The 72,089-nt window shown below is 36.6% G+C and overlaps 5 protein-coding genes and 2 pseudogenes across 5 annotated transcripts; 5 read left to right on the top strand and 2 right to left on the bottom strand.

The window, feature by feature from the left end:
• The first annotated feature begins 16,196 nt into the window (after window positions 1-16,196).
• Window positions 16,197-17,528, top strand: LOC143553931 (protein BIG GRAIN 1-like B). Its single transcript, XM_077043814.1, has one exon. It carries the CDS (start codon window positions 16,387-16,389, stop codon window positions 17,407-17,409), a length of 1,023 nt encoding a protein of 340 aa, XP_076899929.1. The 5' UTR covers window positions 16,197-16,386; the 3' UTR covers window positions 17,410-17,528.
• A 14,257-nt stretch (window positions 17,529-31,785) lies between these two features.
• On the bottom strand, window positions 31,786-34,428 carry LOC143552520 (zinc finger BED domain-containing protein RICESLEEPER 1-like; annotated as a pseudogene).
• Window positions 34,429-36,936: 2,508 nt separating this feature from the next.
• LOC143553940 (uncharacterized) lies at window positions 36,937-37,613 on the top strand. The gene has a single exon (XM_077043824.1). The coding sequence runs from the start codon at window positions 36,991-36,993 to the stop codon at window positions 37,471-37,473; it is 483 nt and encodes a 160-aa protein (XP_076899939.1). The 5' UTR covers window positions 36,937-36,990; the 3' UTR covers window positions 37,474-37,613.
• Window positions 37,614-39,972: 2,359 nt separating this feature from the next.
• Window positions 39,973-42,221, top strand: LOC143555406 (cation/calcium exchanger 4 pseudogene; annotated as a pseudogene).
• A 1,528-nt stretch (window positions 42,222-43,749) lies between these two features.
• On the bottom strand, window positions 43,750-46,078 carry LOC143553949 (RING-box protein 1a). Its single transcript, XM_077043835.1, has 5 exons — window positions 45,891-46,078; window positions 45,763-45,813; window positions 45,616-45,675; window positions 44,650-44,721; window positions 43,750-44,005 (listed from the first exon to the last, which is right to left on the bottom strand). Exons 1-5 carry the CDS (start codon window positions 46,015-46,017, stop codon window positions 43,968-43,970), a joined length of 348 nt encoding a protein of 115 aa, XP_076899950.1. The 5' UTR covers window positions 46,018-46,078; the 3' UTR covers window positions 43,750-43,967.
• Window positions 46,079-48,585: 2,507 nt separating this feature from the next.
• On the top strand, window positions 48,586-58,406 carry LOC143555414 (lipoxygenase 1, chloroplastic-like). The gene is made up of 8 exons (XM_077044978.1): window positions 48,586-49,054; window positions 49,156-49,436; window positions 50,571-50,808; window positions 53,398-53,718; window positions 54,144-54,337; window positions 55,166-55,452; window positions 56,267-56,530; window positions 57,544-58,406. The coding sequence occupies exons 1-8, from the start codon at window positions 48,718-48,720 to the stop codon at window positions 58,298-58,300; spliced, it is 2,679 nt and encodes an 892-aa protein (XP_076901093.1). The 5' UTR covers window positions 48,586-48,717; the 3' UTR covers window positions 58,301-58,406.
• Window positions 58,407-65,110: 6,704 nt separating this feature from the next.
• LOC143555425 (putative GTP diphosphokinase RSH3, chloroplastic) lies at window positions 65,111-69,034 on the top strand. Its single transcript, XM_077044982.1, has 6 exons — window positions 65,111-65,824; window positions 65,924-66,109; window positions 66,501-66,961; window positions 67,102-67,260; window positions 67,600-67,951; window positions 68,550-69,034. Exons 1-6 carry the CDS (start codon window positions 65,228-65,230, stop codon window positions 68,868-68,870), a joined length of 2,076 nt encoding a protein of 691 aa, XP_076901097.1. The 5' UTR covers window positions 65,111-65,227; the 3' UTR covers window positions 68,871-69,034.
• The last annotated feature ends 3,055 nt before the right edge of the window (window positions 69,035-72,089 follow it).

Below are 72,089 nucleotides of genomic sequence, written 5' to 3' on the forward strand. Positions count from 1 at the left end.
TAAGGGTAAAGTTTTGCCATCCTACTAAGTGCAAGTGACGGTTTTACCCGCACAATCACGAAAGAGGAAGCGAAAACTTTAATCCATTATCAACCACGTTCAAAGGTTAACTTATCTTAATGCCTTAGAAATTTCGAAAAGGAAAACCTACACGCAGGTCAGATGAAGGTTAAAGTTTAGCCATCCTACCAAGTGCAAGTGACGGTTCTACCCGCACAATCACGAAGGAGGGAGCGGAACTTTAACCCATTATCAACCACGTTCAAAGGTTCTTATTCTAAACACTTGGAAAATTGCTAATTTAAACTAAGTATGCAAGTCATAAGTTTATAAAGCAAGGAACCCAAAGAAGGAAATAACAATCTTATACGCAAAAAGATTAATATTTCAAGAATATATTACAAGAATGGCCGGGTAACTACCCGCCTAAAAGAATAAAACTATACAAGTCTATCTTAGCAATGGGAAGGGATCTTCAGGATCAAGCTTCAGGGCCGCTTCCACTTGGACCCGCTCCGTCAGAAGAACGGGGTGGTTCGAGGAACGCTTTGAGGACAGCTAACCCATCATCAGCAGCAGCTACTTCGTCCACCTTTTCCACCACTGGATGCGGGAAGGCGGCGTATTGGTTCAATGCTTGGTCATAAATGGCTTCGGTATCCACATCGAACAAAGGGAAGTTGGAAGGCGGGACGCCTTTCTCAACAAACCCTAGACCAAGCAGGAAGCCGGCCTTTTCCCCATCCTCATGAGAAGCGTTGAGGGCTGCGGTCATAGCATCATCGTAAGAGGTCTCTGAAAAGACCCGACGCACAACCTACAAAGAAAACACAAGTATTAGAACCTTTTCTTACAAAAGAAAAACGTGAAGATAAAACTAAACATACCTGAGGCAACGCTTCTCGAAGAAGCCATTGGAGGGCAGCTTGAGCTTCGTTATGGGCGCGTTCGGCTTCGCTCTTGTTAAGGTTGGCAAGTAAAACTTCCTTTGCGGCAGCCTCTTCGACGCCCTTAAGTTTCCGCTCGGTATGGTCAAGCACCCCCCTCTGGTCCAGGATTTCCTGGAGTTTCTTGGCATCTTCCATTGCCAAGGCATCATGAGCGCGTTGGAGAGCCTCTAATTTGGCCTTGAGCTCCTCATTCTCCACACGCAAAGGCTCAGCAACGGCTTCAGCCTTGGCAGCCCTCTCAGTTGCGTTTCGCGCAGTCTCCCTGGACAGCCGAAGCTGTTTATTCACAGCTTGGGCAGCCTTGGAACGGGCCTCGAGTCGCGCCTGAACTTCAACCTCGAGGGCCTTGAAGGCCTTCTCCTTGTCGGCGGCAGCTGCCGCCAGCTGTTGGTTCTCCTCCCGAAGAGCACGCGCCTCAGATACGTCCTTGGCGCGAGCTGCTTTCAACTTGTCGTTTTCACGACAAAGCAGCTCGACGCGCGGCTGCATCCGGGCCTGGAGAACCCGAAGCTCATTGGTTAGCCTACCCTCCTGGTAGCTAACCATGGCTTCCCCCAACGCACCCGGGGGAGCAGCGTGGCGAGCCCAGTCCACGCACTCCACAGGTGTGCGAAGGGTTGTTCCTCGGCGGATGTTCCATCGTGGAACATACACTTCATTGGAATCCGACACTGCAAAAGAAACAAAAGCAGTAAGGAAAAGATAATAAAAAAATATAAGGGAAAAAGAAAGGAACCCCACGCACCTGTAGGGTCAATGACAGGCCGATAGCCGCCAAACCCATCACCTGAACCTAAAGGAAATCCATCCAACAGGTCAGGCATTCGGGAAGGTGGCAAAGATCGGCGGGAAGCCCCGCGCGTACCTGATGATCCGGCCATCGGTGCCTGTGGCGCGGGCATGGTGGCAGCCGCCGTGGTCGCCGTTGTGGTCGCCTCCGTGGTCGCCGCCTCGTAGTCAGCAGCAGCAGTAACCGCCGGCTCTGTGAAGGATGCTGTACAAATCGCACTCACGGCCGGCGGGGACGTCATCTCAGCTGGAACAGTCTGCTCAGGAGCAACTGAACCAGCGGAAGCAGGCGCGGTCACCTGGGTCGACGCCTCAGGTAGGCTGACCAAGCCTACCGTCATTGGCGGAAGGGTACTCCTCTGCGCTTCACCCCGGAATGCGTCAACATCCACGCCTGCACAAAGAGGAGAGTGTTGGATAAATTTATGAAGTGATAAATCTACAGACATTATGATTGTACTTACGGGTTTTCTTGACCCTGAACGTACGGACGGGCGGGGAGGAACCCGATGGAGCCGGCCTCTTGGTACCGGTCACCGTCGTCTTCGTTGGTTCTCCGGAGGTAACGGTCGTAGCCTCCGGAGCAGTGGTCTTCTCACCACCGGGCTTCCCCGCCACTTCTTCACTATCTGACTCCGAGTCAGATAGAACCACTGGATCAGCTGTGGAGGCCTTCTCCTTCCCCTTCACGCCGGCAGCAGCCTTCTTCTTCCGCACCAACGGAGGAGCATCTGAGGATTCCTCAGAAGAAGACGGGTCAGGAATTCCAGCAGCGGGTACAGCATTGAGGGATTGAGGAAAGAATATCGCCTTACCTGGCCGCCGGTGGCTCAGGATCTCGTGGCCCAGCGGATAGACCTCCACAAACCGATCCGCCGTTTGCTCCAGGATGGGCAACTCGCCCTCGTCCAGAGCACGAGTACCCATCCGCGCAGGACCGTCGGTTTCCCGCGGGTACAGAAGCGACTCCAAATCATTTCCCTCTGAAAGAATAAACAGTTAGAAGACAAACGCGTATCAAAAAGAAAGACAAGACATACCATAGGGAATAGAGTTCAAACCGTATTCGAGAAGGATGGGAACCTGAGACGCATCCTTCCACACCCGGCTCATCCCTAACATGACCATCCCGGACTCCGCAAACCGGTAAACCGGAGATTGGATCCGGGATATCTTCGAAAACCATTCCGCCTCCTGGTAGTTGGGGGCGTGAAGGCTCGGTATCGCTTGGCCATTTTTAAACTTCATGGCAAGGGGGATGGCGCGGGCAGAAATGTAGAAGAATTCCTGCTTCCACGTGCGAAGACTGCGCTCGGTGTCGCAAATCTTCAGACCCTTAATACGGGTCGTCAAGGTGTACCACCCCTGGATGCACCTCCAGGTATAGAAGGTCATCAGGCGGTCCACATGGGGCTCGATGCCCAAAATCCGGCACACCCACTCAAAATGGCGAATCTTGGCGATCGCCATGGGGTGCAGCTCGGTCAAATGAACACCGTGCCTCTCAAGGACACGGTAAACAAATTTTGTCAATGGGAATCTAAGATTCCCATAGACAAAAAATGCAGCATAAACCCCGATCTTGCCTCTGGGGGCATCGTACACGGTCTGGTGGGATTCAGGAAACTCAGGCTCGAGATGATCGAGCATGAACTTCCTGACAACATACCGGTACTGATCGCCGGGCAGAGCACACTGGCACTCGCCAGCAGTACCCCTGTCGTCAGCTATAGCTTCAGCATCACGAGAAGACATCTTGCAGAGGAAGAAAAGAACGATTTCGAGAGAATGCTCGATTGAATAAAGGAGTATTCGCCGGAAATCGCCTTAAAGATAAAGAGAAGAGTGAAAAGTATGGATTACAAATAACCCTCTCCCCCTTTATATAGTAATCGCAATTAATGCGGTGAATTTAATGCGGAGGAGAGAGAAATCGAAGGTGCAATGAAACTATGACACGTGGCAAAAAGCAAGCTGGCAACAGCTGTTGACAGGACGCGTGCCAGTAATTTCGCGGCCACGCGCCCGAAAAATCGTGCCCACGCGCCAGAAAAAGCGACTGGAATGACCATGTTCTGTCACGTCACCATAACTTCCTGCACGTCCTGACAGTCAGAAGAAACCGTCGCACGACGTTTCAGAGGTTTGGACTGTTCTTATCTTTTCACCAACTCTTCGAATTTCAAAATTCAAAATTCGAAAATATTAAAAAGTAAGCGGGAAAATACCCCTTACCCCTTGGCAAACAAGTAACCGTAAGACGGATGCGGGTACAGTGTAAAGGCAAAACCCTTCACATACCTAGCACCCGCAGGGAATTGAAGTCAAGAACCTTGGCAAATAAGTAACCGTAAGACGGATGCGGGTACAGTGTAAAGGCAAAACCCTTCACATACCTAGCACCCGCAGGGAATTGACGCCAAGTAAACCTTGGTGAACAAGTAACCGAAAGACGGATGCGGGTACAGTGTTAAGGCAAAACCCTTCACATACCTAGCACCCGCAGGGAATTGAAGCCAAGTACCTCGGCAACCAAGTAACTATAAGACGGCTGCGGGTACAGTGTTAAGGCAAAACCCTTCACATACCTAGCACCCGCAGGGAATTGACGCCAGGAATACCTTGGAAGTAAAGTAACCGTAAGACGAGCGCTGGTACAGTGTTAAGGCAAAACCCTTCACATACCTAGCGCTCCGCTGGGAATTGAAACCAGGAAGGATCTTCTGGGCAATGCTTGCGGAAACGGAAATAACATCCCCGCATAGCAGGAACGTCGAGAACTACGTTGTTTGAAGCTCCAGAATGGAATTGGTGGTTTTAACATAATTGATCACTATGTTCAAAACTACCAAAACCTCATGGAAAATACATACAACTGGGACTCAATGCTCCTGACTTGCGAGGAGGTTACAGACCTACCCGCATCATACCCAAAGACCAAGCAGGAAACTCGGGCATTTCTGCAAGTGACAAGGACTTCCGCGGAAAGAACCCCCATGGAAAACCTTACAAAACCCTTTTCAAAACCCTTTGCTTAAGTCCAAAAGTTCACCTCACTTTATTAAACACGCATGAGAAGAACATTGGACTGGGGGGACTTGAAGAGGTAGGTCCCAGCAGAGCCCAGTTGGACCCGCAAGACTCACCTTAAACAGGGACGTCTGCGCAGAGACCAACTGGATCCGCAGGACCAACCATGCTCAGAGACGTGACGTCCTTACGCGCAGTACGCAAGCTGGTCCCGAAGGAAAAGCCTCCCAATGGTGAAGAACTCCGCCTGTCCCCGCAGCCTCGGATACAAGCCATTAGGGAAGGCCACCCGCGCAGCATGGCTACACGCACAAGGCACTTAGCTCTCGATCACAGTGTCACCTGAAGGAATGAGCAAAGCCGGGAGCAATCCCGCACAGAGGCGGGAGGGGGAATACTCCCGCCCAAATAAGCCAGTATGTATACTGAAGGATCTTTTACTGTACCTGACGAGGTATGGGCGAAAGATCTGATCAGAGATACGACAGCTCACTGATACAGTATGGCGAGCAGCATGCTCCTGTACTGTATCACTATTTGCCGCTGCCTACTCACCAACTACTGTCATACCACGTGCGTAGCCGGCAGTTGGTGGAAAGGGAATAGTATACAGCAGGCCTGGTCACTATCAGCCGCTGCCTACTCACCAACTACCAGCAAGGCACGTGCGTAGGCTACTGTTGATGAACAGGAACACTGTTGCAACTGGCCATACCTCCTTGGAAACCTACCTTCGGCTATAAATACCCCAAATGGTATGATCATCTAAACACATTACATTATCTTATATCATCATAATATACCTGATATCTGCTCTAGCAATCTCTTAATATACTTTTATATTTAAAGAGCAATCTAGTCTGATTCTCACGCCGGAGGGTGGTCACAAGGAGGAACCCCCCCCCTTCTCAGTGACGAGCTCACGGTGTCTGTTTTGCAGGTTATCAGAAGAACCATCTTCCAAGGGTCTAACCCCTCGTGGGAAACAGCTATCCAACCCCCAGGTTACCAGTAATCTGTCCGGGGTCCGGTTAGTGTTTCTTCAATATGTGACCATATCTCATTCCTTTGATTACTCGAGACATGTCATCTTGATTTAGACTTAAACCGTAAATAGATTTAGATGATAACTTTGCTAGTTTGTCATAAGCCTTGAGAAAAATAGTCTGAATATGAAATATATTTGAATAAAATAAATAATCTTGTAACTTTCTCAAATTTTAAAGACGAGACTATACAATCATAAATAAAGTTATTTTTTATGAATGATTCAGAAATTTTGATGGCAAACAATTATTCTGGCTTCCATATTCGAGGGTCCCACAATGTACATGTATTCATGTACAAACGTACCATCACTTGATATGAATGGAACCAATCGTGCACTCGTTTGCTATGTTCTTATTTTCCATAATGAAAAAAATATATCAAAGGTCTTTGTTCATTATTCGAAATGAATGGAATCTCCCTGTTCTTCCACTTTCCCTTATGATTCATCATGGGAATTCCCAATTCAACTGGATCACACGTTTATGGAATCCATTATTTTCCATGAAGATTTTGAGTTTAGATGATTCCGTCTTGAGGTTTCTATGATGTATTGTAAAACTATACGTACTTATTTTTCGGTGATATAAGAGGGGAAGGGGCACTCATGGGTATTACTCATGCATTGATCAATGATGTAATGCCATCTCATTTCTACCATTAACTATCCAAAAACCACAAACTTACATGCAGCACCTACCCACAAATACCCTAGAACTTCATTAATTCATTTTAATTTTCAATGGCCAATAATGAATCAATGTTGTGTGACAAACCTTTTGCCATGTGGTTTGTAAGCCATACACCCTACCCATATGGGTGCCCCTTCCCCTCTAATGAATTCCGCAATATTTTTCCATCAAACTCAACAATGTATACATAATAAATATGAAATTCTACTAATAAAACTTAAAGCTAATACAACAATCGTATTCAATGCAAACCGTGTGATCTTATTTGAGGGTAAAGTTAAAATACAAAGGGAGACACAAACGAGAAGTTTGAGAAAGATTTGTAATCACGTAAAAAAACCCTTAAAAATAAATTCAAAAAATCATAACTCAAAATATAAATAAAAATCGAAAAAAATTAAAAAACTAAAATGTTTCCGTCATCATTCCCGTTAATTTTTTTTAAAAAAATTGACGATGAGACACAATGCCGAGATCAAAGACACAATGACGAAAATGAACAAAAGACACAATTATAACAAAACAAAAACACAATAAATTGCAAAATATAACACAATGTCGAACAAAATATATCGCAATGTTGAGTAATAATACAATGTCAAGAAAAAAAACCACAGTCAATGACAAAAATATAAACAAAACATAATGATAAACAAAAGGACACAATGACTTTTTTCACTTACCATTGTGTTTTTTTATTATTTTTTATTATGAGAACGAGAAAGAATGTGAAAGCAATTGTATCTTTTTAATCTTTTCGTTTTTGTATTAAATTTTGAGTTATGATTTTTTATATATTTTTTTTAATTTTTTAAAAGGTTTTTTCGTGTGGCTACAAATCATTCTCATATTTCTAATTTTTGCTCTCTTTTGAAAAATAACTTGACCTTCTTATTTGAATATAAGTAGTCCATCTAAACATGAAATAGTTAAATCGTCAATAATTAATGAAAAAATATCATTTCTAAAATAAACAAGAAAAAAAACACTTATTCATAGGATTAATCCAATAATACAATAAATTTAACTATAATTATTTAAATCAAAGGATTAATAACTTATTTAAATGTTTAACTTAGCATTATTTGAATTTCAATAAAAAACAAGGTTTGATTTGTAACTTTAAACTTAACTAGGGATGCTTTTGTTCGGTGAAAGGCACATATCGCTTCAAATACTAGTCCATTCTATAATGATCTTGGTGAATCTACAAATCATTTAATCTTATATTATGGGATTGCAACATTAATTGGTGTAGGATTCCTTCGATAGTTTTTATTCTTCATAAAAATACATTTTGACCATACACAATTATCTTTTCCTTGAAAAAAAAAGTAGAGGTTGTTCATATGAAGATTTTAACATGTTGGTGAAGAGCTTGAAATAAAGCGATAGTCAAAAGGAAGAGACCCACAATCTAACAAACTTTTGAGGAAATTAAAAGTGCAAGTTGGTGATTGCTTTGATTTTGTATTATAATTGGTTATTGTAAAAAAAAATGAATGTTAAGTGACATAATTAGAACATTTTTTAAAGTTAAGTAATTTAATTGAATTAAAACTTGGTTACCGATATATGAAATTGCTTTTGTATATGTCATATATTGATGTCTACACTACTTAGTGACTTGCTAGCATATGTAATTTTTTTTCTTTTTCAATGAAATCGGGTTATTTAATGGTTTAGATTATGTGTAGTGAAGACATTTAGGACTTAGTAGGGCACCATTGGCATGTCGCCTCAACTTCAAGGGGCGCCTAAACAGCTACATGATAGCCATAGCGGGAGCTAAACTCGCTTTCGCCAAAGTTTAGTGGTAGTGAAAATGGAATTGAAAGGGGTCCACATTTTCCACCAACGTGAAAGGGTGGTTAAATTGAAAGTCCACGTGTGTTAATGACGCAACACTTTAACATGTGATTCAAATTAAAGTTACTATATATTGTCTAATTTAATAAGCACAAGTTTTTATATATGTTAAATTATATATTAAATAAAGTATTGTGAAAGAAAAATAAAACTCATCTTAGAGTTCGTTTTCATGACTAGAAAGCATTCGCCAAATCTTAACCACCTATAAATAAAAAAAAGTCCACTTTATCATTCCAATCTGTCTAATAACCCAATGTTCTAAATGTCAACTCTCTTTTCTTCTAAAGTACTTTTGTGAAATAATTCTTGCACCTTATTTGATATTTTGATGAATAACTATTACTCTCGTTAACTATATCTTCGTTTGATTTAATGGTTCCACCACACACTTTATTTATCGTCACACTGTTTTCAACATACTTGGACTAAAAGTCACAACATTAGTGTAATGAATCATGATTAATCAAATTGTTAGAAGAGGCTTTATTGTATTATGACTAAACGCATGCATTTCATCATGTTGGAAAATTTGTTACGTGTGCATTAGTAGGTTGTTATGACACAACAAATGCACACTAATAGACATTGATGAATGAGATATCGATGTGTGTGTGTATTTGAAAGAAAATACTATATTGGTGTATCCCACATTGGTGGGATGGAGAACTTGTGCCTTGTTTTTCCTCTATAAATATAGAGGTAAACTAAGTTGCAACACACACCAAACCTTACACACAACACAAGCATTGTTGCAAGGTTTTTCCAACTTCTTCTTCTTTTACATTTCTGGTTTCTTTTATTCGAACCTTTTTCAGGTTTACGGTTAACTCCGGCAGCTGTTGTACCCTGGGAAACAACGAGTTCTCTTGGGAGACTCGAAATATTGTTTTAAGGGCCCCGTGTTCAACACGGTCCTCAGCCAACCGTTTACATTTTTTTTTGTATTGTATTTGGTTTATTTCTTTGATTCTGTATTGTATTTCAGATTCTTGTATTGTATTGTATGAGTAATAAAACTGTTTGTTAATTTTCTGTTTATTTACTCAATTCACGAATTCGGTTCCTACAATCTTAAAACAATATTTTTAAAACCGTTATCGTGAAAACTTTGTTTAAATTTTCAGAAACTATTCTATTTTGATCCAAACCAGTTTTGTTTCAAAATAGTATAGGTTTTAAAAACAGTTTTTTCTTTTCTGTTTTGGTCTCAGAATCAAGAATTGGATCTTCAAATTTGGACTTAGACAGATTCGTTCTTGGTTTAGCATTCTGAAATCAGAAAAGGCTCCTTTTTTGGGCTGTTTTTGGCTATCTAGTACGAGATAGCTTATCGTGAAAACTTTGTTTAAATTTTCAGAAACTATTCTATTTTGATCCAAACCAGTTTTGTTTCAAAATAGTATATGTTTTAAAAACAGTTTTTTCTTTTCTGTTTTGGTCTCAGAATCAATAATTGGATATTCAAAGTTGGACTTAGACAGATTCGTTCTTGGTTTAGTATTCTGAAATCAGAAAAGACTCCTTGTTTGGGCTGTTTTTGGCTATCTCGCACGAGATAGTGTTATCTCGCACGAGATAAAGCTATCTCGCACAGGATAAATTTATCTCGCAAATTTCAGAATTTTCTGAATTTTTTTTTTCTAAGTTACTAACTTGGTCTGTTTTCTGTGTTTAAGAATGACAGGACAAACCCCAAACACTTCTAATGCTACCCCTGCTGTCCATTTGACCCCAGCCAATGTGGGAGCGACTACAATGGCTAACCATGCTGAAAAACCCGAAAAGTTCACGGGTGTCCACTTTAAGAGGTGGCAGCAGAAAATGTTTTTCTACTTGACAACCTTGAACTTAGCACAGTTCTTGGAGAAAACAGCCCCCATACCCACTGCCCAAGATGATGCCCAAAGTGTGAGTGCTTTGGACGCTTGGAAATATTCTGAATTTCTATGTCGCAATTACGTGCTCAATGGTTTGGCGGATTCATTGTATAACGTCTATTGTGGGATAAAGACTGCCAAAGAACTATGGGAGTCTTTAGACAAGAAGTATAAAACCTAAGATGCGGGAACAAAGAAATTTGTTGTGACCCATTTTTTGGACTTTAAAATGGTTGACTCCAAGACTGTGATCACCCAAGTCCAAGAACTACAAGTTATACTTCATGAAATTCATGTCGAGGGTATGACACTTAGTGAAACATTCCAAGTTGCAACCATATTTGAAAAGTTGCCTTCTAGTTGGGTTGAGTTTAAGAATTATCTTAAGCACAAACGAAATGAGATGACTATTGATGAATTAATTGTTCGTCTTCGAATTGAGGAAGACAATAAAACGGCTCAAAAATCAGCTCGTGTGGAGCCAATGGCTAAGGCCAACATGGTTGAACTTGGACAATCTTCTAAGGGGGGGGGGGGGGGCATAAGGGTAATTGTAAAATGGATAATGGAAAGGGAAAGGTGAACCTTGGACATAATAAGGAGGTTGTGAAAAAGAAACCTCAATCTTCAAACTTCCAAGGTGTTTGTTACAACTGTAATGAGAATGGCCATCGTGCGAACCAATGCAAGAAGCCTAAGCGTGAGCGTGCGCATATGGTGGATGAAAATGGTGAACCATTGGTGGTAATGATCACCGAGCTCTCGGCAATGATTGAAGAAATCAATCTTGTGGAGGATAAACCGCAAGGATGGTTCATTGATACGGGTGCGACCCGTCATGTGTGTGGTGACAAGACCCTCTTTAGCACCTTTAAGGAGGCTGCTAGTGATGCTAAGTTGTTTATGGGGAATCAAGCAACGGCCGACATCAAGGGTGAAGGGAATGTGATCTTGAAGATGACTTCGGGAAAAGAGCTTACTTTGAGCAACACTTTGTATGTGCCCGAAATTCGTAAGAATTTGGTTTCGGGTTGGTTGCTTAATAAGTTTGGTTTTCGTTTAGTGTTTGAGTCGGACAAATTTGTCTTGACTAAGCGTGGAATGTATGTTGGTAAGGGCTATGCCCTCACTGGTACGTTTAAACTTGATGTAACCGTGATTGGAAATGAAATGAATAAGACATCTACTTCTGCTTATATTATCGAGTCTTTAAATTCAAATGTTTGGCATGGTAGATTAGGACATGTAAATTTCAATTCACTTCGTTGTTTAATTAAATTAAAAAGTATACCAACATTCCACATTGATACAAACTCGAAATGCGAAACATGTGTTGAATCCAAACTTACAAGATCATCCTTCAAATCGGTTGAAAGAATAACCGAAACACTTGATTTAATTCACACCGATGTGTGTGATTTAAAAATGTGCCCAACAAGAGGGGGAAACAAATATTTAATCACGTTTGTTGATGATTGCTCAAAATATTGCTATGTATATTTACTTAAAAGTAAAGATGAAGCAATAGAAAAATTTATCTTGTTTAAAAATGAAGTTGAGTTACAACTTAACAAGAAAATTAAACGTGTGAGAAGCGATCGAGGAGGTGAATACGTTTCACCATTTGCGGATTTATGCGCACAAAGTGGCATAATACATGAATTAACCGCTCCTTATTCTCCACAATCAAATGGCATGGCGGAACGAAAGAACCGTACATTGAAAGAGATGATGAATGCCATGTTGGTTAGTTCTGGGGTGAGCCGTGACATGTGGGGGGATGCCATTTTAACGGCAAATTATCTTTTAAATAAGATACCTCTCAAGAATAGGGACGAGACTCCTTATAGGTTATGGAAGGGAAGAGAACCTTCGTACAAATACATGAAAGTGTGGGGGTGCCTAGCTAAAGTCACCGTACCACCTCCTAAGGCTCTTAGGATTGGTCCCAAAACTGTTGATTGCATTTTCATTGGATATGCTCACAATAGTAGTGCACATCGGTTTTTGGTACATGAATCCAAAAATCCAAATGTACACGTAAACACTTTCATGGAGGCGAGCCCCAATACTGTCTCGTATTTTGAGCACGTGTTTCCTAAGTTAGGACACACACATGAGGCCTCATCATCACGAGCGAATGATGTAGGTGCAAGCTCGTCAACACAAAATGACGACTTGGTTCATGAAGGAACACATGAACGGCCCGAGACTGAGGATGGTGATTTAAGACGAAACAAAAGACAAAAGGTTGCAAAATCCTTTGGTCCTGACTTCATAAGCTTTATGGTTGAAGGTGAACCTAATACCTACCATGAAGCGGTGACCTCACCTGAAGGACCTCAATGGAAAGAAGCAATCAAGAATGAAATTGATTCGATCTTACAAAATCATACTTGGGAATTGGTAGATCTTCCAATTGGTTGCAAACCACTTGGATATCGTTGGATATTCAAAAAGAAGATGAAAGCCGATGGAAATATTGATAAATACAAGGCGAGGCTAGTGATCAAAGGTTTTAGACAAAAGGAAGGTCTAGACTATTTTGATACTCACCTGTAACACGTATAACCTCTATAAGGTTGGTGCTTGCAATCGCGTCTTTACGAAGTTTGGAAGTGCACCAAATGGATGTAAAAACGGCTTTTCTAAATGGTGATTTGGAAGAAGAGATATACATAGAGCAACCTGAGGGTTTCTCCGCCCCTGGTCAAAAGGGTAAAGCATGCAAACTCATCAAGTCTTTGTATGGCTTGAAGCAAGCTCCAAAACAATGGCACCAAAAGTTTGACCAAGTCATGATTGGCAATGGTTTCAAAATTAATGAGGGTGATAAATGTGCTTATGTTAAAAACACAAATGGAGGTTATGTTATTTTATGCCTTTATGTGGATGACATGCTTATCATTGGGAGTAATGATAAAATGGTTCAATCTACAAAAGACATGTTAAAGGTACGATTTGACATGAAAGACATAGGTTTAGTTGATACTATTCTTGGAATAAAAATCATTAAAACCAAAGAAGGTCTTACTTTGAGTCAAGCACACTAAGTCGACAAGATTCTTGAAAAATTCAACAAGGAAGACAAGCGAGTGGCTCGTTCTCCTGTTGACACTACTCTACATCTATGTAAAAATAGAGCTGAGCCGGTTGCTCAATTAGAGTATTCAAGAATCATTGGAAGTCTAATGTATCTCATGACATGTACGAGACCCGATTTAGCATACGCGGTGAGTAGGCTAAGTGGATATACTAGTAATCCAAGTGTTCAACATTGGAAAGCTATTATAAGGGTGCTTAGGTACATAAGATACACAAGAGACTATGGTTTGCATTATACCAACCATCCAGCTGTGATCGAAGGGTATACTGACGCGAACTGGATTTCGGATATGAAAGATTCCAAATCAACAAGTGGGTACGTGTTCCTACTTGGGGGGGGGGGGGGCAGCAATATCTTGGAAATCATCCAAACAAACTGTAATTGCTAGATCCACAATAGAGTCTGAATTCATTGCCTTAGACAAATCTGGGGACGAGGCAGAATGGTTACGTCAATTCGTGGAAGACATTCCACAATGGCCAAACCCTTGTTGGCAATTTGCATACATTGTGACAGTGAGTCTGCAATTGGTAGACCTCAACGTTCAAGGTATAATGGCAAATCAAGGCATATGAGACGTAGACATAACACGATATGACAACTACTGTCAACGGGTGTTATCACGGTTGACCATGTGAGGTCAGAAGATAACATTGCAGACCCGTTAACAAAAGGCTTAAGCACAGATAAATTTTATAAGTTGTCGAGAGGAATTGGACTAAAGCCCGCGATAAAGGAAGTATGAGGGAAACCTAACTTAGCAGACTGGAGATCCCAAGAGCTAAGTTCAATAGGCAAACTTAATCATATGACCAGAGGCAGTCACTGTGGGGGAGTACCCCAAAACCAAATGGAGTCTTGAACTTCCTAGTCCTTTCTCCTAGGGGAGTACCCTAAAACCAGTGACATTTGGGAGAGGTTAAGCATATTAAGGTTAAGTGAAATAACCATGATGCTTTTAATGATTCATGGGAATCACCTATGTTAAAGAGAAGTGTGGTCGCTTCGAATGGTGGGGAGACGCAATTTCCTAGAGCTCTCGCAGAACCAGGACCGTGATCCATGACCATAACGGACACAAGAATGAGGGGTTGACCAAACCAGGGAGAGTATTGTGTGAAGGCATATTGTAGTCTACACAAATGGGGGTCTGTTCAAAGTCATCGCGACTACAAACCGCTAGGAGGCTAAGTATGCTTCACAATGGAAGGTTCAAAGGGTAACACCTACCTATCCGGCAATACTCAACTGCTGAAACTTACTTCGAAGAATCGATTTCCATTCATGTGGGGGATTGTTGGAAAATTTGTTACGTGTGCATTAGTAGGTTGTTATGACACAACAAATGCACACTAATAGACATTGATGAATAAGATATCGATGTGTGATTTGTGTATTTGAATGAAAATACTATAGTGGTGTATCCCACATTGGTGGGATGGAGAACTTGTGCCTTGTTTTTCCTCTATAAATAGAGAGGTAAACTAAGTTGCAACACACACCAAACCTTAACACAACACAAGCATTGTTGCAAGGTTTTTCCAACTTCTTCTTCTTCTACATTTCTGGTTTCTTTTATTCGAACATTTTTCAGGTTTACGGTTAACTCCGGCAGTACTACTGCTCCGGCTGTTGTACCCTGGGAAACAACGAGTTCTCTTGAGAGACTCGAAATATTGTTTTAAGGGCCCCGTGTTCAACACGGTCCTCAGCCAACCGTTTACATTTTTTTGTATTGTATTTGGTTTATTTCTTTGATTATGTATTGTATTTCAGATTCTTGTATTGTATTGTATGAGTAATAAAACTGTTTGTTAATTTTCTGTTTATTTACTCATCACGAATTCGGTTCCTACACATCAAAGTTACACCAAATAACGTAAGTTACTTTAAATTGTCATACATCAAAGAATACATGTTACATCCATAAGTGATCTTGTGTCCCTACGTGATCTTGTGATACCAATTGCGGAAAAGATTAGACACCGAATTTGAATGTGGATTTTTTCTTTCAATATCCGAAACACGGCAAAAAAGATAAGAAAAAATAATAATAAATAATTTTATTAAAATGTGAAAATCACCGGGGCTAGCAAGTTGCTACCCACAAAAGAACCATACAACACAAAAGGGAAACTCACAAAAACCTACACCGAAAACCTCTTACATATCAAAATGTCTCCGGGCCTTCTACGATAACCGAATTTAGCTTTACTCTCCACCGATGAAAAAACGAAGAGCTTTAATATCTTCCACAATGTGCATCAGATTGTTTACTAATGAGACTAATGACATGAAACATCTTAGTTTTTTTCTTACTAAATTTCGTATTGTATGCATCTTCAAAAGGTTTATAGTCACATAGGCAAAGCATGACGGAGACTTGCACCAACTCGAAGTTACCAGCTGCCATGTAGCCGACTAGCCGTAATATCAAACGTTTCTCCATCATATTTCTAGCATTCTAATTGTCATATCAACTAAAATTGTTTTCATAATTAACATGTAGGAAAAGAAAAAAGAAAAAAAGAGTATTTTGATTTATGAAAAATAGTATATTAATATTAATTTAATTAAACAGTAATAAAGAAATAACCCTGTCTTTTTAAAAAATAAAAAATAAAAAAAATCTAATTATAATATAGAGGTGGATAAGGGGGCAGCAAGCTGCGCCGTCACCCCCTTTTGAATAACAAACTCAATCCTACTGAAAACAAAGTTATAGTTCTTTGGCGTCGATAAGTTACTGTGCATGATCCGTTGAACTCTTTTAAAAAACGTAATAGCTTCAGGGGCTGGAGACCCAAATATATAAAAAATTGCTAAGCATAAGAATACATGTGTCGAGAATTCCCGTCTTTATAAATGAACCGTAACTTTGAGATGTAGTCCAGACTCTCACTCATCAAACTCATCCCTTCTCCTCTGTTTTCAAATTTGATCTAAACCCTAATTATTCATTTCATTTCCCTTTACTTTTGATTTAAAATGTGATTCCAATTCTTCTTCATACAATTGATACAATGGATGCTTCTGCTTCCAAAAGATTCAAAGACAACCTAACCTTCTCCTCCACTCTTCTCGACGAAATTTATCGCTCAATCGACGAACAATCGACAGTTTGCAGCGAAACTCCAAGAAAGAAACAGAGCAAATCGGTAGAAAACAATTCAGCTCAATCAAGGAACCGTTGTTTTAATAATAGTAATAATAATACTACTAATAATAATGATGATGATAAACGAGCTTGTTTGTATCAAAAACTGATGCAAAATAAAGCGTACGAAACACCAGTAGCCGCAAGATCATCGGCGTCGAGTATCGATAGAAGCTCCATGAGATGTACACGTGAATCATTTTGCGTCAATTCGAAAGCTGAGTCGTTGTACGGTGTACTAGTTAAACCGAAACCTATTCGCACCGGCGTGCATCCAGATAATGACTTGCAAGTAAAAGCTAAAGACGAAGGTAAATTCGTGAAGACGAAATTGAAAGCATGGAAGATCTACAATGAACTGAAGAAGGTGAAGCAGCCGATTTCTCCAGGCGGTCGGTTATCCGCATTTTTAAGTTCAGTATTCACTACCGGAAATAATAATAAGAAATCAAACACGGCCGGATATCATACAGAGGTGGTGAATACTCAGTTAAACAGAAAATCAACGTCTCAATACGCGTCCACGTGTTCATCAGCATCTTCGGTTTTGCGTTCATGCCTAGCTAAAACACCGCCGTCTAGAGGCAAGTTGATAAACAAGGTGCAAAAGTCGGTAACGTTTTGTCCGATAAGTGGTGTCATCGATGACGAAACTGATTCGGCGTTAATCGGTGATAATAATCGCAATATTTGTGAAGTTGCAAGGGATTTGTTGAAGAAAGTTGAATGTGATGAAGATGAAGATGGGAAGAGTGATTCAAGTTCGGATTTATTTGAGCTTAGCAACCTTTCTCCTATACGAGTTCATAGTAATCAAGAAGAGTTACCTATATATGCCACAACTAATCTTCATAATAATCCTTCCATTGTTAATAATCTCTTCATGTAATTGTAATTATAAATTAACTACACTATTTCTCATTGTAAAGCAATTGGAGTGGAGTCGAGTCGAGCCCGAGCTTAGTTAAATTTGAGTTTGGGTTGTTGAATTTCTTGTATTCGAGCTCGATTTGTTAATTTTTATGTCTAAAGCTTGAGCTTTTGATTCGTTAGTAATACTAGTCAGATGCCCGCACGATGTAGCGGGAAACAACACTTAAAAGGCTGTTGGCGAGCCAAGCCTAGCTCGAGTCGAACATCATACCGAGCCGACTCAGCTCTGCTCGAAATTAAAGATAAAATCTTAAACTCGATTTTGCCTTGATTATTTTGATATTTATATAATTTGAGTACTTATAATCATATTTTTGTAAAACATATCAAAAGATAATAATATTTATATAAACATGAGGGGGCAAAGTTGTAACTAACCCTTAAAATAATAAATTTTGTGTAAGTTGAGGTACTATACTTGTAATTAATTTTACTTGTAAAACTAACTTGTACATTCATGCATATATCCATGCATTAATGACTTGTACAATTTAAACCGTTTATCTGTTTTAAAAAAAATTATATTGCCACGTCAATAATAATAAGCTCGTTAAATGGGTATGTTAAAATTTTGTTTTAATCATATTTTTGTAAAAGATATAACAAGAAAATCAAAAAGAATAAAGTTAGAGTAAAAATTGGTTAACTATTAGGGATAAAAGTTGTAATTATTTTCTTAAATTAACAAAATTTGATTAAAGTTAAGGTACCAAACTTGTAACATATTTGTTGAATTCAAATGAACGTGTGTTGATTGTGTTTAAAAGACCATTTTGTCTTTTATTACACTTGTACTTTATGCCTTACAAATTGTAAATCCCTTAAAAAATGTGTCTTAATTTATCCTTGTTTGGTGTATTATATATAGTAAAGATTACAAACTCGACTAATCGAGTTAGACTTACGTTACAATTAGTTTATTATTACTTTCATTTATTTATATACATGTTTTTGATCGTTTATTGTTTTAATTATGTTTGTTTAGGCTTTCGAGTTTTATTAAGCTTTGTATATTAAGTTCTAAGTTTTCTTATTGAATAAAATACAATTTATGATCGAGCCTCGGTTGATTCAAGTTGTTAGCAACTAGCATATCGATCTTTATATCTTATGTATGACTTAAGAGATGTTTATACCACTGTTACTAAGACAATGTGTAGAGACCATTAAACCACTGCCATGTTACCTTAATTCGGTGCCAAACACCGTTTAAAAGAGAATGAGAGGGTCGTCATTAAATAATAAATAGTTAAAATATTACGCGTTTTTTATGAAAAAGTTAGCGAATGCCTATTTGTCTATGTGACAGTGACATGACGATACTTTTTAAATCAAATAGTGAAAACTCATCCGTCACACATTATAACTTTAATTTTGTTTTAAATATTACATATTAATCTTTCAAAATTACCCATCTTTTAAAACTTCCAAAAGGTAAGATTCGTACAGTTTTCTTAAAAATCAATAAGCAAATGAACAATAGAAGATTAAAATTGCGTGATCATTCATATTGGTGTTAGTAAAAAGGAACATGTGTTTTAACATTTTATGTTTGATTGCCTCGTTTATAATTTTTTTGAAAAGAACTTTGAACATGTTTATATTTTAATGATAGATGTTTGAGATTTTTAGATTATGTCACTCTATATATACTTTTTTGTATTCTTAACGTCTTTAATTGATAAAGATGTTATATTTGAATACGAAACTATTTAATATGTGAAACAATGGCTTTAATAACATGTTTAGTTTTAAAAACATTAAGTAAATATCTAAGGTTAATCGTTATGGGCTAATGGTGACGCCGAGTTAGCAGGGGTGGTGTTAAACACCGTGCCAAAAGGGTTAACGGGGCATTATGGAGGCGGAAATGGCGGGGGTGGTAAGGGGTTAACACTAGAAGAGGCTAGCACTATGGAACGTGGTGAATGGTGGCCAACATGAATGGTAGTTGCGGCCCCGGGGTTAATCCACAACAATCGGCTTAAGTTAAAAATATTAAAGACGAATGTAATATAAGTTGGATTAAATCGATTCAATATATCTTAATCTCAATGCAACTTTACTTTTATAAAATCACCTTTATTATAATGTGCATATTTTATTAAAAAATTTTAAAAAATATTTGGTTAAAAAGTGTTATTTTATTTCAAGTGTACTTTGGATAAATGGAGTGGGATTTTGTCGGGTATCTTCATTGTTTGATGTTACATCCTTGTTATAATTGTCGGCCTTTCTGATCGACTTTTCATCTCTATTTTGTATCATGCTGAATTATCTCGATTTATATTTCTTTTTGATGAGAGAAAAATACAAATAACCAACTTCATAATAGTGTTCTCTTAAAAAAAATATGTAAAAGATTGTAAAAATACAAAAAATAATTATTCAGGTTGAATTTTTAATAATCCAGTTATGTCTCATTAACCCAAATAATTCATAGTAACAATTATGACTCGAATGTACCGCATCATCAAAAGCTAATAACTTCTTCCATGTATAGAATTACTCTAGATAATCTTTTGAAATTGTACTAGCTAAGTATTTTGATGGGTTATTCAAAGTCTTAGCAGGTAGTTATAAAAATGTGGTAGTAAGCTACTAAGCTTAAATCCTTAAAGTGTAGGGTATAGTGGAATATGGTGATGAAAAATGTTTTAAGAAAATAATTACCAAAACAAAACGAAAACAATCTTAAGTGTTCAACACCAAAATATAACAAAAGTATATTTCTACAAGTACCAAATCATCACATTGTTTTGTTAAAAACGACAACATATTCTCATAAACAAGTGCATGAGTTTGGTGGGTGATTCGGTTGGCACGAACTGATACATCATTGTTTTTGTGGGTTTGTTAGATATGGTTCAAATCAATAGTTTTGGCGGGTACTTCGGTTGACAATGCCTCATAGCTAGTCAGTCAAGTATTTCATCAAACCCGGAAATCATGTGTTATCAAACAAGTGTGCATCGCACGCCTCCTGACATGCAAACAAAGTTTATCTGGATTTCCTAATTATTTAAACAACTTCAACTACACCATCCTATATAAAGCATTTGTGTTTCACATCCTTACCATCTTTTTTATTTGTTTTTGGCCGTTAGGTGAGAAGAAAATTATAAAAATGAAAGATGTTTGTAAAGTGGTGGTTGTGGAGAGATGGTGAAATGGGCAACAGTGAAGAGTCAACTAGGAGCAGTAGCCTCGCCAACCCTACTGCCGCACGCCGTCGCTATCTTTTCCGGCACACCCGTTTACAGTTTTACACTTTCACTCGTTTTAATATCAAACATTATTGTGACACATGCATCCACAGTGTTTTTATACAAATATCATACTTTTTATGCTATGAAAGCTATAGGATAGATCTACCGGTAGCTTATTTTTTTGTCTACTTTCTAAAAAAACAGAATATATATAACAAATATCAGTAATGTTATAAAAATGTATTGGCATAATATGATTTTGGTAATCAACGGCTAAATAAATTGCATCTAGTAATTGTAGAGTGATTTATACACGTTGCTAATCAGCCTTAAGTATCTCAATTGTTGCATGAAGACTGAAGAAACACCAGTCAAACCCCGACAGATTACGAGTAACCTGAGGGTTAGATAGACGTTTCCCACGAGGGGTTAATTCCGGCAAGATGGTTCTTCCGATAACCTGCAAAACAGACACCGTGAGCTCGTCACTAAGAAAGGGGGGGGGGGGTTCCTCCTTGTGACCACCCTCCGGCGTGAGAATCAGTCTATATTACTCTTTGAATATAAAAGTATATTATTAATACTAGAGCAGTTATCAGGTAAATTATACAAGATATTAGATGATGAAATGATATTACCATTTGATGTCTTTTATAGCCGAAGGTAGGTTTCCAAGGAGGTTTAGCCGGCCTACTACTCTGCCAACTGTGGCCTACGCACGTGCTCTGCTGGTAATTGGTGGATAGGCAGCGGCTGACAGTGACCAGGCGTGCTGTTCACTTTTCCTTTTCCACCAACTACAGGCTAGGCACGTGGTATGGCAGGAGTTGGTGAGCAGGCGGCGGCTATTGGTCACAGTGCTGTGGCGTGTTGTCTGCCATGCTGCTGTCAGTGAGCTGTCGTATCGTTGGTCAGATCTTTTGTCCATACCTCGTCAGGTATCACACAAAAGATCCTCCATTATTATACGGACTGGCTCATTTAGGCGGGAGTTTTCCCCCTCCCGCCTTTATGCGGGAATGTTCCCGGCTTTGCTCATTCCTTCAGGTGACTACTGAATTATTATGAGTCTGAGCCTTATGCGTGTAGCCATGCTGCGCGGGTGGCCAGTCCCTAATGGCGGGTATCCGCACCTGCGGGAACAGGGGATACTTGGAAACCATAGGGAGGCATTTCCTGCGGGACCAGCTTGCATACCGCATGTGAGGTCGTCACAACTCTGAGCGTGGTGGGTCCTGCGGGTTTGGTAGGTCGCGGCGCAGACGTCCCTATGGTGAAGTCTGCGGGTTCAACTGCGCAGACGTCCGTTTAAGGAGTCTTGCGTGTTCAACTGCGCAGACGTCTCCTTTTAAGGAAGTCTTGCGGGTCCTAACCACCTTTGCTGGGACCTACCTCTTCAAAGACCAATTTTAGTCATTCTTTTACAAAAGTATTGTAATTTCACATGAGTGTATACAAGCCGAGTTATTAACAAGTTACTTGAGACCCTCTCATCAAAAGCTCGAATCAAGTCGAGTTTAAGCAAGTTCAAGCCTAAACCCAAACTAATATTAGAGTTCATGTAATAAGAGAGCTCGGGTTTGATCTCTGCATATCAAGCTTTATTAAGGCCTGCAAGCCTAAACGATACTATTATCTAAGTAAATTTTAACAATTTGGAAAAGATTGGCAATAGGTAAAAAAGAAATTGTTTGATTAAGTCTAACGCACTTATTTTTGTAAAATAAATGTTGCATTAGGCCAACTTTTTTGTATTAATAATGAATAAGGGAGGTCGAATCGAACTTGAGTATGAAAAACCTCTCATGAGCCATGTAAGGCCCCGTTACCGGTAGCCCTACTTTCGTGTTGGATTTACTCATAAACGCAGTTCTAAATATCAGAGTTAATTAATACATTCGCGGAATATTAAAACATTCAAACCATCATACTACAAAACCATACTTTGTTGTCTTAACGGGCATTCAAATTATTTAAAACATAAAACATTGTCTTTAGAATAACATAACATTTCTTGAGATGCCAGCTGTTTTCATGTTCATGCCATGTGCTTCCTCTTATGCAAGCTGCCTCAATCTACTCACATGCGTGCATACTAAAAGTCAGCTACGCTGAGTGAGTTCTAGTTAATCATACAACATACAATCTGTTCTCATACTTATACACGTGCCCGAAGGAGTGTACATTATTCATACTTACTTTTCATACGTAGCTATCCATCCTATTTAAAGAGCCTTCCGCTCTATAACCTCACAGATATTATAAGGGTCTGGTCCCTAACATCACATATATTATAAGGGACTGGTCCCTAACATCACAGATATTATTAGGGTCTAGTCCCTACCATCACATATATTATTAGGGTCTGGTCCCTTTGTTTCATGCCACTGTACCATACCTGCTCTTACATAATTTCATTGACAATACGTGCAATCTCCGAAGAGCGTTCACGCACCATCAACATAACATACATACATTATGCATACGTCATATATTCATACATACATCATATCTTGCATCATACGTATCAATCATATCTTTAACTACCACCTAACGGTACATGCAATATCCGAAGATCGTTCACGCACCGTCAAGCAATCATCATACATAAATCATACGAGGCATACACTTACCACTTAAGGTAAGTGTATTAACTATCACATCGAGTATGCACACAGCCCCGAAAACATAACAAGGAAGTGGGGCTAGAAACTCACCTCAATGAGGTTGCGTTTACCGTTTACGGTTATTCCCTTCTTGAGCTGTGCACGACTAACTGTATAATAATTACAGTATTAAGTACCGCTCTAGTCATCTCATTGCTACTTAATTAGTCTTACACGTCTAAGCTGTTTTACTTCATTAAATTATTACCTGGTTAGTTAATCGTTACTCATTTACCTTTAAAGGTATCTTTTATAAATTGCCAAACTCCAAGGGCTGTTATGTAATTATATAATTCTTTTCTAAGTCCAGGGACCATTCTGTCTTTATATTAAACTCATAGTTCGTTACTTTGCCCTTGACGAATTGGGTAAAGAATCACCCTCTAATTCGCTAAGCTCTCATAACGAACTAGCTAACGAATCACCCTCTGATTCGCTAAGCTCCCATAACGAACTAGCTAACGAATCACCCTCTGATTCGCTAAGCTCCCATAACGAACTAGCTAACGAATCACCCTCTGATTCGCTAAGCTCCCATAACGAACTAGCTAACGAATCACCCTCTGATTCGCTAAGCTCCCATAACGAATTAGCTAACGAATCACCAATCACCCTCTGATTCGCTAAGCTCCCATAACGAATTAGCTAACGAATCACCCTCTGATTCGCTAAGCTCCCATAACGAACTAGCTAAAGAATCACCCATAACGAATCACCAATAGTTCTTATCCAGACTTTGACTCAAGGGTCAAAGTCAAAATCGTCAAGAACAGCAAATAGTCAACAGATCTTAGATCTGCAATTAAACCTTCGTTTCTTAACCAAATATCACGATTTTGGTTTCGACGGAATCGTCTGACCAACGCCTACAAACCCCAACCATCAAATCGGCCTAACATCGATGTTTAAGGGGTGAGATTTAGGCATATAGGTTACGGGTTTACTTAGGTTTACAATTAACCCATCAAATGTTAGCCAATTTCCATAAGATTTGTTGTTTTGGATTCGTTTATAACAAAATAACACAGATCTATGATTTCCTTAATCAAACCGAACCTATATGAACGATTTCTAAATATAAACGTACCTTAGACGAGTCGGTATTCGAACACGAGCTGGTCTTTGATGTTGTTTTGCTTCGTCACAACGATCTAGCACCAACAATCTTGGGTGTCGACTTCGGATCTTGGTTCGGGTTATAGGATGGTGTGTGTGTTTTCCAAGGTGTAGAGAATGGATAAAAATGGAAAGGTTTAGGGTTTAAGGGGTATTTATACTCTTTTGGGGTATTTATACTCCCTTAAGCCCATGGACCGAAGGCCCATTCCATTCCTTATTTTCCATCTTCTAAAGTCCAAGCCCACCTTCTATTAATTTATTTATTTAAATTGACACACGACACTTTATAAAATGAATGAAATTTATTTTATTATAATAGCCGAAAGTAGGATGTTAGAAATAAATTCAAAATAAGTTGAGCTCAAAAACTCTACTTATTTACATTTCAATCAAAATTGATGAAACACAACTTTACAAAATCATAAACTAGGCTAAAAATTTGTGACCATATAGGTTGAATAAAAGATTTTTTTTCTCAATGACAAATAAAGAAAATATCAAATTAAATTTTAAATAGTTAGTAATAAATATTTAGAAAATAAAAAGAAGAATTAAAACACACTTATATATAATTTATTAGGTGTAGAAAAAAGATGAGAAAAGTAAAAGGTAGTAAAAAAAGATCTAGATTAACAAAAAAACAAGTGTGTGAAACAAACTTATCAATATCTAGTAAAACATTTAGAATTATTATACATATGAAAAATACAGAAAAAAAAGTTACATAATTTAAAATATTTAAAAAATTACAACTTTCTTAACATATTCTACAAGTATTTTAAACATGTTGTTGGTATTTAAACCAACTTCCTCCATAATTTTTTATATAGGCGTAACTTTTTCATATGTTTAAAATAAATCATAAATATGGGCATTTTATTCTTTTTAATTGAAAATGACATCGTTATAGTTTTTTTTTTATCAAAAAAGACCACAAACATAACACTTTACATGACTACAAGTGTATGTATCCAACTATCCAGTACTGCCGCATTACGCAATCACCTTTCTAGTAATTTAAGCAAAGAAAGAGGAGAGTGAAAAGTAACAATCATTTACTAATTTGTGTGTAACGAAAGAAATAGATAACTCTATTAGATCACGGTTGTGGTTCTTTTGACCCACAGGTGTGGACTTGTCATCCCATAGTGGTTGATTTACTTATTACGTACATATATCCGGCATATTGCAATATATGCAGCATATACTACAGTTGTAGTTCCTAATTCAGATGCATGTGTGGTTCCTTTGACCCAAGGGTGTGGTTTTGTCATCCCACGGTCATGTAAATCTAGTGTATACAGAGGAGTTATCTCTCTCTCTCTCTCTAAATATATATATATACACACACACGGACATGCAAACACTAAAAACTTGTGTATTACACAGATTAAATAAAAAAATTGGAATCTCAATTTGTTTTCAAAATGAAATCAATTTTATTTAATTGTGCAAGCTAGAAACTTATACGTTAAGAAAGTTGAAATAAAAGAAGTGAAAACTTTTGGTTCACTCGTGCTTGAACCAAAAAACCTAACATTGTGACTAGTATTGAAGATCTTCACTCATGCCATCGACAACACACCTTTCTCAACGGGTGTCAACACGGTTCACGTCTCCAGTTTGGTATATGATGGCTAACATTGTTTCTGTTCACCGGGTTATTGGATTCATGATTAAAATAGAGAGAAAGGTGATAGAGACTTAGAAAGAAAATAGTGTATTATTTTGTAAGTTTAAACATGTATTTATGAGAAGCGCTATTTAATTTGGAGAGAGAGAGAGAATGGTAACTTTTACAGCGGTCAAATGTCTATACCACGAGCGAGTTCCGCAATCCACAAAACAAAGCCGAAAGAGATACTCGAGTAGGAGAGGGGAGGGCGGCGCATGCTAATAGGTAGTCAATGGTCACAGCCGAATTGGTGGTACAAACTACAAAGTTAACTGTGGGCCAATGGCTGTCAATGGGCCTTACGGACATAACTGGTTAGTTAAAATAAGTCAAAAGGTAAGGGGCAAATTGATCAAATAAGAGAAGAATGATAGCTGGATACATGTAGCCCAATGGGTTTGAATCTTTAAAAATATATAGCACTTTTATGCTAATTATACATATACTTTCACTCTACTTATCTTTTATTTATTTTCTTGTCAAGATACACATTATGAGAATCCAAGGTCTTAAATTCTACATTTACAAAAAAGAACATTTTATTATAAAATAGTTCGACTACAAGAAGCTTATAGTTTTATTATTATCTTTGTGATTGAGAAAACATTTAAATAAAAACTTCATATTAATAGATACAACTTATCTCAGTTAATAAATTTTCGATTTCTCTCTCTTCCTATAATAAAATGGCAACCTTCTCTACTTCTCAAACGCTTCACTTGTTCAAAGTTAACCATCCTCACCATTAGCATCGTGCATGCATTTATAAATTGAGGTGCTTAATCGGGAGTTTGGTAGAAGTCTAAAGAGGGACAATTTGATCATGAATATTGCAACATTATTTGCATAATTTGGTTTTCCACTTTTTGGAACTTTCTACTAGTTTTTCTTTTTTTAATTGGAGGATAGAAGTTTCTTTCGATTTATAAATACATATTGTCGAAGCATGAAATGAATCTGACCTGATCCATGACAATGTTTCCACGGATTTTCGAGATGAACGAACCACGTCTTGATCTTCTTCTGCGGTTGCTTGAGACCTGCAATGGTTTTTCGGGGGTGTGGAGGTGACTGCTAAGAAATTTCAAAGATCTCTTGTTTACAGACACAAAAAAGTGGTGGTGGCTCTTATTGAGCATGACCCTTTAATAAGGAGGTGGAGATCTCTTTATATAGAGAGCCTCATGGCCACCATCATGGTACCCTAATGGGCCTAGCCCAGTTAGGGTTAACTCCACAAAACTCCCTCAGCCCAATAACATTGTATTAGTCCATATAATAAAATAAGCCAAACATAATAAATTTAGGGTCGTAAAATCGGGTTTAGTACCATACCCCTACAAGCCCCCCCAAGTCCAGCGTTGCTCCTGGGCGCGCAAGCGTCTAGGTGGAGCGCTGGACTTTATGAGGTGTGTTAGGCCATGAGGCGGTTTTTTCCCTTTTCTTCGGCCTTGTCTTTATTGTCTTTAAGTTTTGGGAGGTTTTCTTCATGATGGTGACGTGTTGTGGTGTTTATAATAATGATTGTGCACTAGCATGAATAAGATATAGCACGTCGAATAAAAAAAACCTGCGCGCGAGGCGACTTACAAGCTATGAGAATAATAAAGCTTGCGCGCGAGGCGACTTACGAGCTATAGGAATAATAAAAACTTGCGCGCGAGGCGTCTTACGAGCTATATGAATAATAAAGCTTGCGCGCGTGAGGCGACTTACGAGCTGTAAAAATAATTAAGCCTGCGCGCGAGGCGACTTACGGATCTATGAGAATAATGCAGCCTGCGCGCGTGGCGTCTTACGAGCTATAAGAATAATAAAAGCTTGCGCGCGAGGCGTCTTACGAGCTATAAGAATACTAACAGCTTACGCGCGAGGCGTCTTATGAGCTGTATGAATAATAAAGCTTGCGCGCGTGGCGTCTTACGAGCTATAAGAATAATAACAGCTTGCGCGCGAGGCGTCTTATGAGCTGTATGGATAATAAAGCTTGCGCGAGTTGCGGCTTACGAGCTATAATAATAATGAAGCTTGCGCGTGAGGCGACTTACGAGCTATAATAATAATGAAGCTTGCGCGTGAGGCGACTTACGAGCTAAAAGAATAATAAAGCCTGCGCGCATGGCGACTTACGAGCTATAATAATAATGAAACTTGCGCGTGCGCGTAGACTGCGCGTCATGCGACGCGCGCAGATGTTGCATGCGCGTGCGCATAGGCTCTGGCTTTGTGTTATGCGCCACGCGCAGATGTTGCATGCGCGTGCGCGTAGACTTTATGTCCCGCGCCACGCGCAGATGTTGCGTGCGCGTGCGCGTAGACTGTGTGATATGTGTGAGCATGTGGCGCGAAGCCGTATGGGCTTATGAGGATTCCCAACCTTAAGTATGGCGCGTAGCCATATGGGATATTATGAGGATTCCCAACCTTTAAGTATGGCGTGTAACCATATGGGATATTATGAGGATTCCCAACCTTTAAGTATGGCGCGTAGCCATATGGGATATTACGATGATTCCCGACCTTTAAGTATGGCGCGTAGCCATATGGGATATTACGAGGATTCCCGACCTTTAAGTATGGCGCGTAGCCATATGGGATATTACGAGGATTCCCGACCTTTAAGTATGGCGCGTAGCCATATGGGATATTATGAGGATTCCCGACCTTTAAGGATGGCGCTTGGCCTGATGGGTTTATGAGGATTCCCAACCTTAAGTATGGCGCGTAGCCATATGGGATATTATGAGGATTCCCAACCTTTAAGCATGGCGTGTAGCCATATGGGATATTATGAGGATTCCCAACCTTAAGTATGGCGCGTAGCCATATGGGATATTATGAGGATTCCCAACCTTTAAGTATGGCGTGTAGCCATATGGGATATTATGAGGATTCCCAACCTTAAGTATGGCGCGTAGCCATATGGGATATTATGAGAATTCCCAACCTTTAAGTATGGCGCGTAGCCATATGGGATATTATGAGGATTCCCGACCTTTAAGTATGGCGCTTGGCCTGATGCGCGCATGCACGGCGATGGAGTGGTGACTCGCGAGCGCGCGCGCGTGGCGTAGGTATCTTGCGCAAAACCCACATGGTGGTTTCCGCGGTGGTTTCCACGGGCGCTCACGCATGTTGGCGGAATGGTGTCCCACTGGCGAGCATGCGTGATGGCAGTCTTCTGCGCAAAACCCACATGGTGGAGGTCTTTTGCGCGAAACCCACATGGTGGTTCCCGCGGCGGCACATGCATGGCTGCGGAGTGAGAATCCGCGGGCGCGCGTACATGGCGGCGGGAGTCTGGTAATTTTTGGATCTGCAATTTAAGAGTTAGATCTGCAATTTTAAACCTAAAATCCAGGTCTGTAATCTAGATCTAGATCTGTAAATCAGATCTAGATAGATCTGAAGCTCGGAGCGGATTTAAAACCATCACAGATCCGGAGACTTGATCATTCGAATCAGGCAGTTTCTTTTTGCACAGATCTGGAAGCCTCTTTTAGGTCTATGGATCTTTTTGAGCTTTAATAGAACAAGCCTTGAAGCCTTTTTCTGTAAACTTCCAGATCTGGGTTTTTCCTGGGGGAGATCTGACAGCCGAGATGAAGATCGAAGGGTAGTTCGTTGCTGTCCCACGGATGGCGCCAATGTCGAAGCATGAAATGAATCTGACCTGATCCATGACAATGTTTCCATGGATTTTCGAGATGAACGAACCACGTCTTGATCTTCTTCTGCGGTTGCTTGAGACCTGCAATGGTTTTTCGGGGGTGTGGAGGTGACTGCTAAGAAATCTCAAAGATCTCTTGTTTACAGACACAAAAAAGTGGTGGTGGCTCTTATTGAGCATGACCCTTTAATAAGGAGGTGGAGATCTCCTTATATAGAGAGCCTCATGGCCACCATCATGGTACCCTAATGGGCCTAGCCCAGTTAGGGTTACCTCCACAAAACCCCCTCAGCCCAATAACATTGTATTAGTCCATATAATAAAATAAGCCAAACATAATAAATTTAGGGTCGTAAAACCGGGTTTAGTACCATACCCCTACACATATAAAGGTCAATAATGTATATTTATTGCCGGACAATCGAGAGGACGACTCTTTAAAGTATGATGAAATATTGTATTATTGGTCTAAGATGTAATATAATACATTAAAGTCATTCTAAGAGGTTTGAGTCGGTGCACGCCCACAATGTACACGTGGGAATAACTTACCCGCAAAATGTTGTATAATTTTTTATTAGTTAAACACAAATAAAGGTCAATGGTCTACATACAGATATATAAATACAAATCGTTTTGATAAGCTAAATATAAAAAATGGTTAATAGTGTACATAGAGGTCAAGGTTTTGGTCTTTTACTCTTTTTTTTAACACAAACACTAATAAGATTTACGAAGAGAAAATAAAATGGTTGTAAAAGCGATTGAAAGTCGAATGTATTTGCGCGTGATAGTCTACAAGTTATATAAGGTCAAGGTTTTGATCTTTTACTTTTTTTTATTTTTGGTACACCTTATTTATAAAATATGATGTTTTATATACCTTCATATTTACTATTTTGGTATGTTTATTTTTATTAGCATTTCGACGTGCTTCTTTAAAATTTACCCCGCAACTTTTTTGTCTACATTTTTATATTTTAGTCGCATTGTCAAAACTTCATACAATTCTCTTTGCGTGCTTATTTTTACCAACACTTCAACGTGCTTCTTTTAAATTATCCTCATTACATATTTTTTAATCTACGTTCTGATAGTTCAAATGAAGCCACAACAACTTCATACGATTCTCTTTACAGACTTCATCATGTCAATGTCATTGTCGTAACGTGCGAGCTACACCACTTGATATAGTTATTGTGCCTTCATACGATTCTTTTTACACACTTTACCACATCAATTTCACTTTAACAACGTGCAGACTCTACCACCTTTGTACACATATAGAATTAAACAGAGCTGGTTTAAGATCAGAGCTCTATGTTACTCACGTTTCTTAAGCGTCATTCATCAATACTGCTAATACTCATGTGATGTTCATAGGCCTGTAAATGATCCGATCGAACACGAACATGGGCTTGTTCGTGTTCGTTCGTTTAACTTTAGACGAACTCGAACTCGACCTCGAACACTTAAACGAACATGAAATAAATGTTCGTGTTCGTTTGTTAAAAAAGTGGTCATGTTCGTGTTCGTTCGTGTTCGATCATTTAAAAACTCAACGAACAGTTCGTGAACATAAACGAACATAAATGAACACTTAAACGAACATCTAAACGAACATATATGAACACTAAACGAACATATATGAACACTAAATGAACATTAAACGAACATATATGAACAATAAACAAACATAAATGCACAGCCATGAACTGCATAATTCATCCAAAAATAACATCAAAATAGTTAGTTGTTTACAAGTAAATGAAAATGATCCTTCAAGAAACTATCAAAAAGTTCAGCATGATTGCAACAAAAAAATCAATCGTTCATCCTTGTTTCATCCAAGACGTGTTTTCCAAAGTCTTCCATCCATGTTAAACCTATAATAAAAGAGAGAGAGAGATATGAAATAGATGCTATTAGTGGTTCTAATTACATTTTATATTTGCGAAACCAATAACACAATATTAAATACTTCACCGTATTTTCATTCAAGCATGACGTATGCAATATCGCCATTTTCCTACGGTTTACAATGAAAAAAAATTATAGTAGTAGAATAATAATGATATTATAGTTGAAAGAATAAGAAAATCACCTTGGTTTTCTTTTTATGTAATCCATAATAATGACGATACCAATCAGCTCCACAAACAAGCGTGTCTACCATCTCCGTTCCTAAACATGAACGATGTGGGTCAATAACCCTCCCACCGGCGCTGAAAGCTGATTCGGAAGCAACAGTTGTTATCGGAACAGAAAAGATATCAGCCGCCATTTTAGACAAAATTCTATACTTATGTCTACTTTCCTTCCACCATTTCAATGCATCAAACTTTGTATCAACCTCACACAATATTCCTTCATCTAAATAAGTGGCTAACTCTGACTTCACGCGTTCAACGATATTAACACTTCTGACATGTTGGGCGAACTTAGCGCTACCTGTGTTCATACTAAATCGAGAGGGGGTGAAGCTAGAGCTGTTAGAAGTACCAGCTTTGATCCCGCTTCCACTGTTGGATTGAACAGTATTGGATTCTTTATGTGCCTTGACATATTCTTCAAACAAATCCTCTAAAGCATCATGAACAATTTGAGCTTCTACTTCCCATAAATCTTCAGAATATATTATCTTGAAAGAAAAATTGATTAACACCATTTTATACCTAGGGTCCAATATAGCACCAAAAGAAATCAACAGATTAGAAGAACCCTAATACTTATCAAATTTTCCTTTCATCTTAAGGGTCATTGAATTCATGCAATCATCCTTGTTTAAAGCTACTTTATCCAATGCTTCCTTTATAACATATAACTCACTAAGAAATAGATTAGAAGTTGGATACTCGGAACCTACAAGATTAAAAAATAATTAAAAAAATGAACTACATGTGTTTTAATTAAAAGAACTCGTGAAAATGATGGCCAAATATTACATATATGAATAAACTACATGTGTTTTAATAAAATTCTTAATGTGTTAGATCTAAAAAGGGCATATATGATATTACATATTTGAAAAGGACTTTGTGTTAGATCTGATCAGTTAGCCAAATATTACATATATGATATTACATATTTGGAAAGGACTTTGTGTTAGATCTGATCAGTGATCAGTTACCTTAATTTTGAATAAAATACAAACATATATGAACAAAGTACAAGAAATTATTTTGGTAGCCTGATCAGTTAGCTTAATTTTTGAATAAAATACAAACATATATGAATAAAATACAAGCAACATATTAGCTTATTCAATATTGGTGGAGAACGCTTACCTGAAATTATTTTGGTAGCCTCGTTGAAGAGTGAAAGGAACGAGCATACATTGTCGACTTTATCCCAGTCATCACTACTTGGCAATGTCTTGTATGTACTTTCTTGGTCGGCATAATTAACAAAAACTTTTTTAAATTCCAAGGCCGTAGATAACATAGCATAAGTTGCATTCCACCGAGTAGTAACATCCAAGATAAGATGCTTATTTTTCAGCTGTAACTGTTTGGTGAGCTCAGTAAAGAGATGCAATCGTCCCGGAGAGGCACCCACATGTTTCACGCTCTCACGAACTTTGTGAATTATATGTTTAATTTCCGTTAAACCGTCTTGATATAACAAGTTGAGAATGTGCGCACAGCAACGAACATGGAATAATTTTCCATTGAGAGGAAGTTTCTTTTGAAGATTTAAATTTTCTAACAACATTCGAGCTACCACATCATTAGTCTTAGTATTGTCAACAGTCAACGTAGTCACCTTCATCTCAATATTCCAATCTTTTAAACACTTATATAAGCAATCATAGATATTTACTCCGGTATATGGCGGAGGTACATCTACAAAACTCAATATGTGTTTGTGAAGATCAAAATCCGAGTCTACAAAATGGCATGTAACTACCATGTAATGTATATTTTGAAGAGATGTCCACATCTCAGTTGTGATACTCACACGCTTGACATTTTTCAACATTTTTTGAATTCTTTTCTTTCCAAGATCGTAACTAGAAATACAATCTTGTCGAGCTGCTGCACGTGAGATCTTTTCAAATTCTGGATTAGCTTCCTTCATCAACACGTTAAACAACTCATACTCAACAAAATTAAACGGTAGTTCATGCACCATAATCATATGAGATGCTATCTCCCGCATCTTAGCATTGCTAAACTTCCAGTTTTGGACCATTGATGAAGAACCCGATGCATTTCCAGAAGATACATTTAACTTTAATTGTCCTTTAGCAGCAGCAGCTTTAAATTTCGGGCAATAATTATTCATGTGCCTAATTAATGGTGTGGTGGAACTATCCTTAGGCTCCTTTATTTTCTCATTACAATGCAAACATATAACGAGTTTAGTTCCATCAGCAGCTGTTATTTTACGAAAATGATCCCAAGCACGTGATGTAAACTTTCTTTTCCGTTTAGTGTAATGCACTTCATCTTTATCATTATTTTCTTCCTCTTCTACCACATTATTTTCTTCAGTTTCATTCGCATTCACTTCTTCATCATTAACTATTATAACATCATCGCTACTAGGCTCCTTTTCCGACATTGGAGTATCCGCACTTGCTTGAAATTCTGTATCATTCGAACCAGGTCTAGACATCACTCAAGTCTCGATTGATATCCTAAAACAAAAAAACAAAACTTACAAATTCAGATAATGATTCAAATACACATAGTTTTTTATATACAAAACTATATTGTATTCAATGGCTAATTGCAACTAATATAAACACTCATGTACTAAACAAACAGAATTGGTAAACAAACAGAGATGAAAGGATATTCTTAATAATATTAGCTACAACTACAGCTATTATTAAGAAACATATTAAGTTAATATGTTTCTTAATATGATTTTCTTAATATGAATCCTTAAAATATATTTACTGTGAAAGGGTATTCTTAATATGATTTTCTTAATATGTTTCTTAATATGAATCCTACATATTATAAAGGCTACATATCCAAATCTTTAAAAAAAATTGTGAGATACATGTAGAAAACTTACTTTACAGTGAAAGGGTTGCGAGAGCAGAGCCGGAGATGGAGATCAGAGCCGGAGATGGTGGCGAGTGGCGAGTGGCGATGGTGGCGATCTGGAGAATCAGAGATGAGCGCCGATGGTGGAGATCTGGAGAATAAGAGATGACATGAGCGGCGCTAGGTTTACTTGTGAGAGAATGAGATTAACCTATTATTTAGGGTTATTTAATGGTTATTATTCTTTTTTTTTTCTTTTAGGGTTGTGTAGAGTTTGAAGTTCGGAACGTCAGTGAATTCCAAGTTTAATATAACTTATAAAATTCAAATATTAATAATAAACGAACATAAATAAACGAACATAAACGAACACTTAAACGAACATAAACGAACGTTCACGAACATAAATGAACGAACGAAACATGTGTTCATGTTCGTTCGTTTAATTAAACGAACACAATTCTTTGTTCATGTTCGTTCGTTTATTAAATAAACGAACATAAACGAACTTCCCGCCGAACGGTTCACGAACAGTTCACCGAACGTTCAGTTCGTTTACAGGCCTAGATGTTCATATACATATGATGTTATGTACCCTTTCTACGCGCTTATTGACTTGACTATCTTAGTGCCCACAACAAACCTTCTATCGGGTTATAAATTTATAACATAACCATGGAGGATATTCCAAAACTAGGAAAACCTCAATTTACACTGCCATGGAGATCTAAGATCTACAGTGGATTTATGTACCAACGTGTAAATCATGTATGTATTCGTAAAAAAAGATGCACATAAGATAAAAAAAATTTATACCAAAGTTAGGCCAGGCCAATATTGTCAAAACAAAAAGGAAAAAAATATATATAGTAAAGGATAAAGACAATTTTATTATACACGTTTAAAATTAGTTAATTACTATGTTCATATTAATTAGGTGGGATATAAAGGTTTGACAAATGTAAGTACAGATGGCAAGTGATATTATTGTTTATTTGGTTACCTGCCTCCCAATCCGGCTGCGGTCATTTTATATTTAACGACTTGCCGACGTGGATTCAATTCTCATTCCAATCGTGTATTCCATCCCTATAAAACCACTGTGCTTGCTTGATTCTTAACGTAAACACCTGATTTTGGCATTTTATTGTTATTTAATTGATCTCTAGAAGAAAGGTGAGACTTCATTCTATAAATCATATTCATCTCAGATGTCTAACACACTTTTGTTCAATATTCATGAAGATCAAAGGTTGAAGGCGAAAAATTCAAATATTTGAGAATGCTTGATAGAATCTTCCTTGCTTGTGCCGATAATTTCACTTAATTCGATTAGATTCATTGATTTTAAATTTTTAATTCTCGATTTTAGTTTGATTTCATAGAGTTTATAATTTTGATGGTAATGCGCTTAATCGAAAGTTCATTGTGTATTCTCGTAATTCAGTTTGATTCGATGCATCCGAGAATTTGATTTTCAAATTCGATGTTCATAGAGTTAATTGTTTTTGTTTGACGCTAATGCGCTCAATCGAACATTCCTTGCATATTGTCACGGGTCGTCTTTTGAGGCTCCGTGTAGCATTCTAAGTTGACACAGGGCCAACCAATCTGTCCAACAGTCCAACTTACTATCAATGTCCACTAGTTTCTTTATGTCTTGGACTCATCAGAGGAGCGACAACAGCTCGTAAACAGTGATCCGTTCTTTGTGCAAACACAACTAGGCATGCTCACCTTATTTCCCTTTCCCAATGAAGCCTGAAGACTAGCCAGCAAACTCAAGCGTTAAAGCACAATCTTAGCAACTCGACCTTTAAATATTTGGCCCGTGATAATATGCTTTTATTCAGTTTGGCCAGAGGCGGCCGCCCAACTTAAAAAGCATTTTTTTAGTGTAATTCGTATTTGAAAATCCCGTCCGTCACTATGTTAAGCGGGGGAAAGTTACCGTCCAAATGAAATTAACGTGTTAAACGTGAGAATCAAATAGAGTAATTATGTAATTACATCATAAAATAATTACATTTACATAATTACTCTACTTGTGTTACATAATTATTCTATGATTTAATTACATAATTACTCGACTTACTTTACTCGATTCTCATGTTTAACACGTTAATTTCATTTGTATTTGATCCAAACACAAGTTAATCTAATTAATTTACTGATGAAAACGGTTATTTGTTGCAGATATGTCAACAAGAGTTATGAACGATACGACGGTGATCCATACAGCGGTTACCTCAACAGAATCCGAGTTCGCAAAGTGCGATTGCTGCGGATTAACAGAAGAGTGTACACCGGCGTACATACAAAACATTCGAGAAAGATACAACGGTAACTGGATGTGTGGATTATGCGGCGAGGCGGTTAACGACGAGATAGTGAGGAGTGAAAGGCTGATCACTACTGAAGAAGCTATGACACGTCATATGAACTTTTGCCGGAAATCAACGGCGTCAGATCCACCGGTGAATCCGACGGTTGATTTAATCGCAGCAATGAGACAGATTCTCCGGCGAAGTTTGGATTCGCCGAGAACGTTGAGGTCTATGCCTAGCAGTCCGTTAAGGAGTGCCGGTAGCGTTAGGATTAGCCGGTCCGAGAGCTGTATTAGTAATCTTACGCTTGAGTCGTCATCGTCGTACGTGGATTTGCAAGAGATGATGAAGTAATAATAAAGGAAAGGTATAGACGTATAGTTATGTGATCATACGAGCTGAATTATTGTTTCCGGTTTATGTTTTGGTAACGTATGATTCAGTTATACCGACTTAAAAGTTAAAACCTCATGTAACTTTATTTCATGTATAGTTTTATACCTATACCTGTGTACGGGCCCAACTATACACACACCATCTCACAACTAATCTTACGTTATTTGAATAGTGGTCAAACGGTTGTTTTGATCGAAAAATTATGAAGTCTTGACTATCTATGATTAGAATGGTTGTTCGGATATATTTGACGATCAAAGTTTGATCCATTGGTCAAAACGTCTGTTCAGATATTGTTTAAACGGACATTATGACCAATAATTTTCGATTTTTGATTTAATTTTCAAAACGGTCGTCCGACTGTGTTATGGATGGGTGTTTGATAGTGTGAAATAAGATTCGGATGGTGTAGACTATGACCCCTAATGTGTCCAGGAACTTATTTTGACATTTGATACTAATTAAAAAAGTCGTCATTATCTTTCTCCAACACATCCGTCTTTTAAACCGTCGTCCGATTCGTAAACAGAACCTTGTACGACGGCGGATTCATCAAAATAAGCGGCTTAATTTCACCAGTTTGTCACCCAAATTGGAGAATAGGCTTTGCATAAACTCTTTCTTGTGGTGGTAGGGTTAGAAGCTACGATGACCACATCCATTAAAAATGTGGCAATGGTGCAGATTAGTACTTGTACATATGGTATAAAAATATGTACAATTTATGAATAGTGGTATTTTGTGAGAGTGAGACAACATGTTTTCACAATTAATGGTTTCAATATAAAGTTGATGAGTGAAAAAGGTTGTCTATTACGTGATATTAAGTTAATATTAATGAATATTAGCCTGGTGCACGAATATAAATTAGCCATGGGAATTGAGCAGTATATTAGCCTGGTGTATGTTTTAGCCGTATAAAAGTTAAATAAAATGTTTTAGATATCATGAATGAATTTGGTGAGGTGGTGGGTGATGTGACAAAGAGAAAAGAGAATGTTTGTGGGTAAGTACATGCAAAAAGATAAAAGAAAAGGTTTTACCATGATTTGATAAAAATATGTGTATAAAATTTTCATGTTACATATGTGGTGGTCTTAGTTAGTACGAGAGGAGTCAAGTCACTCATTGTTGTTGAAGTTTGATTTAAGTTCTTCATATTTGTTAAATCTTGAAGTTAACTATGGTCATTGAACAGAGTCGATGCAAAGTAGATATGTGAAGTGTGGTAGTTGTCACAGACTCACAGGTTTATGTTTTTGTTTTATTACTAACTTTTATTTGTGATTTTTTACCCAACATAATTCTATAGGTTTGAGACAAATCGAAAATATAATTAATTAATGGTTGATTGATATGAACCAAATTGAGAATAAAGAGAATTAGAAGATGATACGGAAGAGATTTTAGAGACTTGAGTTTAATTCAAAATTCATTTCATGTCCTTTACCCAAACTAATTTTGGATTTTAAAGCCTCACAATCAAAGGGAAAAACTAACCTAACACTAAGCCAATAATGTAAACATTAGTGATTAACTGCTATCTAACAATGCAGGAAGAATATAACCCATGTGGCCCGGTATGTAAGTGCATGAAGAAGTGGATGTGGGCAAGGAAAGGGCACACTACATTGATACACATTGATTCATATATCCGACCACAAACCATATATTAAATTTAGAATAATTTTGTTGTTAAAGTAAATCCCAACCCGGTATGAATCAAGTTGAGACCGACTTCTAAAATGGAATATACTATAGGATTTAAAAGAGATATTGAGTAAATATAAAAACACACCGTTAAGACTTAAGAGTGTAAAGTTCGATTGCATTATAACATGTTACACTGTTACAACAAGACATCCTATTTATTGAGAATACATCGCATCTACCTAATTGTACTATATCCCTAGCTAATGGTCCACGTTGGGGTATAATGTCACTATCGGTCATATTCCAGCTAGAGCCAGGTGGTGGTCCTTGTAATATTCTCCAGATGTTAGTAGTTAGTACGATATTCTATTTTGTCTTTGCGTGGTAGATGTTTTCGCATTGTCTTGCAACAACAGATACAATAGTCATGGTTGGTTCGGGGTGCTACCGTTACACTTGTTGGCCATTTTGAAGATAGAATGAATAAATTTTTTATTGTTCAACCTACCCATCTTACCAGTTTGGGACGGGTAATACATAAACCATCCATCTACAAGGTTTTTGAAGAGATTGAATAGGAATAAAAAAACTCTTGTAGATCAGGCCTATGCGGCCTCGATTTTCGTCTAAGCCTTCGACAGCTTAGGGTATAACTTATTACAACAATGAACAAATCACTATAAAAAAATTATTACTAATAACTAAATAACATGTGTAACGAATGCTATAAACCGTAGACGCAATCGTTTAAAATAATATACTACGTTTAACGTGGCATGTTCATAAAAAGCATATGTTAATTGAATGTAGAAAGTAAATATCAAATTAAAAATCACAAACCCAGACCAACAAGACAAACCCACCGGTCATACCCATAACCCAAACAATACAAATCATCACTCCGATCTATCTCCGACACAATTCCGATATTTATCAACGTCACCGGTGACCAAGACGCATTCGATTCCGGCACCACCCATCACCCAAAACAAAAACACCGTAATATAATTGTTATTCGTACCGTCACCTGCAAACCCTATAAACCTCTGCAAATTCTTCCGTAAGTCCACATCTCAATTCATTCGTTTCATTATTCAATCAATCGCTTGTAATTTAGTTTCCTTGGTTCAAATTATCCGTACCCACTTCAATTATTCAACCTGTATCGAAACCCTAAAATTATGAATTTGGGGCAATTTCGTAAATTTCTCACCAATGCATTTGGCCTAGCTTTAATTGCCCTAATTTACAACCGATTTGATCATACATTTAAAAAAGCCCCAATTTTTAATGGTCAACGGAGGTCAACATCCAGGTCTATGATTGAATTAGCTATAAATGTAAATTCATCAACTTTAACTACAGTTAGCCCTGAAATCTGCACCGGATTAGCGGACCATTTAGGTTATTCAACGAGCTGCGAGTTTTTAAAATCGAACCCGCATTGTTCATCCGATGGGCTTTTTGATTACTTGACGTTTTATTATTGTTCATGCAATGAATGCGCGTTCGGTGCTATAGTTTTAGTTATCTGGCTTGTAGCGTTGTTTTACCTTTTGGGTAATACTGCAGCCGATTACTTCTGTTTATCGTTACAAAAGCTTTCGAGTTTGTTGAAATTATCGCCAACCGTTGCGGGTGTTACTCTCCTGTCGCTTGGCAACGGGGCGCCTGATGTGTTTGCGAGTATTGCTTCGTTCATGGGAACCAATACGGGTGAAGTTGGGCTTAATAGTGTGTTGGGTGGTGCGGTTTTTGTCACGTGTGTTGTTGTTGGGATTGTTTCGATTTGTGTGGCGGGCCAACGGGTACAGATTGATAAGAAGGCGTTTATTAGAGACGTTGGGTTCTTTTTGGTCACATTAATGTTTCTTTTGTTGATTCTTGTTATTGGGAAAGTGAGTGTTTTGGCTGCGGGAGCGTTTGTGTCAATATACGTGTTGTATGCGGTTTTTGTTGCGGCTAATGAAATTGTTAGGAAACATGTGCAAAAGTTGAAAGCTGTTACACCATTGATTCCGCTCGGTGTTAGAATATTCTCTCAAGATGATGATTTGTTACAAAATTCTTTACTTGATGTTGAAAATGAAACCGACGGTTACGGTTATCAAAACCGTAATGCTTTACCCGAATGGATGTGGGCTTCGCACGTTGCGATTTATTCTAATCAAAAGTTTCAAGAACACGAGAGGCAGTTATGGGGATGGCATGATGACGGGATTGAAGTTGACCAACCGTGGGCCAAGTTTTGGACCGTGTGTTCGTTTCTTGAATTCCCTTTGACTTTTCCCAGACGGTTGACTATTCCTTTAGTCGAAGAGAAAACATGGTCAAACCGTATGCAGTTGCAAGTGCTTCATTATCACCGATTCTTCTTGCGTTTATATTTAACTCACAAGACGGTTTAACTTCTCAAATCGTGATGATTGTTTATCTTCTTGGTGTTATTGTCGGTTTTACCCTTGGAACACTTGCATATCTACATACGGTACCCGAAAACCCACCTCATAGATACTTATTCCCATGGGTTTTAGGTGGGTTTCTTATGAGCATTGTTTGGTTTTACATGATTGCAAACGAACTCGTTGCTTTATTAGTAGCATTCGGCGTGTTTTTAAAAGTTAACCCCTCGATTCTTGGATTAACGGTATTAGCATGGGGGAATTCCATGGGCGATTTGGTATCAAATATAGCATTGGCTTTAGACGGTGGGGATGGAATCCAGATCGCCTTATCGGGTTGCTATGCGGGCCCCATGTTTAACACACTCATGGGTTTGGGGGTCTCGTTGTTGATTGGGTCATGGTCAGAAAAACCCGAGCCCTATAATGTGCCACAAGATAATAGCCTTTACTACACTATGGGGTTTTTGATATCCGGGCTCGTGTGGGCCCTTGTTATTCTTTTGAGAAACGATATGCGACCGAACAAGGTGTTGGGAATCGGACTTATTGGGCTGTATTTAGTTTTTCTTTTTGTAAGGTTAATGAGCGCAATGGGTGCTATACCCTTAGCTGGATTATAGTTTGAAAGAGGTTGTAGACTTTTGTGGGCGGGTTATGGTTTGGGTTCAGGTGCATAGTTAGTGTCGATTGTAGTTTAGAGTACAGAATGGCAATGTAATGATTGATGATCGGTTACATATTCTGAGTGCTTGGTTGGAGCTGTATATCTTTTGGGGTAATATCAAATAATAATGCGTGTTTTTAGTTTTGCTTTGGGTGGTTTTAGTTATTGTAATCTGGTTTGGTTCATTTTAGGGGGTGTTTGGCCTTAGTTTATGCTTATATTTAAAAGTAGCTTATAGCTTATTTTCTGTTATTTGATAAGCTCTTTTTAAGTGTTTGGATTAGCTTATATTCTACAAGTTGATTATACGTCTTAATAAGTTGTTAAATTCAGCATTCTTTAATTTGTTTTAGTAATAAGTGCTTCAAAATTATTAATCCATCACAATTTGAATGCAAATAAGTAATTTACTCCATTAAACAAATAAGCTTCTTTAAATTAGCTTATATAAGCTTATAAGCATAAGCTAAAAACGATAAACCAAACACCAAGTTAAAGCTTATTTTATAGAAAAAAGCTATAAGTTTTACTAAAAAAGCTAGGCCAAACACCCCTTTAGTCATTGAAGTTACAACTTACAAGTGTTTCATTTTGATTTTTTTTCTTTTCTTTTAGAAAATGACTACAGTACTCGTAAAGCACGATGATTTAGGTTATGATTGAATTGTGTGCTTATATGGTTTTTTATGGTTTTATAACAGAGTAATGATTTTTGAAAACAGACACAGTATTAAAGTCGGGCTTGTATCGTTTCATAAAAATGATGACGTCATAAACAAATATAATTAGTTCCGTTCAGTTCGTTAATAAGGCCGGGCTTGTAGCACATGGTATTAAGGTCCTCAATGGTGAGGGTTGAAGTTTGATAAGCTAACGAAATTGATGCAACATTTGTCCAAAAAAAGTTTTACTTAATTACAAAAGGCGGCGGTCTTCTGAAAGCAACGTATGATTTACAAAAAAAAAGTCCTCTGAAATCAACATGTGACTTAGGAAAATATTAGTGAAACATGTAAGATTTACGTTTGTAAGTTATTTTTAACATCACTTAAAACTTATAGGTGAAAGGAACGCACTTACCACCACACCTCTTGGGGGAACGATGGCACATTTAGCCAATAGAATTTTGAGGTAAAATAAAAGTGTCTCAACAAAGAAACTTAATTTCAAATCTGTTCTGTTTTATATTGCATATTTTATAAAAATGTTTTCAAAAAGGACTGATCATCGAACCCGCTAAATCCATCGGTTTACTAATCACAAAAAACACTCCAGGTGACGCAAATATTAGTAAACTTTTTAAGTGTTATGTTAATTGAATGTTTGGTACATAATTTTCTTTTTTGAACGGCCAATTTTATTGATAAGCATAAGTCGAGGCTTGCAAGCAGTTGAAAGTAATTAGTCAAAGATACTGATTTTGACACAAGAACTTATACAAGCCAGTTCAAACATTTGACGATTGTATATGAACGATTTTAATAAGAGTAAAAGACTCCTCATTTTTCAAGCTTCAAACAAGATCCAAACTTTGTATTGCCTCATGGAAATTCAAATTTAGAGATCCTAAAGATATGTGCTTAGGGTTCAAATTTCTTTTTAGGTTACAAAGACTAATGTCATGAACTGCACACATGTTTTCATAATACTTGTCCAAAACCAATGATCAGCAACACAGTATCTTACATCATAAAAAGCAACAAAGCCAAATGTTTTCCTTCAAGCGACTACTAATGTCCATATTTCTGGAATTCCCACTCACTGTTATCTGCAAAAACACAATGATAAAATATAAGTTTCAACTTTCAACTAAGTGTATTTGAGAATCGGTTAACCTCAACCATATCCTCATCACCCATGTCTCGAGACATGCCAACCAAGTATATTATTTTTGTTTATAAAGATTCCAGTAATAACTTATGCCAAAAGATTGTAATATGACAAAGCTGTCCCTGACTTCAAAAAGATTTGGATGACCAAATCCATAATTTACATGAAATGCCAACTACGCACATCATTTAAATACATGTATCTGTTGTAAACAGTTTCAAAATGTAAAGATAATCCTAAACATAAAATACTATTTACCAATATTTTAATTTTGTAGTCCGGTACTCCAGTATGTTTTGTCATTTTACAATTTCATGCGGTCAGAATTGGTATAGACAAAAAAAACATACTTGACTGAATGAAAAACGTTGAAAATCTCAAAACATACATCATCTTTCATTTGTTAATATGAATGAATATATCTTGACCCAAACACAACATACGCACATAGATGGTTAACCTCCTTATTCGGTTTCAATTTCAGCAACCTTTTCAACTCTAGTTTTAACACCACTTCATATACCACACTATACATACACATACACACATAAACATATATACATAGAGAGTATAATGGGATACCTAACGGGCACACTTGACGAGTCTTCAGCCAGCGACTGATGCAGTGAAAGTGAAAAGCATGGTTGCAGACACCTGTGTCAATGCATAAAAACAAACAAGAATAACTTAATAGATCAGAACATAAATAATTTTTCATAAACTAGAATTGATTTATAATAAATGATACAGAAATAACTAAATATACGTTAATAGCTTTATCAAAAGCTTTGAGCATGCAATTCATATCATTCCTTACTATTTATGATATTAATTGCACACCATTTAACCATATTATATAGTTAAACATTCATATTGATATTGTTGTACATCATTTCATGTTTCTCAATATCATCTTGTGCAATTCTGTATTGTATTTACACCTGACTTATGATATATCAAATGCAAGATATGAAGTATCATCGATACTGACCAATGAGCATAGTGTAAGATTTAAGAAACGTCCATGTGAGTATGTACTTGAAATAATTTTAACTTAAAAACAAAGAGAAGAGATAGAAGAGGCCTCTGCCTTTCAAAAAAGGCAAGTTGTTTATAACACATAGATTTACAAGCATAATGTTCACATAAAGCATATTTAGCATCAACAATTTATTTAAGAATAACTAAATTTATTTAAGTACCTTCTAATAAATAATGTTTTGCTGACTTACCGTTTGTGTTTTTTAACTTTACTACCTTCTAATATTAGGTGTTTATTAACTTTACTACCTAAATAAAAATGCTAAGATCACCATTATTTTGGATATACAACATTTGGAAGCTTGTAATACCCTATAAATTTGTAAACCTACAGATTATAGTGTAAAATATTTGGCACTTAGGTGCTAGTACAATCAACAAGTAATTAAACATACAAGTTGACATCAGCAAAACATAGACATTAAGGAAACATTTAAACAAATTAATGTGAATATAATCAACACAGAACAAGACAAATTGTTTGTAAAATTAAACAAGAAAGCATACCCCAAGCGACGGTACACTCCTCGCTAGTAGCACTGGCTTGATTAGCTTGACATTCAATACCTAATTCAATAAACTTCACATCAGACTACAACCGATCGATCAAAAAAAGTAATCGATTAATAATAAAAAAGCATAAAGAGGGCTCACAGAGATCCATGATGTGATTTCTGCAGATGGCACAGTTGTCAACCACAATATCTGCAGGAATTGAGAAATCGAAATAATAATAAGTAACGAAAGAGAATAAAATTAGGGTTAGGGTTTGGTGGACTGACCCCAGGCCCACAGCGCAACGGCGTTCCACTTCTTGATTTCGAAACGCTTTGGTTTCTTGTTGGAAGAAGAAGCTCCTGGAGCAGTTGATCCTTCGCCGGCCGGTACCATAGTCACGTCGGAATCCATCGGAGGTTTGATTGAGATCAATTGAAGTGAAGAATTGAATTGAGAGTCGTGGTTTTGATTTCCCTTTTGGGGTTATAAACGTGTTGGAGGGTTAATGGGCCGCCGTACAGGGCTTGCCTTGGTGGGCAAACTTTTAATTTTTTTGGTTCTCAGGCCTGCTTATATTTATATATTGAATCAAATATAACATGAATATTATTTTGGTGGATTAGATGAAAATGTAGTTTTATTTTGTTGGTTATAAAGTATCAACGTAACAGCATTCTCTCAACGCAAGTCCCGATCAAGGTTAATATGCTGGTGTGGAGAATAGATAAAGGTAGAGTCCCAACACGAGTCGAACTAATCAGGAGAAACGTCGTCCTGCCTAGCGCTATTTGTCCGATGTGTAATTCAGCTGACGAGTCGATAAGTCATGTTTTTTTCAGCTGTTTCGTAGCCTCTGGGGTGTGGTCGCTGGTTTGGAGCCGGTGCAAGATGGGTGTTGCTTCTTTCGCTGACTATGATTCGGTTCTTAAATGGCCAAACTCGAGTTCCAGTTCTGCGAAGGAAAAGAAGATCATCGGTGGGATTTTATGGGCCACTAGCTGGGCTATCTAGAAAGAGCGGAACAAGGTGGTTTTTCAAAACGCTGAACCGAAGGTGCCGGAGGTGGTCTCTTTGGTTAAGTCTATGACTTTCATTTGGTTAAAGTATAGATCTAAGTACAATAGGATTGTGTGGAACGATTGGGTTAAAAACCCGTTGTATATGTTGTAATTTGTGGTGTGTATGGTCCTTTTTCCGAGGACTTCGCCTTTTTGTTTTGAATGAAGTTTAACTTTCAAAAAAAAAAGTATGTTGTTAGGGTGTATAACTACCGAACGAACACGAACAAGACTTTGTTCATGTTCGTTCAGTAAGGAAATAATTTGTTTGCGAACGGTTCATGAACACTTATAGAACAAGATTTTATGTTTGTGTTCACAAACACAAATAAAATCGGCAAAACCTAGAAATTGAGACCGATATATTCATCAACGTGAATAATGAAAGCATGTAAACAAATCGGACACATGTGTTCATGTTCGTTCGTTTAATTGAAACGAACACAATTTGTTGTTCGTGTTCGTTCGTATATTAAATAAATGAACTTCCCGCCAAACAGTTAACCGAACGTTCGGTTCATTTACAGACATATGTATAAGAAACACAAATAGGTTTTTGGAGGAATTTTTATGAATGATTATAAACATAGACATTATGTATTATGATGTTTTTTATGGCATTACCGTTTCACATCTACCACCTAGTATATACACATGTATATGTTTCTTTGTATAAAGAGATTATTTTAACGGTGAATTTATATTATCTGTGATACTTGAACACAAGATCTCTCAACCTCTCGGTGTTTTAAAGGTTTTGATTATGTCAATGGCCAGTCCAATTGGTGTATAAAGAGATGAATAAAAATAAACTTATCTCCCAAGTCTTTCTTGTTTATACTAAAATCTGATTATTTTAATTTTGTGTTTGTTACTGTATAGATGCTTACATCCTGTATTTTACATTTATATATTTGGAAACCTAATAATTAACTTTTAGATTATTTTTTTATTAGTGTCAAAGTTGTCACGGTCATAGTCCACACGAGTGCTAGAGGCAAGATTTTTCCATTATGATTCACTTTTATCGATGTTCAACTTTCTATCAACTTGATGTTAGAATTTTTTTAAGCGGTCCAATTTTATCACTAATATTCTAATTAATAACTACTCAAATCACAAAGTTTCACAACTAAATTCAATCAAGTTTCATGTTTCATTTAATAATAAAGCATCACATATGATTTCAACATAATACATAACCAACGTAAAAGATGCGAGTACTAAAGAAATAAAGAATGAAGCCCGTTCATATATAACATTATACACAAGTTAAATCAGTAAGACATCTATAACCATCATTTAAGATTTGAAGAACTAAAATGTTGATAAGATAGACATACCATGGGTAATATTCATAGTCATGTTCACCATTCTAACTACATGCATTTCACAAATTTTGAACAATTGTAATTAATTATTGCTTAGTTTTCCCTAGCCTTTCGGTGATTAGACCAACATTTTCATCTTATACATCTATACCACGTGGCCACCACCGCCACACATCATTCAGCGTTGCAAGCATTGTTGCCAAAATCTACAAACATCACCGTTTTTCTTTTTCTCTATCGTTACAGTTTACACCACCTCCCTCTTTCTTATTTTCAACATCTTCATCCCCACCACCTTCATCTTTCTTTAGTTTAACTATAAAATACAAAAATTAGTCTATTTTTAGTTGTTAAGTTATTCAAAATCGTAAACATATGTGTCGATATTTTTTTGAGCATGCCATAATTGAGTTTTCTCTTCCGGTTGCTATAATGAGTGTAATACGTCCATACAACCGAATTCCACCACGTCAACTTAGTTTTGGCAACATTGAATGTCTTTTTCCCCGCAAAAATTAGCCCACAGCAAAAACCACCCAAACCCAAACTCACTACTACAATACAATGTCGATAGTCAATAGTGAACACGTGTCTCAAAGTATCTAGTGTCAAGAAGCCTCCCACCTGGTGCAATTTGCATTTTAATTAACACAGCGGACTCACCGGCGGTATAATAATAATAATACTTCTACACAACCCACTTTCTCTCCATTGTAATTCAGATGGCTCTCGTCAAAGAGATCATGGGTTGTTCATTAACGAACAAATCACCCTTCCTTCCTTCAACCAATCTTAAACCCATCACCCACAACCCGAACCAGCTGTCGGTGAACCCAAAACGGTCTATTCAAACGCTCGTCAAGGCTGCGATCAGTGAAGACTTAGCCAAGTTATTAAAACCAGAAAAAGCGGTCACTTTCACGGTCAGAGCTGTATTAACTGTTCGAAACAATCACCAGCAAGACTTCAAAGACACTCTCTTGAAGAAGCTTGACGCCTTTGCTGATCAGATCGGCAGAAACGTTGTTCTCAACATTCATAGCATCGATGTTGATCCGAGTATGCACAGTTGCACACCACCTGTTCGATTAAATGCCTCAATGAATAAATTCTTGATTTTTTTTTTCTTTAAATTTAACTTGATTATTATTGGGTTTTAGAAACAAGGGTTGCAAAGAAGAGTAAAGACTCTGTGTTGAAAGATTGGTCACAAAAGACAAATGTTAAATCTGAGAAAGTTAATTACACAGCTGATATATTGGTGGATTCGAGTTTCGGGATACCGGGAGCGATTACCATTGTTAATAAGCATCAAAAGGAGTTTTATTTGGAGAGTGTTACAATTGAAGGGTTTGCTTGTGGGCCTGTTTATTTTCCTTGTAAATCATGGGTTCAATCCACTAATGATCATCCTAATCCCAGGGTCTTCTTCTCTAATCAGGTAATTAGTGATCTTTCTTAGTTGTTTTATTAGTATTTACAAGTCAAAGGTTTGAACTTGGAAAGTCAAATCTTGAATTTTTCTTTGAGCAATCATGAGTCCATGGTGGTAGGCTGGTATGCTGTCATACTGGTATCCCTGATTTGACTTCCATGGTATTTATTCATAAAACTTTAAGTTCATATTATAATTACTTGTTTAATATAGTAGTTGATGAAATAGAGTTTTTTAAATTCTCTAACTAGTAAACTATACTTCATATCTAAGGTCATACTTTTTGAAATCGAGTAATATGTTTACTTCTGATTTCTGGAATCGACTTAGCACACATAACATGCTTACAAGTTCAATATATATATATATATATATATATATATATATATATTGTTAAAAAATAAAATTGTATTTAAAAATGAGTTTATCAAATGTTACATCAGACTCATGTGACGTATACGGGCCCTAAATATTTTCCACATATCATACGGGTTGTATAAGGTTATGCGACCCATATAATATGTGGAAAATATTTATACTGCCCATATAAAAATAATATAAGGTTTTATGTGTATTGTCATACGAATCGTTTAAGGTGGTTTGCAAAGGTCATTCAACTTGTATAACTTTATACGGGCCGTATAACCTTGTACGGCCCGTATAAGTATATAACAAGTGAGGATGGTGTATCTACAGCTGCATCCTATACATACATGATGCATGCTAAAGTGATAAGTAAGATGCTACGTTAATAATTGTTGCAAATTCAACAAAAGTTGGCCTGTGGAAGAGTCATTTGTTTTTACAATCGGTAATAAAGTGTAATTTGGTTGCTAAAATAGGTAATAACGTATATGTTGGTTTTCATTTCACGCATAATCCAATACTTGTTGCTAAAATTATAAAAAAAAGTGTAAAGTTAGTTCCATTCCACGCCAATTGCCCTACTTACTAGACAAGATCAATGGCATTTAAAATATTTTTATTGGTAAAGTAGTAAACTATTATATCATCATCACCTAATGAGATGTGATTTAATTGATGAATACTCATTGACAACTTGCATAAAATCAACAATATGTTAAAAAATAATAATTTCAATCTCACACATTTTATGAATGTTATTGTACACTTGAACAGCCATATCTGCCACATCAGACACCAGCCGGACTAAAAATACTAAGAGAAAATGAGCTTAGAGATTTAAGAGGTGACGGGAAAGGAGTGAGGAAATTATCAGATCGAATCTACGATTATGATGCTTACAATGATCTTGGAAATCCTGATAGGGGAAGTGAGTTTATTAGACCTATACTAGGTGGTCAAAGGATCCCATATCCAAGGCGTTGTCGTACAGGCCGGTTACCTAGTGACACTGGTGAGTGTATTTTAACCTATATTTTTCTTATGTCAAAATGTTCGGGTCAGGTAATGGGTCAAATATTTTTGGTCCAAAAAGGACATTCTTTAGGTGCTCAAGCCCGACAGTTTTGTATGAAACCAAAAAAGTCGACCCGTAATCGAAAATCCAAACCCAAAAAAACCGGCGGTTTGGTTTTATGCTAATGTAAAAATCCAAAGTTTTTTTTTGGTTTTGAATGTAATTAAAACTGAAAAAGCAGGGATTTATGGGTTTTTATTTTTTGTTTTGAAGGCAAAATAGTTTATATGAATTTAATAATCAGTGTAACCCAAATATTTTAGCTCAAATGTATAATAATGAATTAATCATTAATTAACAAAAAGATTTAGCCAAAAGTTTTAGGCCCAAATTCATTGTTTTGGGCCAATTTTTTTCGCCTCAAAATTTCAAGCCCGAATGATGAGACTGAAAAACGAAACCGAACCCAAAATGAATTTTCGGTTTTTGGTTCAGTTTGAACCTAAAACCGACCCATGAACACAGTTTTCATGAAAGTGATTTAGTAAGTGTAACACCCCAACCCGGAACGGGCTAACGTGTCACTATTACAGATATCAAATCAACGCCACAATCTAAAATACAACAAAATCAATGCAACCTATGTCATATTATTAAACCAAAATGTATTAACTTTTAAAAGCTTGAACTTCATTATTCTCTCTCATCACTAATTCCCCCGAGTCCCGGATAACCTGAAAACAAAATACGAAAAAAACAAAACAAGAAAATACGGTTGAGCCAAAAATTGCCCAGTAACGGAAAGAACAATAGTATAGGTAAAGACAGACGTAAGAAAATAAACATACGGACTTCAATTCAAACTCGAAAACCAACCTTTTTACCGAAACATATACTTAATAAAATTCGGAGGTATGATCCGACACTTGGCCAGAACATAATCAAACGCATACGGAAACATATCAGAACTATAACAGAAACACCCAGAGCCAGAAACATATAACTTGTAACATATAACGTGTGACGTGTAACATATAACGTGTAACATATAACTGAACTAGGATCGATCCATACGCCCCTAAGTGGCCCTAATACTGCGCAAGTACTGGTTAGAGACGCCGTGAACTTTTAAAACACACTGTCACGAAAAGTGTGCGCTCGGGTAACAGAGTACTAAAACTAAAAACATATAACTAAAAATATTCAAACCGGAACATGCAATAAAGAGTACAAAATAAATAATCTATTTTATGCTACAAAAATATATTATATAATATAACTGAACTCAAAATATAACCGACGCGTAACGAAAATCAGTACTACAAAGTAACGGATTGGAATTTGTACTATAAGTAAACGAAAACGAAGTAACGGAATACAATTAATACTGAGAGTGAACGAAACCAGAAACCGTACTACAAAATAACATAATATAATTTATACTATGAGTGACAGAAACCAGAATCCGTACTATGAAGTAACAAGAAACAGAATCCGTACACTACAAGAAAGGTGAAAACAATATAAAGCTAAAAGAAGAGATACACGGAATCCGTACTACGAAGTAACGGACTATAATTAATACTAAGAGTAACGAAAACAGAAACCGTACCTTAGTAGCCAACAAGTAGGCAAAACAACTCAATTCGTCGTTAATAACAAGGAGAACCTTGCGACAGCGGTCGAACACAAATAAACTCGAGGCAGCGTGGCGAGTAACACGGACAACTATGGCTAGAAGAAAATTAACTTCGCGTAGTTTTCGGCGGCTCCGGTATTCTTGATGGCTTACAAACGGTAGCAAACGAAGGCTTCCTTTGCGATGGTGATTTCTCTAGCGAGCATCAACGCTTGATGATGTCATAATGGCTATGCATGGTTTTTCAAGAAACGCGGTTTTGAAAGGGTATAAATTGCCGAAAAGAAACGTGATTGATAATGAATCCGTGGGTCTGTTGTAACTTATGGATATGGAGTTGGAGGGGATAAGGGTCATTTAAAAAGAAAAACATATATCCAACAAGAATGGGATTAAGTTGTTTAAGTATTTTGGATAATTATTTATTTATTTGCTTTTGTTTTAACTTTATTTTAACTCAAATATCATATTCGTTCAAAATAGCTATGCACAAATTATTATTATTAGTAGTATAATTATTGACGTATACAATAAAATTTTTATTTTATTGTTTAAGAAATTTCCGGGTATTACAGTAAGTTTTTCTTTGTTATAAGATAATTTCGGCTTTCAACGTTAACATGTTTCTTTTTCTATTAACTTTAAATTTAACCCATTTGAGATGATGCATAACCTGAATCAACCCGTTCATAAGTAAATGGGTTGAAATTAATGTGTTTGTTTATGATTACCCAATATATTTTTTTCTAATAATTCAATTTAATGGGTTTTATGCATTTAAAATACAATTCAGGCACTTTTGACCTGTTTTCTTTAATAATGATCACAAAAACAATATTATTACAATGATAATCCAATTCTTTGAATAGAATAATTCGACAGTTGAAACTGTCACCTCTAAATGGGTATATCTGTAAAGTATTCTTCTTGTTGTATGACTTGAACAGATATTTTAGTTGAAAGTCGAGTAGAGAAGCCTTTCCCATTGTATGTTCCAAGAGACGAACGCTTTGAAGAATCAAAACAAATTACTTTTGCAAAAAGTCGGTTAAAGGCGGTGCTACATAACCTTTTACCCTCAATGGTGGCCAATATTTCCAAAAAACATGATTTCAAGGGGTTCTCACAAATTGAGTCTCTTTACAGTGATGGACTTCCTCTCAAATTCGGGCTTCAAGATGATATCTTAAAAAAACTTCGCTTGCCAAATTTAGTGTCTAGCCAGGGTGGCGGCCTGCTTAAATATGATATCCCCAAGATTCTTTCAAGTAAGGATCACAATTAAAATTCTGTTAGATGTGTAAAAATGGGCGAGTTGGACTTGATAATGTCGGTTATTTCAGTTACGGATTAGTTATTTTTGTTTCATGCACACCCCATTATCAAATATGATCAAACTTTTATATAATATAGTTATGATTAGAAAAATAACGAATAATCTAACTTTTTGAATAAAAATGATTTAGGATGCTTTTGTTTTCGCGTTAGAAATACTTTTTGAACGACTTCTAAATGTTTGCAATGTTTCTTTGAAGATATCTTTTTGAAAGAAGTGTTTGACCCATTAAAGGTAAAACATAATCTAAAGCGACCCGTTCTTAAAGTAAACATGTCAAAATTGCCACTTCTCACCTTAAAATGTTTAACAACCGGAAATATTAAAATTATACAAAAAAAATTTTTGTGTTTGCAGAGGACAAATTTGCATGGTTGCGTGATGATGAATTTGCTCGCCAAGCACTTGCAGGGGTCAACCCGGTCAGCATAGAGAAGCTTAAAGTTTTTCCACCAGTGAGTCAACTTGACCCTGAAATTTATGGCCTACAAGAGTCTGCCCTCAAAGAAGAACACATTTCGGGCTATCTTAACGGGTTGACTGTGCAACAGGTAACATTCTTTCATATCGGTCCAGCCTGTAAATAAGTAATTTTTTATGGATAAAGCTACATTAGAATTGGAAGAAATTGGGTGAGTCAGACGGATTGAATAATTTGTGAATATGAGTTGAGTGTCAAAATAATAATTTGGTGTTATGGGTCAGGTCGGGTTGACACAACACGTCGACACACGTTTTGTCAACACTTAGGAATTTTATGCATTAAAAACACTTTATGTCCAAGATTATTGATTTTTATATTTATGATCATTCTGCCATATGTAAATCAGTAAATGTAATTGCAGATATTGCAAAATTTCAGTAAGTGTTAATTTTTATTTTAATAAAAAGACTTAGGTTTTATGCACTAGAAAACACTTTTTGTCAAAGATCATTAAGTTTTAAATTTTAATAAATCAATTGTGGGAGACGGCAATGATGATGTTCTAGGTTGGCAAAAGAGGCTATATATTTTATATCTAATTTTTAGTTTAAGCCTTTAAGGTTTTTGTATTTTTTTTTTTATTTTAATAGTAAGAGGTTTTTGGTCATTTTACACACATTTAACAGAAAAAATCAACCCAAACCGAGGACAGGAACTAAATGTTTTACTTATTTGAAAATCATTGGACTGAAGGTGCAATTTTTTAAAATAATGTATCAAATCCGTAATATATATCAATCACAGGGACCAATTGTGTAATTCATAATATAAGTGAACCGCAAGGAACAACCGTGTGACTCAAGTTACATTAATTAGGATCTCATAAATTTCATATGCAAATATTTAAATAATAAGATACGTAACCGAGCATGATGAATATTTTATACGATTACAGGCTATGGAGGAAAATAAGCTATTCATAATTGACCACCATGACACATATTTACCGTTTCTTGACCGAATAAATGCACTTGAGGGACGTAAAGCGTATGCAACCCGCACCATATTTTACTTGAACCCATCGGGCACACTTAAGCCCGTTGCAATTGAGCTTAGCTTACCACGGAATTTAAAGCGTGTGATCACACCTCCCGTAGATGCCACTAGCAACTGGACTTGGTTACTTGCTAAAGCCCATGTTTGCTGTAATGATTCCGGTGTTCACCAGCTTGTAAACCACTGGTAATTGTTACAAGATTAATTAGATTGTGTTCTAATAACTGCAGAACTTATATTAGTTTAACAATAGTTATTGTTTTTAAAGGATTATTTTCATGCATATCCTTGTAAAATTTTCAGTTTCAATATTTTTTTCTAATGTCATAATATCACATGTAGCGTTTTCAAAACATTAAAAGTATCATATTTATTTATCTATCCCTGAAAATAAAATGAAGGGGCAATTCATTTATATCTTTATAAATTTTATAATATCGTATTTACTCTTTTAAAAGATATCATATTTATAAGTTTCACTAACTAAACGGGATATAATGATGTTTTCCTATTCGTTTACTCAGTGAAACGGATTTGTATAAGAAAATTGTTTATTTTATTTATTATGGAATGAGTAAATATGATAATTTTATTGTTTTTGTTGAAAAGATAAATGTGATATTATGAAATTTTTAGTAGCACATATTTGAAATCTTGAACTTTTAGAAGAGTGAAATTAATCCTAATATTGAATAGGATGCATTAACAATATTTTTGCTGAGTATACTGTCAAATATGATTAAAAAGTAATTTGAAACAGGTTGCATTAAACATGTTTTAAAAACATAAGAAGTTTTGTAGATATAACTTATACGAAACTTCCCCCTTTTTTTATAAAATGATTTAGGAGCTTGTATGTATTATAAAATACACTTTGGTCAAATTTTGTCCTGTTTCCTTTATAGCTGTTTTTTACCCATAACAAAGTAAACATAGCCTGAATCATCTATTTCATGGATTAAATCATATGATATTTACAAAATTGCCCTTGTGTAAGCAGGTTACGGACACATGCAACCATGGAACCGTTTATATTATCTGCACATAGACATTTAAGCGCTATGCACCCAATATATAAGCTCTTGGACCCACATATGAGGTACACACTAGAAACCAATGCGATTGCCCGCCAAAACCTAATTAATGCTGATGGTGTCATCGAACAAGGTTTTACACCTGGTCGTTACGCTATGGAAATAAGCGCTGCTGCTTATAAAAACTGGCGCTTTGATTTAGAAGGCCTCCCAGCCGATCTCATTAGAAGGTATATAAACACGATTATTTTAGTTTTTATTTTCTGTTAATATTGTTTAGAAGTGGCAACAAATTGCATTCTTTGGTAAGATAAGATAAGATAAGTATATTGCATTAAATGGTTATAATAACATGTTACATGTAGTAGTACAAAGTGAATATCAGATTACATTTTGCGGTTTGCTTTAACAAATAAATTTATTTTTACAAAAGTGTCTTGTCGGTCAACCTGACTTGTATGAAGTTGCCTGTTTGATCTTTTTTAGTCCAATATATTTATCATTCCTTACCAAGATATGCAATTTGTGACCATTCTAATACAACTTACTAAATTTTTATCCTTTAATGCAAAAAATCGCATAGTTTAGTAAGTGACAAATATGTTGCATTAAATGGTTAAAAATAGCAGGTTGAAATGTTGAATGTATGTTAAACGTGAATTGTACCTTGCCCATAATTTTCTAAATCTGTTGACAATAAGTTTATGCTTGTTAACTATGTGTGTAAACGAGCCAAGCCGAGCCGAACCCGAGCTTGTCTAGGCTCGAGCTCGGCTCATTTATTAGTTATTACTTAATTACTTAATTTACGTACATTTATAAATTATAATTATATTTTACATACAATTTTATTTAATTTTGTATAAAATTAGTATATATTATTAGTTATTTTTATCATAATTTTATATATAAAGATAATTGCTATAAAAGTATATATTTAATACATTACATTAAAGTTATATAAATAATGGGCTCATTTAGGCTTGTGAGCCAGCTCCAGCTCGATAAGTGAAGTTCGGGCTTGGCTCGTTTATTAGACAAGCTTATTTTTAGGCTCGAGCTCGTTTAGGCCCGGCTCGGTTCGAGCTTCACCGTGCCAATCTCGACCAACTTGACTCATTTAAACCTCTACTGTTGACTCAACCCCTACAAAATTTGTCATATGGCCCGAAGCTTTTTTGACTTGTTATCCAACTTGCCCACGTTTTCTGTTCAAATGTTAACTGTATTTTTATGCTTGCAGGGGCATGGCGATCCGAGACCCGAGTCAGCCACACGGGCTCAAGCTTTTAATCAATGACTACCCGTATGCTTCTGACGGGCTCTTAATCTGGGAAGCCATACAAAACTGGGTCCAAACTTATGTAACGCAATACTACCCAGACCCATCTCTCGTATCCAAGGACCGAGAGCTCCAAGCCTGGTACACTGAATCAATCAACGTGGGCCACGTGGATATTTGTCACGAGACATGGTGGCCCACATTGGCAAACCCTGCCGACCTAACCGCCATCCTAACAACCATCATATGGTTAGCCTCAGCACAACACGCGGCTCTTAACTTCGGTCAATACCCATACAGCGGTTACATACCAAACCTACCACCGCTAATGCGACGGTTGATTCCCGATGAAACCGACCCTGAATACACGAGCTTCTTTGAAGACCCGCAAAGTTACTTTCTTTCAGCTTTACCGAGTATGTTACAGTCGACAAAATATATGGCAGTGGTGGATACATTATCGACTCATTCACCTGACGAGGAGTATATCGGTGAGAGGCAACAAACCGACACGTGGACCGGGGATGCGGAAATGGTGGAAGCGTTTTATATGTTTTCAATGGAGATTAAGAGGATTGAGGAGGAGATTGAGAGAAGGAACCGGGACACGGGTTTGAAGAACCGGTGTGGTGCGGGGGTTTTGCCGTATGAGCTTCTTGCACCGAGTTCACAGCCCGGTGTGACTTGTCGAGGGGTTCCGAATAGTGTGTCGATCTGAACCGGTTTAGCGGGTGTAGACTGTGTTACGGGTGTGTTTGTAATATAGTGTATGAAGTAACTTGTAATGTAAGGTGGTCTAATGAATGTAATATTTTTGTTGTAAAGCTTGTGAAATTGTATTAATTTAATACAAGTGATAAGAGATTAACAACGAACAGGAATTTGAACTTGGGGGATTTTTGTTAGATTTGATTCGGCTATGACCAAAATGAATCAATTTTGTTTATCTAAATTTATGCATTAATAGTAAAGTTTTTTTTTTTAAAGAATTGAACATGAAACTTTTTTGAAGTTTGGTAACAAATGTTTCTTAGAAAAGTGTACTTTAAAAAAGACATTAAAGTTTTGTATTTTTAAGTTTAGCCACAATACTTATTTCTTTAAATTAGTACAATTTTCATTTTTTTACAAACTGAAATCATAACTTAGAAATAGAATCCGTTCAACTTGATAGGCCTCTTGAGTTGGCTCGTTGGCATAGGCCCATTAGGTTCATAACACACGTTTATGATTTTTTCTCTCGTTCCGGTATAAATTTTATGGCGAACCAGATCGATATCGGCATTAGCAAACGGTATCTGTTTTAATGGTTATCGATCGATATAAAATATATGTCGGCATCCTTTTGAACATATCACAACTTTATTTGTTTCTATGGTTTTCGATTTTTGTAAAATACGAGTCGATATTCTGTTGGACATATCAAAATTATGTCTTTTGGTTGCTATATTGAGTGCCAGTATTATACCAACACCATAAGGAACCGAGCCAAACCAATATTGTCCGAATTTGAATTCTGAGGCATTGCGCGAGGCAATCGAGTAGCTTAAATTAATAATTATAATATTTTATGTCATATTTCAGTTGACCTGTAAGATTTCAAGTTAAATAGAAAATAACTAACATGCTAGTTTATAAACAAATAAATAAATTTAAAATAATTGGTTATTAGTGTTTAGTTGTAGTTAGTGGTGCAATCTACATTTTTGTCAAAATCAACTAAATCAAAACGTGGACATTATTATCTAACTTCGAGCCACTATTATATGGTCTACTTTTTTTTTATTGTTCCTTATAAACTTTAAACCGTTACATACTCCTTAATGAATGTAGGTAGCCCTTTGCATAAAATGACCGGTCATGTAAAATGGAATCTTGGCGTGGTTCGTAACTTCATATAGGTTCGGTTTCTAGTGGACACCCGTAAGTGGAATTAGATATTTGAGCAACGGTTAAACGTGAAATAATTTATCAACTTTTGCTTTAATGTAATGCCATGATCCATGGCACGGCTTGTGAACAAAATGAATTGAACTTGTTGAGTTGTGGTCCAACCCTTGAAGGTTAAAACCTTAAAATCACGTAAACAGGTGACAATATGCTTAATTCCAGGACCTCATATTCAAGTATTCTTATTTATTCTATCAAGCACGTTTATTATTTATAGTGGGTACATCACATGGATGTTTATTTTGAAGTTGTCTTAATCAAGAAAGGCTGGCTAGGGTGGACAGACCGTCCACTTGCCGGCAATTTGAGCCATAAGAAACTAATTAGATTTAGAGTGGAACCTCGTGGACTTTATAGTAAAATGTGATTTAATGAAACTTTAATTAAATGTCACATCTTAAATGATATTTCATTTGATCGAAGTTGTCAGGTTTATATAACGTGTGACATTCAATATAAAACTAGCCTAATACGTCAAACAACATTTCAAGAGTTTAACTGGTATGACCCACCCTAGCTACTCAACCGATTAAATTTGTCACTTGCTAAAATCGTAGTCAATTGTGCAGGCTAGACATATCATCTAAACAAGAACATTGTATCAAATATTTTAGAAAACATATTTAAAGATAAAAGTTCCAAAACGTGTTTAATGTTTACGGAAGAACAATAAGTCATTAACTATAAAACAATCAAAATGAGGAAAATAATTTACAGGTATATCAAAAGGTTGAAAATTTAAAACTAGTTTTCAATGTGAAAATATTAAATCACACAGAAGTACTTTATCTAAAACACAGTTAAACTCTTTAATTTAAAGGTTTATTAAATTAGATGCAAACTAAATCTTTGTATCTTGTAGCACAAATTTTGTTTATAAGTCAACTAATAAATCAGCTGGTACTTATGAAACGAGTTAGGGGTATGAAGTAATTAGTTGAAAATATTGTGAATCCTTTTGGGAACTTTCTAGCAATACAATGTATGGAATCGGTTTCTAGCAATACCAAACATCGAGTTTCGGTGACATGAGAGAGAGAGAGAGAGAGAGAGAGAGAGAGAGAGAGAGAGAAGTTTAGTTTTTGGCTATGAACGTCAAAAGCCAATGTTTTGAGAGAGATCGTAAAGAGAATGTGGACTTAGAAATGAAAACAATGGTATATCAGTAGGTCAAGAGACGAGAAAATGGATGGGTGCCAACTTGAAGCTTTTTTTACTTCTTCCTTTATTGGTAAACCCGTGACGTGCAATTACAAGTTGACGCGAATTCGGTATGTGTCAGGGTACGTCACCATAACTAAACCAAAAAACAAAACTCGCGCATTGGTGTGGTGAACCGACGCAAATTCGATCAATGTTGACGTCATCAACACTAAATCGTAAACATAAATTAGTTAGCCTAAAAAAAGTAACATAAAATTTTATAATAAAAAATAAAAAACAAGAAAAAATGTTAAGGTGACTCTACCTTGCTCCATCACGTGATCTAATAAGACTCTTGCGGCATCAACCATAACTTTTTATATTACTATATATAATAATTTACATCTTTGGTGCCGCAAAGACCCTCATTGGGCCATTTTGCGGCACCTTATTGGTGGTATTTTTTTTTGTTTTGTTTCACCTCAAGTCCATAACGTGCGTAATAAAAATCGATCCTAAACCAATTATGTTTTTGTTTTGTTTTAGTTATGGTATCGTAACAAACGTGACGAAACCCGATTGGATTCGCGTAAACTCATAGCATTTTGTTTTAATTCTAGTACCATACGTAATGAAAACCAACCGAATGAACCGAATGCTGATTTTTTTTAGTTCTGGTATCGTAACAAACGGTTCGGAAACCGACCGAATTCGCGTAGACTGACTGTTTCAACGCTCAGGATCGATAACGATTGGGTAATAATGACCGACTCCACCCCATTGGTCCATCTCAATATTAATTTTCTTTGTTTTTGTTCCAGTATAATAACACGTGTAACCGAAACCGATCGAATTCGTGTCGACTTCTCGTCTCAACACTTATGTTTTACCATCGCTTAAATTTTACCAACCTACCCGACACAACGTGCCGGTCAAAATACTAGTTACTGACATACTCAAAAGGTGGTGTCGCGGGATCGCAATAAATGTATTGGGCCATGTGACAGGCTTACAATATGTTAAGCTATATTTGTTTTGTTTTTGTTTTTTTTAATTTATTAAATTTTTATATCATAAGGTATACAAACGATAATTTTTTCTGAGGGCAATATTGTAACGAACTAATGTTTTTTCGCACCATACGTTGTACAAGTGCCGTTTGTGTGCAAGTGCGACTATGTTTTTTTATCTTTTATCTTTAAATATGTTGTTTCTTTTACAAGAAGTTGTGCGAGTGTCAACACTAGTTTACGTGGCTGATGGCGTAACTAAATAATTGTTTTAGCCGTTTGCAAATTTATTATTTGAATTTTATGCGGTGCAATTACAAACTTCTAACAAATTTATTTTCAATACCATAAGTTTTATGAGCGCTAATTTGTTTGGGCGTATGTATATTCTTTTTTTTTTCGGATTTAGTGTTGGCATCGTAACAAACTTAACATTTTACTTTTTTTTATTATAAACTATGCAAGTATGAATACAATTGTGGACATCAAAATGCTATATTTTTTCTTGTATCATATGTCATACAAATGTCAAAATTTTATTAATTTTATTTTTGAGTTTGTGTCGAACCTAAACAATCCCGACTAAATTTCCGTTGTCGCACCGCTATAACACGGTGGATTTTGTTAGCTAGTTAACCCGAATAAAACCATCGAAAGCAAACAATTTTGTCGGTCCGATCGATACAGTTAACCTAGACAGTTTAGTTTCTACAGCCGCCATACAACCTTTGTCAAACACAACTCCAACTTGCTCACCGTAACACGTGTCACTATCAACCTACCCACCACTAGCCACGTGCTCCTACTCCTCTCAAGCAGCTGAATACGTGATCAGTGTTCATCGTCTTCACTCAACCGTTTATCTTAAGGCTATTAGCCACCTGTCTGATCCAACGGCTAAGATGCTTGTACCACGTGTCAACTTGGAACCATGCTGACACATTTACTCCTCTCTGTTCCGCACGCCAGTCGCCTTTTCCTGTTCACAAAATATATCCCTCAAACTTAAAAAATAATAATAGTAATAATAAAGATTCCAACTACCCTGTTTAATTTTCCAATAATGCCCTTTGTGAGGTGAAGGGTGCATTTTGAAGTCTTGGATGTTAATGTGATGCTTTGAATAATTCTGTATATATGTTGACAGGAGATATTAAATCATTAATAATGTCTTATTTTAAATAGTTTTTTTTAACAGCCAGCTAAGTAACGCCGAAAATATAGATGATTAAAAGAAAGGTTATAGTTAAACTTGTTTATACGTTAACTTAAAGAAGTTAATTTCTAAAATTTCCGGGATAACAAAACCTAGAATTGAAACTATTAGCTAGGAATGAGATTACAGGTACTGATGCCAAAAATCACAAAATTTGGTACCGATACAGCACCGGTATTTCATGCAAAATTCGGGAAATACCGGTACTAAGAACTCAAAACTGGGTACCGACGATACCGAATCCGGTACCAGTCGATACTCGTACCGAAAACGCTCATCCCTACTTTTAACGAATAAAACTGATAATATCAATCGATACGAGGGGCTTGATAATAAACTTATAAAAGTAGGCTTTAAACACACTATGAATAGGGTATTATTTGAGTGTATGTGAAATGTTAAATTTATTTGTTGCGACTGTTGATTTTAAATTTTATTTCTTACGGATTTAAATAATATGATCTTAAGATGTTAATCACAACTTATTATTTATTCATGGTTTTCTTTTTAATGCATTGATAATATTGCAATGCTTTATCAACGGTGCTTTTATGTTGTAGACTTGTAGGAGAAAACTTAAGTTTGATGACGCTTAACTTTTGTACTCTTCTGGTTCTAGAAGCTCTTGTAAATCCACAAATTTAGGCACATCCACAAATTATTATATAATATAATTAAAAAGTTCGGTGCCACAAAGCCGACTAGGCAACTTTGCAGCATCTTATTGGTCCTTTTTAGTTTGCTTTAGTTTTGGTCCGTAGCAACGTAATGAAAACCAGTCGAACACTTATTAGTCCTTCTTGGTTTTTTTTAGATTCGGCCTGTAACAAACGTAACGAAAACCGACCGAATGTCAATTTTCTTTTTTAGTTCCGGTACCTTAACAAACGTAGCTAAAACCGACCGAATGCCGATTTTGTTTTTTGTTTTTGTTTTAGTTCCGATACCGTAACGAATGTGACAGAAATCAAACGAATTTGCGTAAACTCACCGTCTTAACGCCCGAGATTGACAACGAAGGGTTTTACCAATGACCGGGTTTTACCGGCCGACGCCACTTGGTCCACCTCAAATTTTATTATTTTTTGTTTTATTTTGACTTTAGCTCCGGTATAATAACACACGTGACTGAAACCAACAGATTTCGCGTCGATTTACCGCCTCAACCATTGCTACCGATAACGCTTGGGTTTTATCATTACCCGGGTTTTACCAACCTACCCAGCACAACGCGCCGGTTAAAACTCTAGTTAAATATAATATCAAACATTTTATAATCACAAAGGCAAATATTTACATAAGCATGGTAGAGTGCGGCTTGGGTCCAATGGGACGTACGGTCGAAACTAGTTTATTCAACAAAAATGAATAAATATCTTAAATATTTTAAACACTGTTTTTTTTACAGTTGTCATAATCTATATTGAATGCATATAGCATGGTTTATGCATTTGTTTATCCTTATTTCCACACTAGAAGCTTATATCATGATCCATGTATATATAATATATTAGTTTGAGATCCGTATATTATATAAATAATTGATGAAAAAATTAATATATAATATTTAAATGAAATAAAAAATAAAAATACTATATTATAAAAAAGACAGAAGTACAATAGTTTTTAAAACTTTTAAATTATTTTTGTCCTTCAAATTAGTTTTAATAGATATCAATTAACAAATACACAATTATGAATAATTTTAGAGATTTAGATGATTATAAATCATGAGAACTAATGTAATAGTAACAAGTAACAAAACATTGTAGATTTATATAGGAGAGTTTAGATAAATAGATAGATAGATTTTATGTATGTATCTTTGTTTTAACGTAAGAAGTCTATACTTTATAGTACGGTAACGTATAATCTAATTCGCGTAGAACATAATCTGAATATCATTAAGGAGAATAAAGTAAGAAAAAACAGATATACGGATATACGATAATAGTTGTGCACGCAACATACAAACTTGATTATAGAGTTACGTGAATCTGTATCTTCTCAACATAAATAAATGCATTGTTATCAGATTCGGGTTTCCGTTATTTCAGGTACATCACAAGGATAAACACGTAAATTCCATGCAACTTATTATTATTAATAACAAAATATCATCTACAATTCTACACCCGACAAAGAAAAAGAAAAGAAAGAAACCACATCTCATGTTCCTCCCAATCATCAATCTCTTCAAAGTCTCATCCCTGTTACTAGATACTACACACATACCCTCATTTTGATTCCTAATTTGTCAGTCAAATCCATCCATTTTCCATAAATAATAATCAAACCCTAGGCTAGGCTTTCATCATCATCAATCATGTCAGTTCCAACTATTGCACTCTACTCAACGCCGTACCCATGCCAAATCAACTCACACACGTCCTACGATTTCGATCTAACCACCCGTCCAACTTCGTCATCTCCGGCGAAACCAATCGTCGGCGGCCTATCTTCACTCTTCACCGGCGCCGGATCTGACGAACTGCCGGCGATGAGAGGCGGCGGTGAAGATCTAAGCAGTTCGTTCTCGTACTCGCCGTTTGGATCCTACTTGAAACGAGATCCGGTTCACCAGAGTCCGGTTTCCGTCTTCCAAGGTCCGGTTTCTTCGACCGGTTCGCCCTCGATGAGGTTTTCGCCCGAACGGGATTGTTCGGTTCGCGGTGGGAGTAAACGGTTGTTTAAAGGGTTTGTTACGCACGCGTTGAGCTCGTGTGTGGATTATGATTCGCACGTGCGTGATGATTTTGTTGATGAGCTTACATTTATGATGGATGATACTAAATTAAACGAGTCGGAACCCGAACCGTATGCGAAGGATTTGTTATTAAACGCGCAGTCGAAACACAAGATTTTTAATGATAGTTTGGTGGTTAAAGCTTTTTACGAAGCCGAAAAGGCCCACAGAGGGCAGGTATTATTAAGTTATTATAAGTTATAATACTCGTTTTGTTCGGTTAATTAGTTTTGAATATAATTGTATTGAATTGGGGGTATGGTATTGATGTTGTAGATGCGAGCGAGTGGGGATCCTTATTTACAACATTGTGTGGAGACTGCGGTTTTGTTGGCGACAATTGGTGTGAATGCCACGGTAGTTGCTGCGGGGATTTTACATGACACGCTTGATGATTCGTTTATGAGCTATGATTATATTCTCCAAACATTTGGAGCTGGAGTTGCTGATCTTGTTGAAGGGGTACTTGTCTAATTCATGAGATCTTAGTTAGTTATATGCATTTTGTTATTTTGCCTAAAAAAGTCAGCTGTCATGACGTTAGGCGAGACGTGTTAAAGAGGACGTAGGCGCATTGTAGATATTTATATTACTATTTGATCTTCTATAACTAATTATCTAGAAAATTCTCGAATAATGGCATTCTCTAGAATGTTTGACTACACACACTAGAATATTCTGTATGCAAAATTTAAACGGTACATGACGACAAAGATTTAAGTAACTCGTGTTGTCATTCGTCGCTTCATTTTTGGCGTCTGATTGTATAAATGAATCTAGTTGGATTGATTTTTTTTTCAATGGATATTTGTATAGGCCTTTTAAGTTTTAACACTTGTTTGAAACTTTATAGGTGTCAAAGCTAAGCCATTTGAGCAAGCTTGCCCGTGAAAGCAATACAGCAAATAGAACAATGGAAGCAGATCGTTTGCATACAATGTTTCTTGCAATGGCAGATGCAAGGGCGGTGCTCATAAAGCTGGCTGATAGGCTGCACAATATGATGACGTTGGAAGCTTTGCCTTTGAGTAAGAAACAAAGGTTTGCAAAGGAGACAATGGAAATATTTGCTCCGTTGGCAAACCGTTTAGGAATCACTAGTTGGAAAGAACAGTTGGAGAATCTTTGCTTCAAGTACCTCAATCCAGAACAGCATGACGATCTATCTAGCAAACTTTTGAAGTCTTTTGATGAGGCAATGGTTACCTGTGCTGCAAAGAAATTGGAGAAATCACTTCAAGATGAATCAATTTCGTACCATGTTTTGTATGGACGCCATAAAAGCTTGTACAGTATCCACTGCAAAATGTTGAAGTATGACTCTCCATTCCCTTGAAAGAAACCTTTCATTTGCAATTGTGCATTATGATTATGATGTAACAAATGTTCATGTGCCATGTTCTACGTGTTTGACAAATATATATGAATTTGACATGTTATGCGTTTATTTGTAGAAAAAACTTGACCATGGATCAAATTCATGATATTCATGGGTTGCGTCTCATTGTTGAAAATGAAGAGGACTGCTATAAAGCATTGCAGCTTGTTCACCAGTTGTGGCCTGAAGTACCTGGAAAGTTTAAAGATTACATAAAGAAGCCCAAATGTAACGGGTATGTACAATTTAAGGAAACAACTCCCAATTAAAACTCGTTTTTTTAAAGTGATTTAGAAAGACATAAACATAATGGATGGACTTACCAATAAGACAAATAAACTTTAGGTAGTTCACTGATAAATGGGTAAACGACACTATATTGAATTGAACTTTACACTTCCAATTTTAGCAAGCAACTTCACAACATTTTAGTTTATTGTTTTCACGTAATATACTTTTTGTATGTGGAATCTGATGTTTGGGACAAAATGGACTAATATTATTGGTGTGTGAAAATTGCAAGTAATGTTCACTTGTATTTAGTTTCTGTATTAAATTTATCTTATCTTTGCAGGTACCAGTCTTTACACACAGTAGTGACGGGAGAGGGGTCGGTCTCACTTGAAATTCAAATCAGGACAAAGTCTATGCACTCACAAGCTGAGTTTGGGTTTGCTGCCCATTGGAGATACAAAGAAGGCGATTGTAAGCACTCTTCATTTGTGCTCCAAATGGTTGAATGGGCGCGTTGGGTTGTCACTTGGCAGTGTGAGAATACGGGCCAAGACAAGTCATGCTTGGCCTATAATGAAGCCATCAAGCCTCCCTGCACCTTCCCTTTTCATTCTGAAGATTGTCCACATTCATATAAAGCTTGTTGCGGATCTGATGGGCCCGTTTTTGTCATCATGATTGAGAACGACAAGGTTAGTAGCTTTCCAGTTCAATATCAGATAGTTACTTTCAAATAGAGGTGTAAACGAGCCAAGCTGAGCCGAGCCCGAGCTCGTCTAGGCTTGAGCTTGGCTCGATTAACATTAAGGGAGCTCGGCTCGTGAGTTATTTTTCAAGCTTGAGTTCGGCTTGGCTCGGGGTCGACTTGTTTATTATTTATTTAATTATTCTATATCTTATATTTCTATCTTTTACAACTATATATGCACTTTTACTACTTTTATATATATCTAGTTTAAATATTTTTATACAACAAAACATATGTTATTTCATTAGTTTTATATATATAGCAATGGTATTATTAATATATATATATATATAATATTAAATAAAAGATATCTAAATAAAAGGCTTGATTAGGCTCGCAAGCTGGATATGTGAAAGCTTGGGCTTGAGTTCAGTTATTAAATGAGCCTCTAATAAAAACCCGAGCTTAGGCTCGACTCAACTTGAGTTTTGACGAGCCAATCTCAAAGAGTGGCTCGACTTGTTTTTACCCTTACTTTCTAAAGACTCTTCCAATCGAGCTTTTGTAAATTTAGCCCTGAAAAAACTGTGTTTTTGTCTCAGATGTCAGTACAAGAGTTCCCACCAAATTCAACAGTGATGGATCTGCTAAATGTAGCGGGTCAGGGAAACTCAAGGTGGGCCCCATACCGATTCCCTGTAAAAGAAGAACTAAGGCCGAGGTTGAACCATGAGCCCGTGACGGACCCGAGTTGCAAGCTGAAAATGGGGGACGTGGTTGAGCTAACACCAAGGATACCAGACAAATCACTAACCGAGTACAGGGAAGAGATCCAGCGCATGTATGACCGTGGTTTGTCTGTTGCAAGTACAGGCAGGAAGCAGACATCAGGTAGCAGTGTGGTGGCTGGGTGGGGAAGATGATAACTTCCGTTTGTCGGGTAAAATGTACGTGAAAGTTATGTGTCTAGACTCTAGATAGGAAATGGTTAAATTGTTTCTTTGTAAATATGCACAGAACACCGGTCTTTCATGTTTGTTATTAGCTGGAACAGAAAATCCAAAAGGAAATATGTAATTTATTTTTACTTCTGTTTTTCTTGTTCTCTTCCTAATGACTATTTTCAAATATATTTATATTGCAAAAGAGTTGAGTGCAAAATGCATCCGTGTGGTAACACTAATTTGCACGATAAGCACATGTGGCATTTTTGCAATTTGAGCTCCTGTACCATGTAATCCTGCGCAATTAGAACCTCGATGTTAACCCAACGTTAGACGTTAGGTACATAATCCTGGCAATTAGAACCTCGATGTTAACCCAACGTTAGCTGACTGTTACCGATTTTCAATGTTATATAATTTTTATTGTGAAGGAAACACTTCTAATATGAGGTGAAAAGGACAAGATCTTTCCTCTTGATTAGGTATATCAACTGCAAAGGTATATATTCTATTTACTATTCAACTTTATTTTATTAGTTTATCTGTGATATGGATTTTAATACTTATAGTAAATCAAATCCGTATTATTATGTGATTAAACATGCATTTGGGTGGAAAAACAAAGCTTTAGATAATTAGGAACGTAGGACATGCTGCAAATTGAAGCTACATATTCATTGAATCGAGACATCACATCCTTCTTATAAGGTTCCGCCTAGTTGATTAATATATTGGTTGATATTGTAATTATTGTTGAAGCAAAAGTCCTTCACGCAAGGATTGAAACTAGTGATTCAACAGAAAAGAGGTTGCATTGTCTAACCGGGTCGAAATTCCACTGATTTGAATGTTATAAAGTAGCAATAGTCCGTACAACACTTGATTCGTAATCCACTAATCATTCAGTTATGGGTTTTAATGCTGTTTATGTTCATGTCTGCGCATGGTCTGTGTGACGTAGACAAAGGAGCTCCCGTGGAGATTTTTCAGAAAACAAACAACAGAGATCTACTAAATTAAAGAGTCAATCAACTCCATTATTTTTTTTAACGTATATTTATTTTTCCTTTAACAAGTATTATACATTGATCGTATGAACCGAAACATGTTTACAATTTATAGGTATTTTAAACAATTTGTTTTTGGTGAAGCAAATGATGTGGTCTTAGATTAAGGAAGATAAGAACTCAGGGTTGTAGATCAATGGTCAAGCACCATTAGCTATTCGGAGAATCGAATGAGGAGGAGATTAACGTCTTGTTGAAGTCCAGTTATCGTCGATTTTGACCCAAGCTTATTAGTGCATATCAGTAAACTCGATGAAGATGCTTGTAGAATTTGGTTCACCGGTTGTTCAGTTCGGTTTTCACGGCTTACTAGTATGACAGTTGGACCGATAAACTTCTATCTCATGTGTGTGTTTTTCATTTTCTAAATATGCAGTAATGCATATGTTTTAGAAATTTAATAGATTTGGGTTAACAATCACCATAACCAGGTTCTCAGAGATGTAAAAAGATACTGTTACATAAAACATATATTTTTCTTAATTGTTGAATATTCAATTCTCTATAAAGACTGTTACAAAAGGATACCATATTGGCATAGTCCATATATAGCAGATGCATGTGACCAGACCTTTTGACAAACACAGCGTTTGTAAAACCAAGTCAATAAAGTTTTGAATATTAATCATTTTAAGTGGTTGACTAGTGGTTTACACTTTACAACACAAAGTAGCTTAAATATACAGAACTAAGGGATCTTCATGCTGTGTGTTTTTGGGATATGCACGATTCAATAACTCTTGACCAGGTTAAAGTTATCTCTTCATCTTTAAGCTTTTCAAATTGTGTAATGTATCCATACAAGTAAACATTTGTGAAATCAAACAAACATAAAGAAATTCAGTGTAACTTTTTGTAAATTTACTAGTGAGTGTTTATTTTATGTGTTTTTAAGTACTACATTAAACTTTCACTCTATTGAGTAAAAGAAGAATTACTCATATCAATTTAAGATTTAGACCTTCAATTAAACCCCAAAACTTTTAGCCTTTCAGTTGCTGACAATAAAAATATAAATAAAAGTTTTATACTTTAATAGTAAAAACTTTAAGTCGTCAAAAAGTTTTTAGAAACTTTTAGATTTACAATTTTGGTCACAAAAGTTTTAAAGTTTTGCCATGTAATGAACTGGTTACCTACTAAGTTTACGTTGAGTCCCCGTCACGGTGGCTTTCAAACATGTAATGCATTTAACGCGCTCCACAACAACACACAAGTAGAAACACTTGTTATTTATTAATAACTAAACCAATAATTTATCTCCACCCCACTCCATTATCACATTTCACCCCATAAGAATACATTTATGATGTGAAACGTAATAGCCCATTTTGACAGCGCTTACATTTTGTAATTTGCCCTTTCACATCTCAGGGGTGTGTAGATAAAAGAAAATGAATACGATAACGAAATTCTTACCTTCAGGTTACTGAAAACGAAATTCTTACTCGACGGAAGTACCCAAGGTATTAAGGGTGCCTTGGAGGACTTAACCAAAGCAAGCCGAGGGGTACCCGAGTGATACCCCGAGTACCCTTGCAGAAATCAATATACTTTGCTTGATCACAAATACCTTATTTGCAGCTATCACACTCATATTCATTCTCATTCCCAACAAGTGTAGGTTTGTATCCGGTAACAATGACATCCATACACACAATCAATCACAAAAACCCCATCATCAATTAGATAATCACACCTAAAAACTTATGCATCTATTTCCATTATGAATACAAGAACAACAATCCGAAGGTGGTTTCGTGCTCCAGGCATGATATATAATAAAACAGCTAAATTGATCAAATAAATATGTGAAAGAAGAAAAAAAAAGAATGAAATACAAGAATTACCATTTACAGAAGCTCCCCAAATAAAATAATTATCATCATATTATCTATCCTTCATTCAAATCTGTAATAATCCCAAATCAATTAACCAAATATGTATAAAATTTATCATATTATCTCTGGGTCTTAATCAACTGCTGTCTCTTAATAATCAGAAAAGTCACCACACAAATCTGTAAGATCCCCGCCAACCCCACAAATATAAACCCAAGTCTTTTCTCAAACTTGTGATGATTTTTCTTCACCGGCGGCGGCGGCGGACGACGGTGATTCCTTTGTTGGGG

This window comes from Bidens hawaiensis, unplaced genomic scaffold (genome assembly GCF_021521415.1).
Source record: "Bidens hawaiensis isolate Kalapana, Puna unplaced genomic scaffold, B.hawaiensis_p1.1 tig00001032_1, whole genome shotgun sequence".
NCBI lineage: Eukaryota > Viridiplantae > Streptophyta > Magnoliopsida > Asterales > Asteraceae > Bidens > Bidens hawaiensis.

Bases quoted from the DNA above. Each gene is read 5' to 3' on its own strand.
- LOC143555425 (XM_077044982.1), top strand. From the start codon at position 65,228: ATGTCAGTTCCAACTATTGCACTCTACTCAACGCCGTACCCATGCCAA. The intron at 67,261-67,599 runs GTATGTACAATT...TTATCTTTGCAG, and splicing joins AAGAAGCCCAAATGTAACGG to GTACCAGTCTTTACACACAG. The intron at 67,952-68,549 runs GTTAGTAGCTTT...TTTTTGTCTCAG, and splicing joins TCATGATTGAGAACGACAAG to ATGTCAGTACAAGAGTTCCC.
- LOC143553949 (XM_077043835.1), bottom strand. From the start codon at position 46,017: ATGGATTCCGACGTGACTATGGTACCGGCCGGCGAAGGATCAACTGCT. The intron at 45,814-45,890 runs GTCAGTCCACCA...CAATTCCTGCAG, and splicing joins CGTTGCGCTGTGGGCCTGGG to ATATTGTGGTTGACAACTGT. The intron at 44,006-44,649 runs GTATCCCATTAT...GTGTTTTTGCAG, and splicing joins TCGTCAAGTGTGCCCGTTAG to ATAACAGTGAGTGGGAATTC.
- LOC143553931 (XM_077043814.1), top strand. From the start codon at position 16,387: ATGGATGCTTCTGCTTCCAAAAGATTCAAAGACAACCTAACCTTCTCC.
- LOC143555414 (XM_077044978.1), top strand. From the start codon at position 48,718: ATGGCTCTCGTCAAAGAGATCATGGGTTGTTCATTAACGAACAAATCA. The intron at 49,437-50,570 runs GTAATTAGTGAT...ACACTTGAACAG, and splicing joins GGGTCTTCTTCTCTAATCAG to CCATATCTGCCACATCAGAC. The intron at 56,531-57,543 runs GTATATAAACAC...TTATGCTTGCAG, and splicing joins CCAGCCGATCTCATTAGAAG to GGGCATGGCGATCCGAGACC.
- LOC143553940 (XM_077043824.1), top strand. From the start codon at position 36,991: ATGTCAACAAGAGTTATGAACGATACGACGGTGATCCATACAGCGGTT.